Source organism: Spinacia oleracea, chromosome 1, assembly GCF_020520425.1.
Source record: "Spinacia oleracea cultivar Varoflay chromosome 1, BTI_SOV_V1, whole genome shotgun sequence".
In the NCBI taxonomy this organism is placed as follows: Eukaryota; Viridiplantae; Streptophyta; class Magnoliopsida; order Caryophyllales; family Amaranthaceae; genus Spinacia; species Spinacia oleracea.
In genome coordinates, this window is record NC_079487.1 from 75,256,820 (window position 1) to 75,328,908 (window position 72,089).

A 72,089-nucleotide genomic window follows, 5' to 3' on the forward strand; every position below is an offset into this window, starting at 1 on the left:
AAATCATTAATCAACAATAATATTATTGCAGCAAATAAATTTTGTTACACGGACTTATTGCAGGTTACAATGACATGTACGCTGCAACAGTATCTAGCTATTGCAGGGGGCTTTTAATATGTACGCTGCAAAAAACTCTTTTGCAGGGGGCAATTAATTTGTACGCTGCAATAACCCTTTTGGTTTGACCCGCGTTGACCTACTGCTTGTTGAAGCGTATTAATACATGTACGCTGCAACAAGGGTGTTAGGTTATGATACATATGATATTACATAAATCATGCGGAAACAACCATTAACCCAGGAATACATATTATTTACACATAATCATATAGCATAATTTAGATGCATACTCTTTGTTGCGTGCCCTCCCTAGCTGCGCCCGAACCGAGCAAGAACAAGTCTTTAGGACTCCAAGTGTCGTCCCTCCGTAGATAGTCCACAGCACGTCCGGATCCGCCTTAAGATTGACCAACTAGAATCGCCCTTAAGGTACTAGAATTTTCGGCACTTTTGAGCAAGATGTGTGACTGAATTTTTCTCTCAAAAACTCACTTTGAATACTTGAAAACTCGTTATAAATTGTGAACCCAGGCCACATATTTATAGGGGTATGGAAAGAGAATTGGAATCCTATTAGGATACGAATTAATTAAACTTAGAATCCTACAAGAACTCTAATTAATTAATTTATCAAATAGAATTAGGAATTTAATCATTAACCGAACTCTGCACGTTTTAGGAATCGTGCATGAACACAAACTCACACACACACACACGGCAGCCACGATGGGCCGCCCATGCGCGTGCGTGCGAGCAGCAGCCCACGCAGCGAGGCCCACGCAGCCGCGGCCTTGGCGCGCGCTGGGCCTGCCTTGCGGTAGGCCTGGGCGCTGCCTTGGCTGGGCTTGTGGCGCGCGTTTGGCTTGCTGGGCGATGGCCTGGCTTCGAGCTGGGCCCTCGTCCGGCAGGCCTCGTCCGATGCTTATTCGTACGATACGCTTCCGATTAAATTTCCGATTCCGGAATTCATTTCCGATACGAACAATATTTAACATTTCCGATTCCGGAATTAATTTCCGTTTCGAACAAATATTTAATATTTCCGTTTCCGGAATTATTTTCCGATTCCGATAATATTTCCGATTCTGACAATATTTCCGTTTCCGGCAATATTTCCGATTCTGGCAATATTTCCATTTCCGATAATATTTTCCGATACGTACCATGTTTCCGTTTCCGGCAACATCTACGACTTGGATAATATTTATATTTCCGATACGATCCATATTTCCGTTTCCGGCAATATCATCGTTTCCGGAGTATTCATTTCTTGCCTGTGACGATCTCAGCTCCCACTGAAACCAAGATCCGTCGATTCCGAATATCCATAGATGGAGTATCTAATGCCATTAAATACTTGATCCGTTTACGTACTATTTGTGTGACCCTACGGGTTCAGTCAAGAGTAAGTTGTGGATTAATATCATTAATTCCACTTGAACTGAAGCGGCCTCTAGCTAGGCATTCAGCTCACTTGATCTCACTGAATTATTAACTTGTTAATTAATACTGAACCGCATTTATTAGACTTAACATAGAATGCATACTTGGACCAAGGGCATTATTTCCTTCAGTCTCCCACTTGTCCTTAGGGACAAGTGTGCATTTCCTAATTCCTTTGTCGCTCGATGCTTGCTCTTGAACATAAGGTAAGAGTTGTCATCCTTATTATGTCCAGAGGTGTTCCTCGGTTTCAGAGTTCAACTGATCAAATAAACAGATAATCATAGCCTATGATTCATCCGAGCACGGCCATGCATTTCACAGTTTCTAGCTCTCCGAGTGGCCTTGTACAACTTTTAAGCATCTCATCCCCATTTATGGGAGGACAATCCCAATCTTGCGATCTTGAGATTAGACTTCGTTTGATAGGTGATTACCTGAGCGTTGCTTTTATAGCCTCCTTTTACGGTGCGGCGGTTGGTCAACGTCAAAGCAACCAGTTCTCAAACAAGTAATCTCAAATCACTCAGGTATTGAGGATTTAGTGTCTAATAATTTTAATGAAATTTACTTATGACAGATTTTCATCTCTTACAGTAAAGTTTCATAGGTCTTGTCCGATACTAGTTTTCCCAAAGTAAGTATCTATGCAAATGATTATGACATTGCCATGTCCACATAGTTCAAGAAACAGAACTACTAGTCATCTTGCATTCTTAATCGTCTAACGTTTTCTATGCGTCCAATTTTATAGAAAACTCCGACTAGGGACCATTTTCAACCTTTGACATTCAAGTTCACTTGATAGACATTTCTTAGTCACAGGACTGGTCCTGACAGTCTATCTTGAATATTTCGTCAAATTTGAAGGGACTCATCATTTAATACTAAACCAAGATTAAATGGAATATGAAAATACATTTCATATATGATAAATGTTCAACCCCAATGTTTTACAACCATGGGCCTCAAACCCATCTTTAAAACAGTTCATGGAATTCAAAGCTATGCTTGATTTCCAGTGCCACAATGTGAGTGTTGTTTCTCACTTGTTGCATAGGTTTAGTTATCATGCTTTGCCAATCTTAATATCCTTTCATCGAATGTTCTTCGAGATATGATGATAAGATCTTTTGAGTGTGTTTATTTTGTGATCTATTCCTTCTAGTAGTTCTACGCATCTTGCAATGAAGAACCATCAAGTCAGAAGACATATGATCTACCCAAGTTCAGTGAAGAAACTCTTTAACATAAACAAACAACCTTGTTTTATTGCTTCTTAGGCAATAAGTACTTTTACTTCAACTGTTTAGGTTGCTAGTGATGCTTTGTTTGGATTTACTTATCCAAGCAGTTCACAGATATGTGGAAGACTTTCCAGTTGTATCTTAGAACATAGAAATTAATATTTAATTTCCCACGCAACAACTCATGGTCTCCAATCCATGTTGCCATTTCAAAACACGATGCTCTATAGCTCGTCCTTATCAATGGTTAACTCCAAAGGGTCTTGCTTGATCCTTTGCCAGTGTTTATGCGTGTGGCATCAATATTTAGCATATCTTTATTTCCTTGAATCAAGAACTATTCCTATGTACCATTTCAAGTACCATAAGTATTCTTGATCTCAATCTAGTTGATCTTCACTTAGATCAATAGAGATTGGTATATGTTCGTCATGCCTAAAGTCATACGATACGTTTTTGGCGATCCTCATATTATATCATACATGATAAATTCTTTTGCAGAATATTTCCCAATTGAATTCTATTCATGTAACTTTAGCTTATCTAGTTTCATTAGATACTAAATTCAGCTAAATTCTTTGACATATAATATAGGTTAAGAATCTCATTTAGACTCTTTGATGTTTAACTTAGTAAATGCTTATACATAGTTCAAACATCCTTTACTTAGATTTATTCACATGGGTTGAATATCTCCAATGGAGACTTTCGTGTTTGATTTAGTAAATGCCATTACTTAATCTAAAACAATATTATAAGATCTTTGTAAATAGATCTTAATACCCAATATGTACTAAGTTTCGCCATGGTCCATTATTGATGAATAATTTCAAATCTAAGTCATTAGCATTTGAATGTTATTTCACAATTGAGAGATATGTGTGTGATACACATAGGACCAAATAAGTTTTTATGTACTCCCACTAAACTTCTTATACATCTATAAGAATCATGTATATTTTATGAAACTAAAATGCTTATTAGCTTCACTTAAAATACATTTTGTTAGGTTATGATACATATGACATTACATAGATCATGCGGAAACAACCATTAACCCAGGACAACATATTATTTACACATAATCATATAGCATAATTTAGATGCATACTCTTTGTTGCGTGCCCTCCCTAGCTGCGCCCGAACCGAACAAGAACAGGTCTTTAGGACTCCAAGTGTCGTCCCTCCGTAGATAGTCCACAGCACGTCCGGATCCGCCTTAAGATTGACCAACTAGAATCGCCCTTAAGGTACTAGAAAATTTCGGCACTTTTATGAGCAAGATGTGTGTTTTAATTTTCTCTCAAAAAAAAACTCGTTTTTGAATACTTTGAAACTCCTTATAAATTGTGAGCCCTAGCCTAATATTTATAGGGGTATGGAAAGGGAATCGAAATCCTATTCAGATACAAATTAATTAAACCTAGAATCCTACAAGAACTCTAATTTAATTAATTTATCAAAAAGAATTAGGAATTTAATCATTAACCGAACTCTGCATGTTTTAGGAAACGTGCACGAACACAAACACTTGCACACACACGCACGGCAGCCACGATGGGCCCCATGCGTGTGCGCGAGCAGCAGCCCACGCAGCGCCCGCGCGCGCTGCGCGTGCTGTGCGCGCTGTGCGCGCTGCGCAGCCTGCTGGGCCTGGCCTTGCGCTGGGCCTGGCGTGGCTGTTTGTGTGGCGCGCTTGGCTTGCTGGGCGATGGCCTGGCTTCGTGCTGGGCCTCGTCCGGCACGCCTCGTCCGATGCTTATTCGTACGATGCGCTTCCGATTAAATTTTCCGATTCCGGAATTCATTTCCGATACGAACAATATTTAATATTTCCGATTCCGGAATTAATTTCCGTTTTGAACAAATATTTAATATTTCCGTTTCCGGAATTATTTTCCGATTCCGGTAATATTTTCCGATTCCGGTAATATTTCCGATTCTGACAATATTTCCGTTTCCGGCAATATTTCCGATTCTGGCAATATTTCCATTTCCGATAATATTTTCCGATACGTACCATGTTTCCGTTTCCGGCAACATCTACGACTTGGATAATATTTATATTTCCGATACGATCCATATTTCCGTTTCCGGCAATATCATCGTTTCCGGAGTATTCATTTCTTGCCTGTGACGATCTTAGCTCCCACTGAAACCAAGATCCGTCGGTTCCGAATATTCATAGATAGAGTATTTAATGCCATTAAATATTTGATCCGTTTACGTACTATTTGTGTGACCCTACGGGTTCAGTCAAGAGTAAGCTGTGGATTAATATCATTAATTCCACTTGAACTGAAGCGGCCTCTAGCTAGGCATTCAGCTCACTTGATCTCACTGAATTATTAACTTGTTAATTAATACTGAACCGCATTTATTAGACTTAACATAGAATGCATACTTGGACCAAGGGCATTATTTCCTTCAGTCTCCCACTTGTCCTTAGGGACAAGTGTGCATTTCCTAATTCCTTTGTCGCTCGATGCTTGCTCTTGAACATAAGGTAAGAGTTGTCATCCTTATTATGTCCAGAGGTGTTCCTCGGTTTCAGAGTTCAACTGATCAAATAAACAGATAATCATAGCCTATGATTCATCCGAGCACGGCCATGCATTTCACAGTTTCTAGCTCTCCGAGTGGCCTTGTACAACTTTTAAGCATCTCATCCCGATTTATGGGAGGACAATCCCAATCTTGCGATCTTGAGATTAGACTTCGTTTGATAGGTGATTACCTGAGCGTTGCCTTTATAGCCTCCTTTTACGGTGCGACGGTTGGTCAACGTCAAAGCAACCAGTTCTCAAACAAGTAATCTCAAATCACTCAGGTATTGAGGATTTAGTGTCTAATAATTTAATGAAATTTACTCATGACAGATTTTCATCTCTTACAGTAAAGTTTCATAGGTCTTGTCCGATACTAGTCTTCCCAAAGTAAGTATCTATGCAAATGATTATGACATTGCCATGTCCACATAGTTCAAGAAACAGAACTACTAGTCATCTTGCATTCTAATCGTTTAACGTTTTCTATGCGTCCAATTTTATAGAAAACTTCGATTAGGGACCATTTTCAACCTTTGACATTCAAGTTCACTTGATAAACATTTCTTAGTCACAGGACTGGTCCTGACAGTCTATCTTGAATATATCGTCAAATTGAAGGGACTCATCATTTAATAAACCACAAATTAAATGGAAAAATGAATTCTTTTCATTTATTGTGAATGATTGACCAATAATGTTTTACAAAGATTTAAACTCTAAAACTTTAAAACATTAAACAGAGACATCAAAGCCATTCTCCAATATGCTTGATTCCCATAGCTGCAGTGTGCGAGTTGTGCTTCGCCTGCGGCAGAGGTTTAGTTAATGGATCTGATATGTTGTCATCAGTTCCAATTTTGCTTATCTCGACTTCTTTTCTTTCAACGAACTCTCGTAGAAGGTGAAATCTACGAAGTACATGCTTGACTCTCTGGTGGTGTCTAGGCTCTTTTGCCTGTGCAATAGCTCCGTTATTGTCACAATACAGGGCTATTGGTCCTTTAATGGAGGGGACTACACCAAGTTCACCTATGAACTTCCTTAGCCATATAGCTTCCTTTGCTGCTTCATGTGCAGCAATGTACTCCGCTTCAGTTGTAGAATCCGCAATGGTGCTTTGCTTAGCACTTTTCCAGCTTACTGCTCCTCCGTTGAGGCAGAAGACAAACCCAGACTGTGATCTAAAATCATCTTTGTCGGTTTGGAAACTTGCGTCCGTATAGCCTTTAACAATTAATTCATCATCTCCACCATAGACCAGGAAGTCATCTTTGTGCCTTTTCAGGTACTTCAGAATATTCTTGGCAGCAGTCCAATGCGCCTCTCCTGGGTCTGATTGGTATCTGCTCGTAGCACTGAGTGCGTACGCAACATCCGGGCGTGTACATATCATAGCATACATTATTGAACCAATCAATGATGCATATGGAATCCCATTCATTCGTCTACGCTCATCAAGTGTTTTTGGGCACTGAGTCTTGCTTAGAGTCATTCCATGAGACATGGGTAGGTAGCCTCGCTTGGAGTCCGCCATCTTGAACCTATCAAGCACCTTATTGATATAAGTGCTTTGACTAAGTCCAATCATCTTTTTAGATCTATCTCTGTAAATCTTGATGCCCAATATGTACTGTGCTTCTCCTAGATCCTTCATCGAAAAACATTTCCCAAGCCAAATCTTGACAGAGTTCAACATAGGAATGTCATTTCCGATAAGCAATATGTCGTCGACATATAATACTAGGAAAGCAATTTTGCTCCCACTGACCTTCTTGTATACATAAGATTCGTCCGCGTTCTTGATGAAACCAAAGTCACTGACTGCTTCATCAAAACGTATATTCCAGCTCCTGGATGCCTGCTTCAATCCGTAGATTGACTTCTTTAGCTTGCATACCTTTTTAGCATTCTTTGGATCCTCAAAACCTTCAGGCTGTGTCATAAACACAGTTTCTGTTAAAACGCCGTTTAAGAAAGCAGTTTTGACATCCATCTGCCATATTTCGTAATCGTAATATGCAGCGATTGCTAACATTATCCGAATAGACTTTAGCATTGCAACTGGTGAAAAGGTTTCATCGTAATCCACACCGTGGACTTGCCTGTAACCTTTTGCAACCAATCTAGCTTTGAAAACTTCAAGTTTCCCATCCTTGTCCTTTTTCAGTTTGAAAACCCATTTGCTTCCAATGGCTTGGTAGCCATCTGGCAAATCGACCAAATCCCATACTTGGTTTTCAGACATGGAGTCTAATTCAGATTGCATGGCTTCTTGCCACTGCTTGGAGCTAGGGCTCGTCATAGCTTGCTTGTAAGTCGCAGGTTCATCACTTTCAAGTAATAGAACGTCATAGCTCTCGTTCGTCAAAATACCTAAGTACCTTTCCGGTTGAGATCTATATCTTTGCGATCTACGCGGGGTAACATTTCTAGATTGACCATGATTCTCACCAGATTCTTCTAAAGATCTCTGAGTTTCATCCTGAATGTCATCTTGAGCATTCTCTAGAGTTTGTTGTTCGACTCGAATTTCTTCGAGGTCTACTTTTCTCCCACTTGTCATTTTGGAAATGTGATCCTTCTCCAAAAAGACACCATCTCGAGCAACAAACACTTTGTTCTCAGATGTATTGTAGAAGTAATACCCCTTTGTTTCCTTTGGATAGCCCACAAGGATACATTTGTCAGATTTTGGATGAAGTTTGTCTGAAATTAATCGTTTGACGTATACTTCACATCCCCAAATCTTAAGAAAAGACACATTTGGAGGCTTTCCAAACCATAATTCGTATGGAGTCTTTTCGACAGCTTTAGACGGAGCTCTATTTATAGTGAGTGCAGCTGTATTTAGTGCATGTCCCCAAAATTCTAATGGAAGTTCGGCCTGACCCATCATTGACCTGACCATGTCTAGCAAGGTTCTGTTCCTCCGTTCGGACACACCGTTCCATTGTGGTGTTCCAGGAGGAGTCAATTCTGATAGAATTCCACATTCTTTCAGATGGTCATCAAATTCATAGCTCAGATATTCACCGCCTCTATCAGACCGCAGTGCCTTAATCTTCTTGCCTAATTGATTCTCTACTTCACTCTGAAATTCCTTGAATTTGTCAAAGGATTCAGACTTATGCTTCATTAGGTAGACATAACCATACCTACTGAAGTCATCAGTGAAAGTGATAAAGTAGCTGAAACCACCTCTAGCATTTGTACTCATTGGTCCACATACATCTGTATGGATTAAACCCAATAGTTCATTTGCTCTTTCTCCAACTTTAGAGAAAGGTTGCTTTGTCATTTTGCCAAGTAAACATGATTCGCTTTTACCATAATCCTCTAAGTCAAATGGTTCTAGAATTCCTTCCTTTTGAAGTCTTTCTAAGCGTTTCAAGTTTATATGGCCTAATCGACAATGCCACAGATAGGTGAGATCTGAATCATCCTTTTTGGCCTTTTTGGTATTTATGTTATATACTTGTTTGTCGTGATCTAATAAATAAAGTCCATTGACTAATCTAGCAGATCCATAAAACATCTCTTTAAAATAAAACGAACAACTATTGTCTTTTATTAAAAAGGAAAATCCCTTAGCATCTAAGCAAGAAACTGAAATGATGTTTTTAGTAAGACTTGGAACATGGAAACATTCTTCCAGTTCCAAAACTAGCCCGGAGGGCAACGACAAATAGTAAGTTCCTACGGCTAATGCAGCAATCCGTGCTCCATTTCCCACTCGTAGGTCGACTTCACCCTTGCTTAACTTTCTACTTCTTCTTAGTCCCTGTGGATTGGAACATAAGTGTGAGCCACAACCTGTATCTAATACCCAAGAAGTTGAATTAGCAAGTATACAGTCTATAACGAAAATACCTGAAGATGGAACGACTGTTCCGTTCTTCTGATCTTCCTTTAGCTTCAAGCAATCTCTCTTCCAATGCCCCTTCTTCTTGCAGTAGAAGCATTCGGATTCAGAAGTGGGTTGACTGACCTTCCTCTTTGCAGATTTGGCGCCAGTTTGCTTAGTTGGGCTGGCCTTGTTGCCACCTTTCTTAGCATTCCTCTTCTTTCCAGATTTCTTGAACTTGCCCCCACGCACCATAAGCACATCCTGCTTATCACTTTTGAGCGTCTTTTCAGCGGTCTTTAGCATACCGTGAAGCTCAGTGAGCGTTTTGTCCAGACTATTCATACTGTAGTTCAGTTTGAACTGATCATACCCGCTATGAAGAGAATGGAGGATGGTGTCTATAGCCATTTCCTAAGAAAATTGCTGATCCAGCCGACTCATATTCTCAATGAGTCCAATCATTTTGAGAACATGTGGACTTACGGGCTCGCCTTTCTTAAGTTTGGTCTCAAGAATTTGCCTATGAGTCTCGAATCTTTCGACTCGAGCCAGATCTTGGAACATGTTCTTCAACTCACTGATGATTGTGAAAGCATCTGAGTTGATGAACGTTTTCTGCAGATCCGCACTCATGGTGGCGAGCATTAGACATTTCACATCCTTGTTGGCATCAATCCAACGATTGAGGGCTGCCTGAGTGACCCCGTCGCCTGCAGCTTCGGGTATCGCCTCATCCAGGACATACTCCTTTTCTTCCTGCATAAGAACTATTTGCAAGTTCCTTTGCCAGTCAAGGAAGTTTTTCCCGTTCAACTTCTCCTTTTCGAGAATTGATCGAATGTTGAATGAATTGTTGTTTGCCATATTAAAAACTACAATTGAAAAGAATAAACAAATAAATAACCATTCACAGTTCCTCTTAATAAACTTAAATTCTAGCATACATGCATAATTCAATGTTTATTAAGCATTTTATTCAAGTTATGTGTTCCGGCAGGTGTGAATAAAATGATTCCAAGATCCTAAAATCATTGAAGAACTAAGCACAGTTTGTCGACTTAATCCTAGAACATCTTAGGTAAGCAAAAGCCTTTTGCTAATAGTCTAGAAACTATTCTTGGTTGATAGGTACGTCTAAGAACTTATTAGGTAAACCTATCGAATTTGCCACGACATAAAAGGACTCCTTACTTATATCGTTGAGTTTCACCAAAACTAACATGTACTCACAATTATTTGTGTACCTTGCCCCTTTAGGACCAATAAGTAACACCTCGCTGAGCGAAAACTATTACTAGATTGATGTAAAGGATATCCAAGCAAGTGTATATTTTGGCATGGCACCTTTTAACTCAATTTTTAAGTTTGGAACTTAAGGCTCTTACTATGTTGGTTAGATTTTAAGTGAACTAAAATCCTTAATCATGCAACATAATCAAGCTTTTGATCTCATGCATTTTAAGACATATTTAAAACAATAAATAACTTAAAACATGCATAAGATAAATGTGATCTAGTATGGCCCGACTTCATCTTGAAGCTTTGACTTCAAAGTCCGTCTTGAAAATCTCCGTGGGAGGCACCATTTTCTTCAAATAGGATAAGTTATAACTAATTACAACTATTTGATGGTACGCAGACCATATTTGAATTGAAAAATAACTTTGGTACTTTCGACCAATTACATTCAAATTAATGGTACGCAGACCATATTTTCTATCCTATTTGGGCCATACTAGTCACTTCATAACCTGCAAAACAGTACATATACAATATATACCATTCACCCATTCATTATCATGAATGGCCCACATAGCTGGTTAGTAAAACACATTATGCATCACGTAAACATTTGCAGCAATTAATCAAGGGCACCAATAATCTACCAATTATTCAGTCCTTATTAATTCTAATCAAGTTGTTTTAACCTTAAGGATTTGTAGACCTAATCAAGAGTTTATGACTAAAAGCGCTCCCACTTAAACCAATAAATTTATATGCTTTACTAATTTTAAACATAAAAATGTATTTCTAGTCCAACCGGAAACATACAAATTTAATTAAAATTTAAAGCTCATATCAATTTATAATTGAATCCAAAAAGTTTAATTTAATTTCAATCGTATTTAAATTAATTCATGATTTTAATTTTAGTAAAATAATTAGAATAAATAACATTTATTATAATTACAATATTCAAAATTAAAATCCAAGAAAATAATTTAAATTATTAATTTTAAAATTAATTAAAATTACGTGAACTGAAATTTTCAAATTAAACATTCAAAACGATCTTTAATCGTAACGCAAACACCCTACGCGTTGCACGCCCATGGGCCGCACGCACACAGCCATTGCTGGCCATGTGCGCGTAGCCCATGCGCTCGTCGCATAGCTGTTGCATCCCTATCGCAAGCCTCCGCACGCATTGGTGCTCGCTGCGCGCGCCAGCGCTCATCGCACGCGAGCTATCGCTCGCAGTGCGCGCGCGACATCGCTCGCTGGGCGCGCGACATCGCTCGCTGGGCGCGCGAGCCATCGCTCGCTGGGCGCGCGACATCGCTCGCTGGGCGGGCGACATCGCTCGCTGTGCGCGCGAGCAATGCTGGCTGTGCGCGCGAGCAATGCTGGCTGTGCGCGCGAGTCCTCGCTCGTTGTGCGCGCGAGCAATGCTGGGCGCAGCGCTCGTGGCACGCGAGCTTGCGCTCGCTGCGCGCGTTGTGGCGCAGCTCGCTTGCTGCCCACACGCGACTGCCTTGGCTCGCCCTTCGCCCATGCCCATTCGTCCATTGCTCGTGGCACACGACACAAGGCAGGGCTGCTGCCTTGTGCTCGTGCACTACGCCCTTGCTCATTGCATTCGTGCCGCACGGGCGACGAGCTCCCTTGCTCGTCGTCGCATGCCCGCATTATACAACACCCCTTAAGGGTAACACGAAGCGTCCATTGCTTCGTGCGTGCAAGTTTTATGAACGAATCGCATAAAAAATTTAAAATTTATATTTAAAATTAATGACAAATTAATAAATAATATTAATTTCATAATTTTAGGGCGAAAAATCGAAAATTTATTATCCAATTGATTTCCGATTGTTATGGATTCAAGTCTAGGTCATAAAAATTTAAAATTTATCATAAATTTACAATTTTTATGGTGGTTTTTAATCATAGGTTTCTAATTAAATTACAATTAATTATGAAAATCAAATTAATTCTAAATTATTCTAATTTTCAACAAATTAATCATAATTACAAATTAGATTGCATAATTAACAAGACTAGGCATTCAAACTTGTTAAACATATGCAGTAGGTCAATCAAAAATTCAAGATTTATCAACAAGAATCGCAAATATTTAATTTAACATCTTAAATTTACGAAATTTTGCATTCGAAAAACTAAAACCTTCGAAAAGTCATAGTTAGGCTTCGAATTTGAGAATTCTGGGTTCGGCAGAAAAAAACTATTTTTGTCAAAATTTTAGAATGCCTTTTACATGCGGAATTGACACAAAAATCACTCAATTCGGATGAGTAACGAAGAAACTGCCGAAAAACTGCGTACGTATAATTAAATAAACGCAATTTGCAATTAATTAACAATTACGAAAATTAATCACCCCTTTTAATTCTTGCAAATTTGTAATATTTAACCATGTTCATGCAATTTAGATTATGAAAATAATAAGGGGCTCGTGATACCACTGTTAGGTTATGATACATATGACATTACATAGATCATGCGGAAACAACCATTAACCCAGGACAACATATTATTTACACATAATCATATAGCATAATTTAGATGCATACTCTTTGTTGCGTGCCCTCCCTAGCTGCGCCCGAACCGAACAAGAACAGGTCTTTAGGACTCCAAGTGTCGTCCCTCCGTAGATAGTCCACAGCACGTCCGGATCCGCCTTAAGATTGACCAACTAGAATCGCCCTTAAGGTACTAGAAAATTTCGGCACTTTTATGAGCAAGATGTGTGTTTTAATTTTCTCTCAAAAAAAAACTCGTTTTTGAATACTTTGAAACTCCTTATAAATTGTGAGCCCTAGCCTCATATTTATAGGGGTATGGAAAGGGAATCGAAATCCTATTCAGATACAAATTAATTAAACCTAGATTCCTACAAGAACTCTAATTTAATTAATTTATCAAAAAGAATTAGGAATTTAATCATTAACCGAACTCTGCATGTTTTAGGAAACGTGCACGAACACAAACACTTGCACACACACGCACGGCAGCCACGATGGGCCCCATGCGTGTGCGCAAGCAGCAGCCCACGCATCGCCCGCGCGCGCTGCGCGCTGCGCGTGCTGTGCGCGCTGTGCGCGCTGCGCAGCCTGCTGGGCCTGGCCTTGCGCTGGGCCTGGCGTGGCTGTTTGTGTGGCGCGCTTGGCTTGCTGGGCGATGGCCTGGCTTCGTGCTGGGCCTCGTCCGGCACGCCTCGTCCGATGCTTATTCGTACGATGCGCTTCCGATTAAATTTTCCGATTCCGGAATTCATTTCCGATACGAACAATATTTAATATTTCCGATTCCGGAATTAATTTCCGTTTTGAACAAATATTTAATATTTCCGTTTCCGGAATTATTTTCCGATTCCGGTAATATTTCCGATTCTGACAATATTTCCGTTTCCGGCAATATTTCCGATTCTGGCAATATTTCCATTTCCGATAATATTTTCCGATACGTACCATGTTTCCGTTTCCGGCAACATCTACGACTTGGATAATATTTATATTTCCGATACGATCCATATTTCCGTTTCCGGCAATATCATCGTTTCCGGAGTATTCATTTCTTGCCTGTGACGATCTTAGCTCCCACTGAAACCAAGATCCGTCGGTTCCGAATATTCATAGATAGAGTATTTAATGCCATTAAATATTTGATCCGTTTACGTACTATTTGTGTGACCCTACGGGTTCAGTCAAGAGTAAGCTGTGGATTAATATCATTAATTCCACTTGAACTGAAGCGGCCTCTAGCTAGGCATTCAGCTCACTTGATCTCACTGAATTATTAACTTGTTAATTAATACTGAACCGCATTTATTAGACTTAACATAGAATGCATACTTGGACCAAGGGCATTATTTCCTTCACAGTTCCCATTCCCAATTGCTTGCTTAAATCTGTACTTAGATTTTATAAGCTAGCTTTCCTTTTCAAGCATTTATTTGGATCCACAAATTCTATGACATACCATGTACATATTATATTCCATCATTTGATTGAGGAATACGTTTTGTCATCCAACTGCCATATGTACCAATATGCAATCATTGCTTGAATTATAGACTTAAGCATTACGATTTTGCATGAGGTTTCAACACAATCCATGCCATGAATTTGCTTGTAACCTTTAGCAACTAATCTAGCTTTGTGTGTGAACACAATTCCATGTTTGATGGTTTTTATCCTTAAAACAAACTTGCAACCAATAGGTGTGAAACTATTCTTGCAAATCAACAAAATTTCAATTTTGTCATCAAAACATTGAGTATGTTTTATGGCCTCTAACCATTTAAAACATTTGAGTCTATATATGGCCTCTAACCATTTTAGGGAATCTGGGTTTCGTCATAGCTTTCTTACAAGTCACAAACTCATTAATCTACATGATAATAGTTTGACTGCAAGTTGTAGGTTTCTTCACTATTTAATAGAAGAATCTCATAGTTTCATTGACCTGATCTCTATGTTTCTTCACTATCTAATAGAAGAATCTCATAGTTTCAGTGACTTGAATTCTATGCCTACTTGGGTATAGAACATCAAACAATAGAATATCAATAGCCACTTGAAAGTCCTTTGAATATTTTGTTCTCCTTGAAGCACTTGTAAAGTCTTCTAAGAGATGTCTATTCTTTAAAGCCACTTGTAAAGTCCTTACAGAATAAGTTCGGATTTTCTGAAGCACTTCGAAAAGCCTCCGGAATGTCCGTTTATGTTTGTTGTTTGCCTCGAAGACTTTCGAGGTCTATTTTCTCCCACTTGTCATTTTGGAAACGAATCTCCAAAAGGACATCATTTCGAGCAAACAAACATTATGTTCTCAAAATTCGTGGTAGAAACAATACCCTTGTGTCTCATTTGAATAAATCATAATGAAACATATATCTAGACTTGGGCCTTAGTTTGTTGAATAACAAACACTAAGCTCCCACTGAGTTTAGCAACTCTTTAGATATATTTAATTGAAAAGATATCCTAAAATTACTTTTCAATAGCTTTGACGAATTTGGTTTAGTTTGGTGGTAGTTGAGCATTTTGTTTTAGAAATTATAGGAAAAGTCTTTATGATTCATCATTGATCGAATCAAGTACTAATTGACTTCGATCATTCCAACGTAGATATGCCATATCTTATGGAGCTAGATTGTGAAATTACAACACACAATCATTGATGATCATATTTGGTCTCAAGTAATCATCAACATGATCTAACCTAGATCTTTATGATTTCTTGCCAAGTGGATTTTATACTTCTGAATCTTTGAACTAGCCAAACAGATTTAACTTATATCACATTTGAGTAAATAAACCTATATTCACTCAAATCCATGTGAAATAATAAAGTCATAAAACCTTTCTTTAGCTTTGAACTCTATCGTCTAGGCGTTCTAACAATAGTTCATATTCTTTGTTACTTTCAACAAGTAAGACTAGCTTGTCTTAAGTTGATCTAGAAATCAACCAACTTTCAAAAAGTCCATCAAAATAGAGCTTATGAATGTTAACTTGTTGATATGGTCTAAGCAACAATGCCAAAGATTAATGGAACTCAAATCAAGGGTTTGATTTGAACCTAGTAAAGTTCTTTAAAGAGTTGTTTGTTTTAATCAAGCATATTGACTCAACCTGTAATTGACCATTTCATTCAAATAAACAAACAAACAAGCATTGTTTTTGTTCTTCTGAATGTGAGTCTTTCTGTGTTTTGAAGCAGAAATTTAGGTATGCTGATTATGGAACAAAATAGCCATTTAGTTCCAGCCTTTGAAAGGACTTAAAAACAAACTAGATGACCCTACAACTAATGTAGCATTGCCATGCTTCATTTCCCACTTGTAGGTCATTAGTGTATCCTAGCTTCCATTGTTTGAGTTATTACCGAAGTAAGAACCTCAAGCGGTATATGATACCAAGGAAGTTTGATTGCTAGGTCACTTCTCTTTAAACATAAACTTATAGGTAGAAACAAAATCGTAAATTCCTTTCATTTGTTCCTCGTTTTCCTATTTCTTGTACCTTTTCTTATAGTCTTAAGAACTGAATTCTTTAGTGTTGACTTTTATACTTTGTTAGACATGTCCAATGTCACCAACAAGGTTCTTTACCATTTTAATTTATGTTGAATATTTTGTTTCAACTAGATGATCTTACCACAAGCTTCTAAAGTTCTCTAAGCATCGATCTATTCGAATGTCTAGGGACTAGACTCATTCGAGAATTAAATGGACAAAGATATTAGGTTGTTAACCATTGGTAAAGCTGAGCGTATTAAACTCAATGCTTTATGATCTCAAAACTACATTGTATTTTGAATTCACAAGCACCAATTGGTTTGCCATTCGATTTTGATATTCGAAAACAACCATAAAAGTCGCTAAAAGAAACGTACATTTTAAATTGCTCACTTTCACTCATTTCCGTGAATCGTTCTTGGATTCACTACCAATCGAGGAAATTTACTGTTACCTTTCTAAAAGGATTTGCTGCAGTGCAAGATATTTAATTATAAACAATAATTAAAACATACATTGAAGCATGCAAAGTCTAAACATTTATCATGAATAATAACTTGAAAATGAAAGCAATCATGCAATTTAAACAAGTCATTAGCATTTTATTCGAATTATGTGTTCCGGCAGGTGTGAATAAAATGATTCCAAGACCCTAAAACCATTGAAGAATTAAGCACAGTTTGTCGACTCAATTCTAAAACATTTTAGGTAAGCAAAAGCCTTTTGCTAATAGTCTAGAAACTATTCTTGGTTGATAGGTACGTCTAAGAACTTATTAGGTAAACCTATCGATTTTGCCACGACATAAAAGGACTCCTTACTTATATCGTTGAGTTTCACCAAAACTAACATGTACTCACAATTATTTGTGTACCTTGCCCCTTTAGGACCAATAAGTAACACCTCGCTGAGCGAAAACTATTACTAGATTGATGTAAAGGATATCCAAGCAAGTGTATATTTTGGCATGGCACCTTTTAACTCAATTTTTAAGTTTGGAACTTAAGGCTCTTACTATGTTGGTTAGATTTTAAGTGAACTAAAATCCTTAATCATGCAACATAATCAAGCTTTTAATCTCATGCATTTTAAGACATATTTAAAGCAATAAATAACTTAAAGCATGCATAAGATAAATGTGATCTAGTATGGCCCGACTTCATCTTGAAGCTTTGACTTCAAAGTCCGTCTTGAAAATCTCCGTGGGAGGCACCATTTTCTTCAAATAGGATAAGCTATAACTAATTACAACTATTTGATGGTTCGCAGACCATATTTGAATTGAAAAATAACTTTGGTACTTTAGACCAATTACATTCAAATTAATGGTACGCAGACCATATTTTCTATCCTATTTGGGCCATACTAGTCACTTCATAACCTGCAAAACAGTACATATACAATATATACCATTCACCCATTCATTATCATGAATGGCCCACATAGCTGGTTAGTAAAACACATTATGCATCACGTAAACATTTGCAGCAATTAATCAAGGGCACCAATAATCTACCTATTATTCAGTCCTTATTAATTCTAATCAAGTTGTTTTAACCTTAAGGATTTGTAGACCTAATCAAGAGTTTATGACTAAAAAGCGCTCCCACTTAAACCAATAAATTCATATGCTTTACTAATTTTAAACATAAAAATGTATTTCTAGTCTAACCGGAAACATACAAATTTAATTAAAATTTAAAGCTCATATAAATTTATAATTGAATCCAAAAAGTTTAATTTAATTTCAGTCGTTATTTAAATTAATTCATGATTTTAATTTTAGTAAAATAATTAGAATAAATAAAATTTATTATAATTACAATATTCAAAATTAAAATCCAAGAAAATAATTTAAATTATTAATTTTAAAATTAATTAAAATTACGTAAACTGAAAATTTCAAATTAAAATTTCAAAACGATCTAATCGCAACGCAAACACCTCACGCATCACACGCCCATGGGCCACACGCACACAGCCATCGCTGGCCATACGCGCATAGCCCATGCGCTGCGTCGCATAGCTGCTGCATCTCCCATCGCAAGCCATCGCACGCTGTGGTGCTCGCTGCGCGCGCGCCAGCGCTCGTCGCACGCGAGCCATCGCTCGCAGTGCGCGCTCCACAGCTCGCTGTGCGCGCGAGTGCGCGCGAGCCATCGCTTGCCTTTCGCCCATGCCCATTTGTTCATAGCTCGTGGCCCACGACACAAGGCAGGGCTGCTGCCTTGTGCTCGTGCACCATGCCTTGCTCATTGCATTGGTGCCGCACGGGCGACGAGCTCCCTTGCTCGTCGTCGCATGCCCGCACTATACAACACCCCTTAAGGGTAACACGAAGCGTCCATTGCTTTGTGCGCGCAAGTTATATGAACGAATCGCATAAAAAATTTAAAATTTATATTTAAAATTAATGACAAATTAATAAATAATATTAATTTCATAATTTTAGGGCGAAAAATTGAAAATTTATTATTCAATTGATTTCCGATTGTTATGGATTCAAGTCTAGGTCATAAAAATTTAAAATTTATCATAAATTTACAATTTTTATGGTGGTTTTTAATCATAGGTTTCTAATTAAATTATAATTAATTATGAAAATCAAATTAATTCTAAATTATTCTAATTTTCAACAAATTAATCATAATTACAAATTAGATTGCATAATTAACAAGGCTAGGCATTCAAACTTGTTAAACATATACAGTAGGTCAATCAAAAATTCAAGATTTATCAACAAGAATCGCAAATATTTAATTTAACATCTTAAATTTACGAAATTTTGCATTCGAAAAACTAAAACCTTCGAAAAGTCATAGTTAGGCTTCGAATTTGAGAATTCTGGGTTCGGCAGAAAAAAACTTTTTTTGTCAAAATTTTAGAATGCCTTTTACATGCGGAATTGACACAAAAATCACTCAATTCGGATGAGTAACGAAGAAACTGCCGAAAAACTGCGTACGTATAATTAAATAAACGCAATTTGCAATTAATTAACAATTACGAAAATTAATCACCCCTTTTAATTCTTGAAAATTTGTAATGTTTAACCATGTTCATGCAAATTAGATTATGAAAATAATAAGGGGCTCGTGATACCACTGTTAGGTTATGATACATATGATATTACATAAATCATGCGGAAACAACCATTAACCCAGGAATACATATTATTTACACATAATCATATAGCATAATTTAGATGCATACTCTTTGTTGCGTGCCCTCCCTAGCTGCGCCCGAACCGAGCAAGAACAAGTCTTTAGGACTCCAAGTGTCGTCCCTCCGTAGATAGTCCACAGCACGTCCGGATCCGCCTTAAGATTGACCAACTAGAATCGCCCTTAAGGTACTAGAATTTTCGGCACTTTTGAGCAAGATGTGTGACTGAATTTTTCTCTCAAAAACTCACTTTGAATACTTGAAAACTCGTTATAAATTGTGAACCCAGGCCACATATTTATAGGGGTATGGAAAGAGAATTGGAATCCTATTAGGATACGAATTAATTAAACTTAGAATCCTACAAGAACTCTAATTAATTCATTTATCAAATAGAATTAGGAATTTAATCATTAACCGAACTCTGCACGTTTTAGGAATCGTGCATGAACACAAACTCACACACACACACACGGCAGCCACGATGGGCCGCCCATGCGCGTGCGTGCGAGCAGCAGCCCACGCAGCGAGGCCCACGCAGCCGCGGCCTTGGCGCGCGCTGGGCCTGCCTTGCGGTAGGCCTGGGCGCTGCCTTGGCTGGGCTTGTGGCGCGCGTTTGGCTTGCTGGGCGATGGCCTGGCTTCGAGCTGGGCCCTCGTCCGGCAGGCCTCGTCCGATGCTTATTCGTACGATACGCTTCCGATTAAATTTCCGATTCCGGAATTCATTTCCGATACGAACAATATTTAACATTTCCGATTCCGGAATTAATTTCCGTTTCGAACAAATATTTAATATTTTCGTTTCCGGAATTATTTTCCGATTCCGATAATATTTCCGATTCTGACAATATTTCCGTTTCCGGCAATATTTCCGATTCTGGCAATATTTCCATTTCCGATAATATTTTCCGATACGTACCATGTTTCCGTTTCCGGCAACATCTACGACTTGGATAATATTTATATTTCCGATACGATCCATATTTCCGTTTCCGGCAATATCATCGTTTCCGGAGTATTCATTTCTTGCCTGTGACGATCTCAGCTCCCACTGCAACCAAGATCCGTCGATTCCAAATATCCATAGATGGAGTATCTAATGCCATTAAATACTTGATCCGTTTACGTACTATTTGTGTGACCCTACGGGTTCAGTCAAGAGTAAGCTGTGGATTAATATCATTAATTCCACTTGAACTGAAGCGGCCTCTAGCTAGGCATTCAGCTCACTTGATCTCACTGAATTATTAACTTGTTAATTAATACTGAACCGCATTTATTAGACTTAACATAGAATGCATACTTGGACCAAGGGCATTATTTCCTTCAAAGGGGGCTGCAACAGGGGTTTTTTCTACTAGTGTTTGCCCCTAAAAACCTAGTCTCTGAAATAATATCCAAGGCTATTGTGGGCCACCTCGAGTCCTAGAAAGTATTTCAGAGCTCCCAGATCCTTCATTTTAAAGCATTCACTCAAATATGCCTTAAAACTACCCAACACAAACGTACTATTCCCTACAACAATCATATCATCTACATAAATAAGCACACTTATTTGCAACGAACCTTTTGAAAGGGTGAACAAAGACTAGTCAAAATATGATTGCTGAAACCCATAAGCTTTCAGAGCCGTAGACAACTTCTCAAACCAACAACGGGGAGCCTGTTTCAAACCATACAACGATTTTCTCATTCAGCAAACCTTATCAGAATTATATATTCTCTTCATATAAATCTCTTCCTCAAAGTCACCATGTAAGAATGCATTGTGAACATCCATCTGGTGTACTTCCTAGTTCTTAACATCTGCAACTTCCAGAAAATTTACTATTGCCATCTTTGCCACATAATTAAATGTTTCATTGTAATACAGTCCTTCCTCCTTATGGTTTCCCAAACAGACTAACCTTGCCTTCTATGAGGGGGTCGAAAAACACGATGGGGCGCCTCTTAGAAAGAGTATACGTCCCGCACGACTTTTCCCCTCTGGATGTGGCAAGCATATTAAGTAAATAGGAACTAACTGTGGGCGTTAGCCTCTTTTTACTAGTCTATAGAAGTCGTCATTCAGTTTTAAAAAACTGACAAAACCAGGTTATCGTGATATGCCTGGAGTGCAAACATATTTGACTCACAACGGCCATCGGTTCCCTTGTGATCCCTGATGTGGAGATCGCTCAACATACATCCAGCGGAGTAGAGATTGAGAGTTCGGGGGACGTTTACTAATACGGGGAGTGCCCAGCATTAGCCCACGTGGTGCGGTCCTTACTAGTTCAATTGTGACGATGATGGGACATGTGTTATACTACATTACTACTCTTGATTGATTTTAACGCATAGATATTACTAAACATATGTCAAAATGCTGATTTAGATTGATTTAAGGTGCTTAACAATAAAAAAATTTGTCCAAGTATTATCTGATTTAGGCGTGAGCAATATAACAGATTAAAGTTAGCAGATTTATATGGCGAGGAAAGCGATAAAAATATAGATTCAAGTTACAGCAAAGCGTAGGCTTTACTGCGGTTCTCAGGAACACTTACCACTCGCCTTGGCAAAGCCTCCTTTTAGCTTTTAGAACAACCTTTATACTAACTTTTAGATTTTTATCCTTCCTTTAATTCCGACAGAGTTTCCTCTTAGATTCCTTGGTTTTGGCTTATGAATTGGCTATAACCTCGGTAGTAATTGGGATGGTTTGAATACTTGTATGGACAGAGTTCTGCTTAACAAGAGTTAATACGGGAGAACTGTTACGAATACGGAGCGGGACGTCAACAGAATTTTAGTATACCAGAGAAGGAAGAGAGAATTCAGAATATCAGAGGAGTGAGACTGAATTGATGAATGAAAATGGTTGCATAAGGGATGTATTTATAGTGTAAGTAGTCGAAATAAGATAGATATTTGAAAAGCTCGAGCACCTGAAAAAATTAGCGCTCAATTTGTAAGCGCTGGAAATTTCCAGTGCTCAAAACTGTAGCGCTAGGATATTATAGCGCTTCATAAGAAAGGATTTGAAGAGTTTGAGTTTTTGTCAGAATCAATTTGCTGGAAAAAAGTGGCGCTTGAATTGTGAGCGCTAGAACTTTCCAGCGCTCGCTAAGTCAGCGTTAGAAAATTCCAGCGCAGGCAGATCTGCGGATTCCCAGAAAACTCGAACTTTAACAGCTCATAACTTCTTCATACCAACTTGGATTCTTACAAATAATATTTTGTTGGAAAGCTACGAAATCCATATTTCCAATGCCACTGGTCTTGCATCAATGGGCTTTATAAATCTCGAATTATGGCCCAAACAGTGAAGGTCTTTCCATTTCAGCGAAGCCCAAGTAAAATCCTTATAACTTATTCGTTTTAAATCGAATTTGGGCTTATGATAAGTCTATGGAAAGCTTATTCCAAGGCCTATACAATCATGTGATTTGCATGATCCAAATCATAATTTATAATACAGAATTTGACTTCGTAAGGATGTATCATTTGCTAAACGGGTTAACGAGCGTATTCTAGGCACTCGTAAGAAATTTAAGTAACTTGGGTTAACATTTACATGTATTGTGCCCAGTAAGTATGAGTTTGAGAAGTGTTATTGTTCGAGCTAGGTTATTCTAGAGCCAGAAGGCAAGTACTAGAACATTGTGGCGCATATAGGTGTGTTGTAATGCGGACAATCATATTCTATCTTTCTCTCAATGCAACCACATATTAAGCATTATCGGAATGCGAATGCGACTAAATACGTGTCCAGTCTATTTCAGGAAGCTTTCCATTTATGAAAGTTATTATATTTAATAGGTTCCGTTCCGGATGGTTTTTCCAGTCAGTTGAGGGTCGTTATTCAGCTAATCAGAGTGCATCGCTGACAAGTGGGTTATAGTTTCATCATCGAACACACCGCTTCGAGCCTGGGGACAAATGTAGGCTACACCTTCAGACGCAACAAATTCCAAGCGGATCATCATGGGCCCGACACGAAAATTAGCGGGTTTTGGGCAGCCTATTCCCCCCCGGTTTTCGGGCCTGGCCCGACCCGAAATTTTTTAAAAAAATTGTGGGCTTTGGGCAACGCAAAACAACATTTTTAATTATAAATTTGACCCGGCCTGGGAATGGCCCGAAAAGCCCGCTAATTTGGCCCAAAATAGCGGGTTTTGGGCACACAAAATTAGCCCGGACACGGCCCGACTGCCGTAAAGATATTAACATTATATACTACCACTGCCGTATACTCTGTATGTAATTATCGTAACACATTCCCAATAGGATGGATATCCATCTGGCCAAAGACATTAGAAATACGATGTCTGTCCCCTCCTATTTTTACCATCATTTCTTGGGAAATTTCTGTTTTTTTCGCCAATTTATCAATTCATTAAAAATGTCTCTGAAATTCCTACGATTACCTTAAAAAAAAATTGGATTTGGGTTTTGTTGAGGACAGATCTTTGATGAACAAACCAAAGGTATTATGCAATTATTATTATTTTCACTAATTGTATGAAAATTTATCATAATTAAGCTTCAATATTTACCATTCTTTTGAATTATGATGAATCACATGTGAAATGAATTTGATGACATTTTTCTGCACGCCATTTTATCAGATTGCGTTTGCCTGGTAATTGAAGATGTTAAGTTCTTGTTATAATAGGTACAATGAAGTGAAAATAAAGAAAATGTGGGTATGATGAAATGGTTTATTATGTTTCAAATTGTAGATTATTTTGGATGGAAACAATGTTCATGTTTATGTATGTTGATCACAATCAGTGTTACTTAATCCGTGAAGCGCTTTAATAGGCATAACACAATGCGCTACCTTATTATGTTAAATTACAATTACCCACCAATAAGTATTCCACCAAACTAGCACGAGCGTTCCAATACGCAATTCGCAGGGACAAAACTTGAGTATAAGGTGATACTGATGACGATGCTAAGGAGCTCTCAAGGGTTAGCTCAATAACTTTAATGTACAACCGATTGTACGTCATAAGGTACAACCAAAGCTATATTGCGGTAATGTGCTTACAAGATCCAATCACGTGGACCAAAAAAATAGCCTTGATTGTACCATGTTCGTACAACTGGTTGTACATAGAATTTTGTATGTTATCTCATAGGCATCCTGTCATAGTCGTGGGGAAATGCGTGTATGTGAGAGAGCAGGGGTGTGCTAACTTGAATGTTGAGCATTAGACCTAGCTAAGTCATGGAGGTGCTGAGTATTTTTGTAACATCAAACTGCCTATGGCAAGAGAAAGTGAAACCATGCTTACACGAAAAAAGAAAAAGAAACGGTTGTTGTTAACATTGGGCTACTTCTGCTAAATTAGCATCTCCATTTAGTTAAAATTAGGAACCATGTGGACTGTTCTGCCGATTGATAGACGGAGTCAGAAAGCGAAAGTTTCAGTTTCCTCTGTGATTGTTCTTTGTCTTGATTTAATGTCCTAAATAATGGAGTTCTGCTATTAATAAATTTGCAAGATTAGAATTTAGCTCGTCTCTGACTCTGTGAGCTAAGTTTGTTGATACTGCATCTGATGACTATTGATTTGTCAACAGAATATTTGGTGATTGGTCTTACGCGCGCCACCTCAGGGAACCCCTCCCTCACTGAGGATTTCTGTAATTGAAAGAAAGCTGGCTTCCTACGCTTAATGGGACAGTGTTGGTCTTGCTGGAGTAGGGTAACTTTCTTCTCTTGAATTTCTCAATTAGGTTTCCAGTTTAGTCTTCACTATCATGTACCAGTACAAATTTTGTTTACTAAACAACAGTTTCTTTTTCATTAATTTCTCTTACTGGGATTTTGTCTACGATTTTGTTGTTATCTTAGTATTAATACTGATTACTAATTCCATTTTGCCTTCAGTGCTTTTTTGATAGCTCTTGTGTAAATGTGTAATCTTATCTTCTTATATAATGGGATTCAAGTACAATGTATGAAGTAATTCCTTGTTATTGTTGTGTGCATTAATGGATGTTTTTCATGTAGCGACTGTCTTTTTTTAAATCATTAGATTAGGTTCCGTTGAGTACGTACCAAAATTAAAGGACTGAAAGTTGGATCTGTAACTGAATGCATATTCAAGAATTCTTATCTTTAGCATAATAATCTATTTTTCCATGCTGTTTTATGCAAGACAATTGGAAGTTCATAAGTCAAGTTTTGCATAACTTGAATGTCCTTGATGCATTAAGAACAACTTGTTTCTGAAATTAGAAAATTATTTGGAGGTTTTCTTTCTTTTTGATAATGCATCAACTATGGATTTTAATATAAAGTTTTCGTGGAAAATACTTAAATTTGATAGTTATGCAATTGCAAAGGACATAATAAACGGAGCCAGGCTGGTGGAAAGGCTCAACATATTACCAAAGAAGAGAGTTGGGAAGAAAAATTATCGGAGGCTAGGCGAAATGATAAAATTGTGAGTTGATTCTTTATTCTCCTTTTAGTTATGATAACAATCTTGTAAAGTAGAATAGTTTCAAAAGACAATCTTTCTTGTATTTATTCGGTAATGTGTAGTTGATGTGAGTTGGAACCTTAAAACCAATGACTGCACTATCTTGTATTCTGCCCATGAAGGACAACTTATTTCCAACCCACACACTGAAATTCCTACTGTCTCTTCCTTCCTTTTCATGTGTTCTTTATATTTCTCTTAGTCACAGTACTCTAGTTTTATACTTTCTCCAGGTATATGCTCTATGTGTCATCCGCTAAACCCACTTCTATGAGAGCCCATGTATGGACCAATGCTACTACCATAATACGGTTAATCATGGCTTGGATTAACAAATTCCACCAGCATAGCTTTCAGCTTTACAGTCTTGTACTTGTTGGTTGTATAGCAGGATGGCAGTAGAAGGGGAACGAGAGGTTGACATCACCCAAGTTTAATGTAGGTTCATCCTAAAATAGATCCACAGCAGAGATAGTCTACAAGACTTGTATACTAGTCACTTCCCCTTTTCATAATTAAGACAAAACTTAAACACACATAAATGAGGAAATTTTACAACGGTTGTTTATAATACTATGAAGATTTCATTGCTACTTTAACCTAAGTGACAAGAATTAGCAGGATGCATGAGCACATTAAGACTTAAGAGCATGGCCCTGTGTCCAAAGCTCATCATGTTATTCCTACATCATATGATTATTTGCATTAAATAAACTACCTTTAACACTAGTTACTAAGTTAAGTGGGAACTCTACTGGACTATAAATTAAGTTTCGAGTTCCTAAGAAGTATTTAATCATAACCTCAAGTTGGCTAGTGTAAGATGTATGCAACTCTTGCATTAAACTATATCAGTTCAAATTTGTGGCAAAGTTGGGAGTAAAGATTTCATGTAAAGATTTCAAGTTGGCTACCTTAATTTCCCCCTTTTTGCAGGTTGTGGTTAAATTCTCTGCAACATGGTGCAAGAACTGTAAAGAGATAGCAGGAACCTACCGCGAGCTATCTGATAAATATCCTTCTTTAATTTTTCTCACTGTAGATGTTGATGAGATGCCAGTAAGTATGCTTTCTATCTCATTACCTAAAAGTTATATATAGTCTTAAATTTCAATGATAAAGATCCATCTTCTGGTCATCTTTTTTCTACAAGAAAAACCTCTGTCTTATCATTATAGAGTTACGCATTTTGTTGCAGCAAACTTGGTGTATTAAAGACTGCTATTGTTTTCTTTTTCCACACAGGAGTTCAGTACTTCATTTGATATAAAAGCCACCCCAACGTTTTATTTTCTTAGAGCTGGTCAACCGATGGACAAACTAGTAGGAGCCAACAAATCTGAACTCCGCAGGAAGCTTGGTACCATTGCTGAGTTGTCGGCCAGGATGTGATGTTCACATTCCTGACAAAACAATTACTTACATAGTATATCGTACTACATTTGGATTAATTGTTGCTTGCTTTCTTGTTTCTGTAGAAGTCATTCCCATGTTATAAAAGGCAAAAGCTCTTGTACATGCTTATTCTGCAAATCAGGAGATAAATGAAGTTTAAAGGACAAAAGAAGGTGGACATTCTCGATATGTCTACCGTCTGAGTTAGTCAATTATAGAACAAATGTAATAGCTCTTCATCTTTAGAGCATTCCAAATGATGAATGATAGATCATTTACACAAATGTACTACTTTGGTAAAATATATGAATGCCAAATAGTTGATGAAAGAATATTTTGTAAACTTGGAACTTTAACAAAATGCCCTTATTGCACGTTTAATACACTCCAAAAATGTCGTTAAGATTTTCTCTATCAAGTTTTTTTTTTTTTTTTTTGTCGAAAGAGAGAGACAAGACCCACTAGATACTACTCCCTCCGTCCAATAATATAGTGCCCGTTTGACTAAAATCACGGTTATTAGGGTAAAGGATAACATAAATCATTATTTGTACTTTCAAGATGAAGGACATATTTTATTTGGATTATAGTGTTGATGTTGTAAGCCAATAACAAATGAGTAATTATCATGCCAAGTCACTAATCCATACAAAAACTAACTGACCAATAAAATGTTTTTATTTCTCAGCAACTTCCAATAGAATTACAGATTAGAAAAACACACAGATTACTCAAATTCACATTTCTAAACTTGTGACTCACACCCACAATATAAATACAGACTTCATTAATTTGTTAATTGTTCAGAAAAATTTCAACAAAACTAAGAGAGAAAAAATCACTAAAAAGGGGGGGGGGGGGGAAGCAGCCAACTTTTTGAGGAGAGCATAATTGCCTGGGTTTTATGGCTTCAGACTTGGATCTAAATCAGATATGGTTTCCGGATGAAGAACTTGAAGAGGATCAAAACCACGATTTCTCAAGTGGTGATGAAATAGATGTTGATGAGCTTGGCATACTCTTTAATGGAACCAGCAGAAACTTGAATACGGAACAACATACAGCATACCCGTTTGATTTAAATATGGAACCACCAGAAACAGAGCAACAAGGGACGGAGCAACAAGGGACATAAATAGAGCAACAACATACACAGGCAGCAAGCAGTTTTGCAGAAACATGGTTGTATTTACAACATTCTCAGGCAGCCACTCATCTGGAAACAAGGCAGGGAGGAAGGCGTCCTCATAAGCGCGCCAGGATCAGCAGTGCTGATAGGCTGCATATCCTCGTTTGGATACTTAACAAGGGGCTGGGAAAAGACGGGAAAGTCAAGAAAGGCTCGATAAAGGCTGCAGTACAAGAATTCAGACTGTCAAGAAGATGTTTAAGCAACTTATGGAACACATCAAGAAGCGGAAAGAAGCCAACCAGAAATACAATGTAAGTACAAAATTTCACAATTCTGGTAGGAAAAGAATTGAAGTTCTTGTTGAAAGCATCGCAAGTATTAACATGGGCCGGGGGACAGAACATGTTTAAGAGATTTAGAAAAAATGCTCGGAATAGGAAAGAGTACAGTCCTTAGAATGGTTAAAAAGGGAATCATTAAGGCTCATACAAATTCATTACATCCCGGTTTGAATGATGAAAACATGATGGGTAGGTTGCAATGGATTTTGGGCTTGCTAATGGGAAATACACCAGAAATAAAACAAAAATATTTCACAATGTACGACTTTGTGCACTTGGATGAAAAGTGGTTTTACTTAAGCAAGAAATCACAAAGATCCTACCTAGAAAAGGGGGGGGGGGGGAGGCAAGTATAGATCAGCAAGTTCAAGCAAATTTATTCCAAAAGTCATGTTCACGGGGGTTGTTGCAAGCCCAAGATTTAATGAACAAGGTGAGTGCACATTTGATTAGAAAATTGGAATCTTCCCATTCACTTACCAAGCAACCGCAAAAAGAAAATCGAAAAACAAATTAAAGGGGACAATGGAGACAAAAATAGTTGAATCAGTCAACCAAAAGGTCACAAGGCACATGCTAATCAATGAAATCGTACCAGCAATCAAGGCAAAATGACCAAATGATGGAAGGCACAAAACAATTTTCATTCAACAAGATAATGCAAAAGCACACATAAGCCAAGAGGATCCGGAATGGCAGAAAGTTTATCAACAAGAAGGTTTTCCTTTCATTTTAATCAACCAACCACCAAACAATCCCGATTTAAACATACTAGACCTCATATTTTTTTAGAAGCATACAGTCACTCATGCACAAAAAGATGCCCAAAGATGTTGACAAGATGATGGAAGTTGTGAATGAAGCATTCTGTGAACTTGAGCCTATAACACTAAGCCATGTGTAGACTACTCTACAATATGTTACGAATGAGATCTTGAAGGCTAAAGGTTCAAACAACTACGATCTACCACATATAAACAAGAAAAAGCTAGCTGCGAAGGGAAGATTGGAAGAACAAGTGAGTGCTCTAATGTGGGCAGTGATAGAGGCATGTCAGGCATTGTACGGGGAAGAGGAAGATAACACAAACATTGCATCCACGTCTAATGCACACACAAACGTTGCATCAACATCAAATGCACATGATTAGGTCAAGTTGTAATAGACTAAAGTCGTAATGTTGTTGATTTAATTAGCTTAAGTTGTAATGAATGGAGTGAATTGAAGTAATATTACGAAGTATTTTGGTTCAAGTTAAAAAGTTTCTGAAATCATGAATGAAATTATATTTTGTTTTAGTGTTCTCAGTTTTCCCCAAGCATCATCGAACAAATGCCCTAACCACGAACCGTTAGCACACAAAAGCCACAATTCAGCCAACGATGGCTGGTTGCTTATGGCGCACTTCGGTTTGTGGTATTAAAGGCATGTATGCTCAGTAAATAAAGAATCATCATTGGAAAAATTAGAGAACAGTTTACCAATAACAGGATCATCACATAAAAACCTCAAATTAGTCAATGACAGCCGATTACGTATGGCACAATAAAGACATATCATTGATCAAAACAGAGAATAATTTAGGCATGCCAAGGCTTGTGTGATCTCAGATGTCCCCAAGCATAATTGAACAAATAACCTAACCATAAACCATTAGCACACAAAAGCCTCAATTCAGCCAACAAGGACCGGTTGCTTATGGAACACTTCGGTTTATGGTTATAAGGTAATATGTTCTCATCAAATAAAGAACCATCATTGATCATTATAGGACATTAAAGAGGACATTATTTTGTAAAACGGAAATTATTAAAGACTCGTCATGGATTAGAGGGCATCATCATCATCAAATATTAACAGGGCATCATCATCATCAAATATTAACAGGGCATCATCATCATCAAATATAAATATTAACAGGGCATCATCATCATCAAATATAAATATTAACAGGGGCAACATCATCATCAGATATTAACAGGGGCATCATCATCATCAAATACTCATCATCATAAATCAACAACTAAATCCTCCAACTACTCATCATCACAAATCAATAATTAAACAATCACATAAATCAATAATACCCCTGGCCAGCAACAGATCACAGTTGCTGGTATACATCACAACAAGTAATCCTCCAACTACTCCAACATTACTTAAATTAAAAAGACAAGAAAAAGAAAGAGAGGGTACTTAGCTCTAGTTACAACACGAACCAGCACCACCAGAAACATCATCAACATTGTCACCCTTATTAACAATATCATGATCAACAAGCTTACCACCACCATTAGGAACCTCTTGATCAGCAACCATAACCGGATCAACAGGGGCAACAGGGGCAACAGGGGCAGAGGGGACTTGATTAACTTCTTGATCTTCAATTAGTGGTTAAGTAGGGGACGACGGTGGTGGCTTACCCTTGATAGAATTTTCTGAAGATTCTGATGACTGATTCCAGCCCCACTTTTTCCAAAGATACTCATGGCTATAGCTGTGTTCACCTTCACAAAGATCACCAAGATCACAATGACCAAAATCTGAGCAATGATAAGGCCCAGAGTAAGGAATATCATCCCCACTATCAGTGAAACCATGAAAATTCATTTTCAACCACGAAAATGTGAACAAAATGTGAAGAACACAATTAAAGACGAGCAAGCAACCCAGAAAACACGAACAAGCAACCCAGATCACGCGAACCAACCCAAAAAAGATAAAGAAACCAAGAAAACTCGAACAACCAACCCAGAAAAGATGAACCAACCCAGAAAAGATGACGAAACCCAGAAAATACGAACACCCAACCCAAAAAATACGAATTACCCAACCCAGAAAATACGAATTACCCAACCCAGAAAACTCGAAAGAACTGTTAGGTTATGATACATATGAATAAACATAAATCATGCGGAAAAACCATAATGCTAGGAAACATATTATTTACACATAATCATATAGCATAATTTAGATGCATACACTTTGTAGCGTGCCCTCCCTAGCTGCGCCCGAACCGAACAAGAACAAGTCTTTAGGACTCCAAGTGTCGTCCCTCCGTAGATAGTCCACAGCACGTCCGGATCCGCCTTAAGATTGACCAACTAGAATCGCCCTTAAGGTACTATAATTTTCGGGTATTATAGGGCAATAATATGACTGAATTTTGCTCTCAAAAATGTCACTTTGAATACTTGAAAAACTCGTTTTAAATTGTGAACCCAGGCCACATATTTATAGGGGTATGGAAAGAGAATTGGAATGCTACTAGGATACGAATTAATTAAATTAGAATCCTAGTAGAACTCTTATTTAATTAATTTATCTTTTAGGATTAGGAATTTAATCATTAAACGAATCCTATACGCTTTAGGTTTCGTATGTGAACACAAACACACACGCACGCACAGCAGCCCACGAGGGGCGCCATGCGCGCGCGCGCACAGCCCGAGCAACGCAGCCCAATTGCCACGGAGCCCACGACTGCCGCAGCCTAGGGCGCGCGCTGGGCCTGCCTTGCGGTGGGCCTGGCGCAGCCTTGGGCTGGCGTGTTGTGGCACGCGTTTCCTTTTCTGGACAAGGGCCTGGCTTCGTGCTGGGCCTTCGTCTAGCAAGCTCGTCCGATGCTAATTCGTACGACGCGCTTCCGATTAATTTCCCGATTCCGGAATTCATTTCCGATACGAACAATATCTAACATTTCCGATTCCGGAATTAATTTCCGTTTCGAACAAATATTTAATATTTCCGTTTCCGGAATTATTTTCCGATTCCGATAATATTTCCGATTCAGACAATATTTCCGTTTCCGGCAATATTTCCGATTCCGGCAATATTTCCATTTCCATTAATATTTTCCGATACGTACCATGTTTCCGTTTCCGGCAACATCTACGACTTGGATAATATTTATATTTCCGATACGATCCATATTTCCGTTTCCGGCAATATCATCGTTTCTGGAGTATTCATTTGCTTGCCTTTGACGATCTCAGCTCCCACTGGAACCAAGATCCGTCGATTCCGAATATCCATAGATGGAGTATTTAATGCCATTAAATACTTGATCCGTTTACGTACTATTTGTGTGACCCTACGGGTTCAGTCAAGAGTAAGCTGTGGATTAATATCATTAATTCCACTTGAACTGAAGCGGCCTCTAGCTAGGCATTCAGCTCACTTGATCTCACTGAATTTTTAACTTGTTAATTAATACTGAACCGCATTTATTAGACTTAACATTATATGCATACTTGGACCAAGGGCATTATTTCCTTCAGTCTCCCACTTGTCCTTAGAGACAAGTGTGCATTTCCTAATTCCTTTGTCGCTCGATGTTTGCTCTTGAACGTAAGGTAAGAGTTGTCACCCTTATTATGTCCAGAGGTGTTTCTCGGTTTCAGAGTTCAACTGATCAAATAAACAGATAATCATAGCCTATGATTCATCCGAGCACGGCCATGCATTTTACAGTTTCTAGCTCTCCGAGTGGCCTTGTACAACTTTTAAGCATCTCATCCCGATTTATGGGAGGACAATCCCAATCTTGCGATCTTGAGATTAGACTTCGTTTGATAGGTGATTACCTGAGCGTTGCCTTTATAGCCTCCTTTTACGGTGCGACGGTTGGTCGACGTCAAAGTAACCAGTTCTCAAACAAGTAATCTCAAATCACTCAGGTATTGAGGATTTAGTGTCTAATAACTTTAATGAAATTTACTTATGACAGATTTTCATCTCTTACAGTAAAGTTTCATGGGTCTGTCCGATACTAGTCTTCCCAAAGTAAGTATCTATGCAAATGATTACGACATTGCCATGTCCACATAGTTCAAGAAACAGAACTACTAGTCGTCTAACGTTTTCTATGCGTCCAATTTTATAGAAAACTCCGACCAGGGACCATTTTCAACTTTTGACATTCAAGTTCACTTGATAGACATTTCTTAGTCACAGGACTGGTCCTGACAGTCTATCTTGAATATATCGTCAAATTGAAGGTACTCATCATTTAATACTAAACCAAGATTAAATGGAATATGAAAATACATTTCATATATGATAAATGTTCAACCCTAATGTTTTACAACCATGGGCCTCAAACCCATCTTTAAAACAGTTCATGGAATTCAAAGCTATGCTTGATTTCCAGTGCTACAACGTGAGTGTTGCTTCTCACTTGTTGCATAGGTTTAGTTATCATGCTTTGCCAATCTTAATATCCTTTTCATCGAATGTTCTTCGAGATATGATGATATGATCTTTTGAGTATGTTTATTTTGTGATCTAGTCTTTCTTGCTACATTAGTGGTTCTACGCATTTTGCAATGAAGAACCATTAAGTCAACAGACATGTGATCTTCCCAAGTTCAATGAAGAACTCATTAATATAAACAACTCTGTTTTATTGCTTCTTAGGCAATAAGTACTTTTACTTCAACTATTTAGGTTGCTAGTGATGCTTTGTTTGGATTTACTTATCCAAGCAGTTCACAGATATGTGGAAGACTTTCCAGCTGTATCTTTGGAACATAGAAATTAATATTTTAATTTCCCACGCAACAACTCATGGTCTCCAACCCATTTGCAATTTTCAAAACACGATGCTCTATAGCTCGTCCTTGCCAATGGTTAACTCCAAAGGGATCTTTCTTGATCCTTTGCCAGTGTTTATGCGTGTAGCACCAATGTTTAGCATATCTTTATTTCCTTGAATTAAGAGCTACTCTTATGTACCTTTTCAAGTACCATAAGTTTTTCTTGATCTCAATCTAGTTGATCTGTACTTAGATCAATAGAGATTGGTATATGTTCGTCATGCCTAAAGTCATACGATACATTTTTGGCGATCCTCATATTATATCATACATGATAAATTCTTTTGCAGAATAATTCTCAATTTGAATTCTATTCATGTAACTTTAGCTCATTCAATTTCAGTAGATACTGAATCCAGCTAAATTCTTTGACATATAATATAGGTGAAGAATCTAATCTAGATCCTTTGATGTTTAACTTAGTAAATGCTTATACATAGTTCAAACATTCTTTACTTAGATTTATTCATATGGGTCGAATATCTCCAATGGAGTCTTTCATGTCTGATTTAGTAAATGCCATTACTTAATCTAAAACAATATCATAAGATCTTTGTAAATAGATCTTAATGCCCAGTATGTACTAAGTTTCGCCATGGTCCATCATTGATGAATAATCTCAAATCTAAGTCATTAGCATTTGAATGTTATTTCACAATAGAGAGATATGTGTGTGATACACATAGGACCAATTAAGTTTTACGTACTCCCACTAAACTTCTTATATATCTATAAGAATCATGTACATTTTATGAAACTAAAATACTTATTAGCTTCACTAAAATACAATTCCAATTCCCAATTGCTTGCTTAAATCTGTACTTAGATTTTATAACTGTAGACACCTACTTTTATCCCCATTCCCGAAAGGGAAGGTTCGATGATGAGAACATAAATCTCCAATTGGCAACGCATCTCCTATAAAATAACAAATCTCAATCACCTTTTCATTTCACCCGAACCTGCTATTTATAGAAACCTGCTATTTATGGAAACCTGCTAAAAATAGTAACTGCCGTAATGGGTAGTTGTTAAAAGTGGCAAGTCATAAAAGATAGAAACCCGTCAGAATTAGGTGTTGCACTCCAACATAAATCCTAAATGAGATAGAAATTGCGAGAGGAATCCTATTCCTAATATGATTCGAAAACAAGAGTTACGTATTAATTAAAATCCTAACGAGCCTAGAGTTCGTAATGGGCCCAGACACATTCCGTCATAAAGTTAATACGCACTAAAAGACTCGACTAAGTCTCAAACACTCCGGATTCTAAGAGTCCGAATCTGACAAAGAAAACGGCCCAGACCCTATTTTCAACGCCTGGCCTTAGGCGCCGAAATCTTCGGCGCCCAGCCCTGGGCGCTGAAATTACCTGGGACGTGTTCTTTCCTAATTCTTCGTGAATTAGAGCTCTAAAATTCTATCTTTCCACGAACTCTTTTCTATAAATATAGCCCCAAATTCGACGTGAAACACACAATTCATATTCTGAGTATTGACTCCAACCCCTAAGCCTGAGCCTCACGCTGCGAAATTGATCACGCGTTCTGTCGCAATCGATCCAAAAATCGAACTGAACGTATCCTGTCCCATAGTTTGAGATTCGTTAAATAAAAGGAGAAATAGCAAAGTCAAAGTGGTTAGTTTTCTGAGAACCGTGACGCACCTCTCAAGGGTGCGTCGTAATGTGCCCCTTCGCGTGAATTAATTGCTTTCCTCGCCCTTTTATGAACTGTTAAACTAATCAAATCTGATTGTTCTATCACGCCTAATAAAGATAATATGTTGGGAAATTGGATTATCATGCTAGGTCCCTTAAAACAATCTAAATCAGATAATCGCGATCGATCTAGTATTATATGTTGCATATTGTTAAAATCAACTCTGATTAGTTTAATAGTTAACGCATGTCCCTTCAATTATTTATGCTGAGCTAGTAAGGATATCCTACCTCTGGAGTTATCGAAGAGCGAGTACTCCTCTCGGTAGTTACAGTCCCCCGAACCCTCAATCTCTACCTTGCGGGTGTATGTTGAGAGATCCCCACACCAGGGATCACAAGGGAACCTACGGCCGTCGTGGTCAAACATAATTACACTCCCTTTATGCCACGATAACCGGTTTTTGTCAGTTTTTCTCATTGTCGTTAAAAACTGAATGGCGACTCCTATATTACTAGTCAATTGGGTGTAAACTCACAGGAAATCCAATTACACTTGATTTGACAAAAAGAAACGTCACACCCACGAGGGATGAGGTCACGCATTAGCCTCGTGCTTTTTCGACCCCCTCACAGTGGAGACTCCACTGAGGATAGTGAAGGAAATACTCGTGCTTGTAGGTAATCAAAATAGCCGAAGGTTGAAACGATCCTACCCCGCGTTTATTTTCCCATCAAGTTGGGACGACCTGAAAATCATCATATTAATGTGAACGGACAGAACCGCATAAAGAATCTTGGCTCCCTTGGATGTTTCATTTCGGGAGTTGGGACTAAGGATACCCATCGTCAACCGGGGGGTGCATACGCTTCGAATGTTGTCCACTCGGCACTTTCGCTAGTAGTACACCCGTCCCAAATCCAATCGCTTGCCCACTAGGTCCCTCTCATTGGTGCATGCCCCCTTGGCTTACATCGTGATTGGCCTCTTGGGCGAAATTCGTCTGTTGAAGGCACTACCTCGACCGGGGCATGTGTTGGATCTGCGATAGAAGCGGTACCAAGCCGGCGCAAATACTACCCATAGAAGCCTATCATAAACTACGTGACATATTATTATTTTGCCTCATGATGTAATGTTAGTTATGTGTAGCGAATTATGTGATTATGTGTGACAAATAATGCTAGAAAACCAACGACCTTAAAAATTGCCCAATCATTCATAAACCAATGGGCCAAAGAGTTATACCAAGATACGTGTTCCGCAAACCCGAACGATCGCCACAAAAATAAGCGATGCTCGGGATGGCCCGTAACGAATCCCACAAACGCTGCACAACGCGTAAAGGACGTTATTAGGCAAGCACGCAAAATCAAAGTCGCATAAACAAAAAATATACGTAAACAGAAAACGAAAACCAGCCAGGGACGCATTTTCAACGCCCCTGGCTGGGCGCCAATATTTCTAACGCCCTACGCTGGGCGCTGAAGTTGTTGCCTGGCCTTTTGGTCTGCGCATAAAAAATATACGTAGCAAAAAAAACTATTCGTAAAGATTGCTGCAAGGGCGTATGAAAGGCACTCGATTCTAAAAGCGACTTGTAAAAAATAAAATAACTCTTTGTGTCGTTGTTAGGCCTCCTATGACGACAATGTTCGGCTCCAAAACCAAGCACGCTAATTGAAATAACCTTGAATGTCACATGGGCAAAGTATTCAAAAAATAATGTTCAAATGAAGTTTTCAAGGAAAAATAATGTTCGAATAAAAAAAAAATCCGAGTCTAGACTAGGCTATGCCAAAGTACAATCTAAATCCTAAGTCTTAGTTGTCTTATCCATAGAATCGGTTCTAATGCTTTGTGTCGTTCTGCAAGTTAAAAGGTTAAACCATAGTGAGTCTCCCTTCCTAACATTTCAATCAATAAGCACCCATATGTAATTGTCATCCCTTGCTAAGAATCTACGGCCTCAATACTCTCTCTCACCAATAAAAAGAATATATTATAGTATTTGCAAAATGGAAACAGTCACATTCTGAAAATCATTCCCCCATAGTCGCACAACCCCCAAAGTGAACCTAAGGTGTCAATACCGTTAGCAAAAAAAATTAATGGCCTCAAGGCTTATGATCACATTGGGTCACGACTATCATAGTCCTCTCGAGCCACTCGCTCCTTGAAATACTCATAAGTACGGACTAAAAGATTTTCCATGAATGCAACATGACGAACCATGAAAATACCCAAATCGGCATGCCATAAGGCTACCATCGGGGTAAAGCAATACACACTAAGAGGGAGCCGCACTAATGATTCTAGCCTTGCAAAAATGAAAATTTGATCTCCCCGACTAACTACCTTGCCAACATTAAGCAAAATGGCGCATGACAAATGAACACCCAAGGGTTAAAATCTAAAGTGTCAACCAACGAAAGTTATGGTCCAATTAGCCTAAGTCTGAGAGTCGCTTGGTCAAGTATTATAGGCTTACGCCACGTCATTATTTTGAATCTAGGCCACCTCCTTGTATTCATACACGGGTTATAATCAGAAAAATTAATGAAAGTTCGAGTCTAAATCACAACTTCCAATTTAATCCCGGAAACTGGAATCTGAAAAGAAGCAAAAAGATTATTTTCGATGTAATTCTTTCGTTAAATTTCAATAAGGTAAAAATAACATTTTGAATCTACGCTATTTGCACATTTTAAGAAACGACTAAATACGCTTGCAAAGTAAGACAATTAAAAGGTCCACCCTAGGCCTATTAAAGCTAAAGGTACACCCTAGGCCTACTAAAGTTAAAGGTCCACTATAGGCCTACCAAACGAGGCTCACTCAGTCTCGCCTCGTGACTTAAAGACCACAACCATCTACCTTTTAGCCCAAATAAAAAATTGAAGGATTTATGTTGGGGAGAAATCCCAAGCAAAAAGAAAGAGAAAATAGAAAGAGAAAAGGGAGAGCGAAAAGAGCGAGCCATGAAATGCTTAGCCCGTACCTCCCAAAGTGCGAAATTTACCCAAGTAAACGAAGGAAAAGAATTGAGTCCACCAATCCAAATCATAAAGTTCTACGATGTCTACCCTTTCCAATCCTTATGTTCTTAGACGCCTTCTCTCTGGGGCCCCTGCTCAGCTCATTTAACTCATCCATATTCTCATTGCCATAACCCAAGAAACCATTACCTCGACTCTTGGTCCTAAACTTGTCGTCAACTACAAACCACGTACGGCCATTGACACGTGCGTCATACCCATTATTTCCAAAGCCCAAACCTGCTCTTGCATCACCATTAGCATAATGACCATATAACTTGTGTGGATACATCTTGTTGATATACCCTTGAGCCATCCCCATGCTACTCATTGGCCTTGGTTAATGTAAACTCATGACACTAGCTTGAGGCTGCAAATTGTGAGTCCTAGCAGATATAATCCTCATGCTCGACCAATACCTATACAAATTATCCTATCTCATTCAACCCATCTTTCAAGCCGTCTTGAGTCACAAATAAAAAAGGAAGACAAATGAAAAGTACAAAAAATAATAAATAATAAAAAAGAAACTTTGCAAAAGCGCCTCTAAAGTTAGTCTAAAAAGAAAAAGAAGCATTTAGCGCACCAAAAAAAGGATCCGCCCAGAAATCATTTTCAGCGCCCAGAGCTGGGCGCCGAAATCTTTAAACGCCCCCGCCTGGGCGCTGAATCTCTCTGCTTGCCAAATTTTGTCCAGAAGTGCTCGTCATTTTATCCGCACATGCACGAAAAAATAACGAACACTTGGAGGGGTACAGCACGTATTCAGATATACGTACCAAAAAACACATGAAAAGATTTTTGTGCAAATACATGTACTTAAAAAATAAAACAAATTTTGGCTTACGGCAAAGTGGCAGATTAAAATAATAATAATAAACTTCACTTATTCTACCGTTTCAAATAATATGTTTCCACCTCAGAACGTACTTGTTTAAAATCGGCATTCTAAGAAACCATTTTCTAGGCTAAGAACTACGCAAGACCTGATTCCAAATTAAATCTATTTAAGGCGGATACGTAGGCAATCCATGATTCGGTCCAACCAATTTGCAACAATGTTAAAGCCTACAGAATAACAAGAATAAAAAATACAGTCCTTTATTGAAATTTAATTACTTGCAATCCAAGTCGAAAGAAAAATTTAAGTCAAAGGAAAAATCCAAGTCATCAAGATGCCAAAATTAATGAGCACACATCGAAAAATAATAAGGGCACGTACCCTTGCCAGAAGGAGCACTCACACTCCTAGGCACTTAGCTAAGACTCAAAAGATCGTTTTGCCTCAATTGAATGGGGGCTAGCGCAAGCGTCCATGACCTCTAAAGTACTCGACTTGACCCTCCCTAAAGCGAACTAACTCACTTAAAGACCTTCTTTCACCACTAGACACAGTCATAATCGCCAACAAGTAGTAAAGGCAGTAAAGCTTGCAATAAAGAGGATTGTTCTACTACATCGCCCCATCTTTCCTTCGAACTCAGGGTATCCGTTCGTGGTAATTCAAATGCTTGCGAATCTCCTTTGAAAAAAAAAATCAGACATTGTCAATAGGACTTGGCACTTAACCAAGGCTCACCCTACTCAGACATATGACACGGGCATCTAAAATCGAAATCTAAAAGCATCATTAATGGTAAGACATAATAGCAATTGGGGGGTAAAAAATGAAATGAAAGAGCTAGGGAAAGAACTAAGTATACCTTGACCTTTTGTGCAGACATACACCAAGTAAATCTAAGTCAATTTGAAAACGGTTTATATTCCCGCAATTCTGGAAAAGATGGCCCTAAAAGCCTAAAGCATATGCCAAACGGGCACAAGTATATCTTGACGCCTTCACCCTGGCTTCCAGCAAATCCTTAGACAGCATTCCAAAAATCGTAACAGTATTTTGATTCACTCATGTAATCCTGTACGAACCCTTCTATAAGTCAACCTACTTAGGACACCTTGAATTGCACACAGTAGGACTCGGACTTCAAATAATTTCCAAAGACTTCTTCGAACATAATAAAGTGTCATTGGTTTAAGCTTAGTATGCGTTTATCTCGATGTTGCAAGTGAGTCAAAAGATTTCTAAATATGGTTATGGGTAAAGAAAGGCACCTAGCTTTTGGTCAAGGCACACTTCAACATGTGACTACCTTGACCCTGGCAATGTCGCACAATACGACATTTACAAGAGAAGTAGCAAATCACTACTCGAACGTACCTCGCACTAAACGAGTCTGGTTCAAACTATTCATGATCCATGTCACCATGAATGCATAAAAGCGTATGCCAAGCATTATAGCACCAAGACAATCCCATAGCTACAATTGGGGGCTTGAGAAAAACACTCTAAAAATGCTCGAAATGACGATTTCATCGCAAATTCTCGACGCTAATGCTATACATATGTCATAGGGGCACAATCCTAAGCTTTAATCGTGTAAAACAAACCTTAGAATGGCTACAACCCCTCCCAAATTCTAAGCACTTCTTAGAGTATATACAGTCACCCTACTAACAAGGGTAACTGAAAAATCGCGAGTCACCAAAACTCCGATCAAACTACTGCACATAACGCTCGCCCTACAAGCACCCGTTACACAGTCTAAGTCGTTCCAAAGCAAAAGCGAAAGAAAAATCAAGGATATATAAGAAAATAAAAAGAAAGAAACATCTATGAATCCTTGCATCGAACGAAGTAATAAACCGTGCACGCCCACGCAGAAGGTCTACACTTGTTCGAGCACCTGAACGAGGCGTGATGAAGTACTCCAATGCAAAAAATAATAATGGTATCCCAACACCTGGAGGAATGTTCTAAGACACGTCGTTAGGCCACACAAGCCTACGTCGCACCATAAGTTCAACCGTCCCACGGTACAAGTCTAAAAAAAAAAGAGTAAAGCATATTGCACTAATGCGGACACGACCAAGAACATGTGTAAAAGAGGCAAAGACTACTTATCGCCCGAATTCAAAATGCAAGCCACACGACTTCTACATTAAGGATTAAAGGTAGCGAAATATTACCTGCCACGGAAGAGATAGCTCGCACCTACACGAGCGGAACCCAAAGGCATCTTTTTTTCGAAAGAACCTACAAAAATCGTACGCCAAAAGGAAGCATCCCAACATGCATACTTGGGGGCTCCAAGCTACGAAACGACCATAGCAAAATAAAAAAAAATCTCGAAGCAAACGTTTGAACGATCGAAAGGGCACGATGCTTAAGCCCCACTTCATGAATGGGCCTGATCCCTACCAAACTTCTAAGCAAACTATTCAAAATCAGTCATAGCTCAAAAAAAAAAAAAAGATGATTCAAGCAAACTGATTAAAGGACCGCACGCAACGGCCATTCTATGAACGCTCGTTCGCACATACATATCATCATTCTAAGTATCGAACATTCACGAACGCGTTCAAAAGGAAAAATATACAACAACAAGAGTGGTCAAAGTCTTACGCCTCAAGGTATGTTCCTCGGGCCATATAGACTCGCCCAACTATTGCAATAACTGTATGCCTTAAGAGCAACAGTTCCTTTAAATAATTGCCCCAAAACGACAAACACCGTAGTCCACCAATCGGCTACGGCTTCTCGAGAAATCATCACGATCACTCAACTCATTGTGGTCTCCAATAAAATTCTACGTTCCAAAAAATAAAGAAAAAACAAAAGAGAAGAGAATACATAGAACTTCCAAGTGAAATAAACGAACGAACAAGAGGCCAACTGTGTCACCAAGAAACCTCGCCAGAAATCATTTTCAGCGCCCAGCGCTGGGCGCCGAAATCTTTAACGCCCAGGCTTGGGCGCCGAAAATGATCCCAGACCCAAAAAGGCCCCTGACTTCTATAGGGCCCTGCCGTATCCATTCGACTCAAAAATTGCCCATTTTTTTTACTGAAAGTCGCACCTCACGTCTTTGTTAAGAGTAGCACACCACTACAAAGATCGCTCGCACTTACGAGCACGATCCCAAACACGATCAAGGACATTACAAAATGCGTATCCCCAAGGAACCTCTTTGACAAGAAATGACCGTCAAGCACGAATGCTTGGGGGCTCGAAAGAAAATATATATTTCAAAAGAGAGTATGCAAAGTTAAAACAATATTCCAAGACTACGCTGTATGAAGTCCCGTGTTTGGATAACCTCAAAAGATAAAACCGGATTACGACCTCAAGACAAAGGTCGTCGTTGATACTTATACATAGTCCCCTAATCAAGGACCCAAGTAGTGGCAAAATTGAGCCGTAAAGACTAGCTCAAAACCATGAAAGATGATGACCACAAGACAATGGTCCGTCTAAGCCCGTTGTCAACCCACATTCAGGTTGCAACTAAGTCCGAGCATCCCTCGAAAGAATTCGCTCCTGCGAGAATGAATAAAAAAGGAAATTCTCAAAAGAAATCACGATGAACAAAAGAAATAGGAACTTGCCCACCTCAATCGGGCAAGATCGCGCAACGAACCACGCGAGTTCCAAATCGAAAAAACGAATTCAGGGACGTCCACCCTCAGCGCACAGAGCTCCCCCACCTTCAGCGGGCGGGGTCTGCGTCACAAACCGCGTAGGTCCTTATTTTCAAAAATAAAAAACAAACAAACTTCAAAATAGATTCTTCCACTTCTATCAGACGGGGCGTCCACCCTTAGCGGACAGGCTCGCCATCTTTAGCCGGCGGGGTCTGCGCCACTAACCGCACAGGTCCTTAGTCGCTGCAGCGATTACTTTTTCTGGTTTTCCCTTTTTCCAAAAATTAAAGGATTGGTTTTCCGTTTTTCCAAAAAAGAACGATGTGAGTAGTTTTCCTTTTTTCCAAAATTAAAGGATTGGTTTTCCGTTTTTCCAAAAAAGAACGATGTGAGTATTTTCCTTTTTTCCAAAAATTAAAGGATTGGTTTTCCGTTTTTCCAAAAAAGAACGATGTGAGTAGTTTTCCTTTTTTCCAAAAATTAAAGGATTGGTTATCCGTTTTTCCAAAAAAGAACGATGTGAGTAGTTTTCCCTTTTTCAAAAATTAAAGGATTGGTTTTCCGTTTTTTCCAAAAAAAAGCGATGTGAGTAGTTTTCCTTTTTTTTTCAAAAATTAAAGGATTGGTTTTCCGTTTTCCAAAAAAGAACGATGTGCTGGATTTTTCTTCGTTTTACGTCCCATAAAAACAAGGGGGTTTTCTCGTTTAGGTAACCCTGAAAATGAGAATCTTTAAAAACATTTTTACCGCGTGATTGGGCTTGGCCAGGCCCAATTACACTTTATAGCTTTGATTTCGAAAACATCTGTAGCTACTCCCAATGACAAAGTGAGGGAGTTTCTACGCATCTTTAGATACTTCCAATGACAAAGTGAGGGAGTTTCTATACTATCCGTTGATAAATCCCAATGACACGTGAGGGATATGTCGACACTTCAAGTGATGACCCTTAAGTCAAATGTTATCACTCGGGGGCTCGTGAGACCCTCGCAAAACAGGTCACCATGGCTTGTGTGACGCACTCCGTCTAATACTTTGACCATCGTCTTACTCCAAGACTCAGTCAAAGTGGGGGCTAACTGTAGACACCTACTTTTGTCCCCATTCCCGAAAGGGAATGTTCGATGATGAGAACATAAATCTCCACTTGGCAACACATCTCCTATAAAATAACGAATCTCAATCACCTTTTCATTTCACCCGAACCTGCTATTTATAGAAACCTGCTATTTATGGAAACCTGCTAAAAATAGTAATTGCCGTAATGGGTAGTTATTAAAAGTGGCAAGTCATAAAAGATAGAAACCCGTCAGAATTAGGTGTTACACTCCAACATAAATCCTAAATGAGATAGAAATTGCGAGAGAAATCCTATTCCTAATATGATTCGAAAACAAGAGTTACGTATTAATTAAAATCCTAACGAGCCTGGAGTTCGTAATGGGCCCAGACGCATTCCGTCATAAAGTTAATACGCACTAAAAGACTCGAATAAGTCTTAAATACTCCGGATCCTAAGAGTCCGAATCTGACAAAGAAAACGGCCCAGGCCCTATTTTCAACGCCTGGCTCTAGGCGCCCAAATCTTCGGCGCCCAGCCCTGGGCGCTGAAATTACCTGGGACGTGTTCTTTTCTAATTCTTCGTGGATTAGAGCTCTAAAATTCTATCTTTCCACGAACTCTTTTCTATAAATATAGCCCCAAATTCGACGTGAAACACACAATTCATATTCTGAGTATTGACTCCAACCCTTAAGCCTAAGCCTCACGCTGCGAAATTGATCACGCGTTCTGTCGCAATCGATCCAAAAATCGAACAGAACGTATCCTGTCCCATAGTTTGAGATTCGTTAAATAAAAGGAGAAATAGCAAAGTCAAAGTAGTTAGTTTTCTGAGAACCGTGACGCACCTCTCAAGGGTGCGTCGTAATGTGCCCCTTCGCGTGATTTAATTGCTTTCCTTGCCCTTTTATGAACTGTTAAACTAATCAAATCTGATTGTTCTATCACGCCTAATAAAGATAATATGTTGGGAAATTGGATTATCATGCTAGGTCCCTTAAAACAATCTAAATCAGATAATCGCGATCGATCTAGTATTATATGTTGCATATTGTTAAAATCAACTCTGATTAGTTTAATAGTTAACGCATGTCCCTTAAATTATTTATGCTGAGCTAGTAAGGATATCCTGCCTCTGGAGTTATCGAAGAGCGAGTACTCCTCTCGGTAGTTACAGTCCCCCGAACCCTCAATCTCTACCTTGCGGGTGTATGTTGAGAGATCCCCACACCAGGGATCACAAGGGAACCTACGGCCGTCGTGGTCAAACATAATTGCACTCCCTTTATGTCACGATAACCGGGTTTTGTCAGTTTTTCTCATTGTCGTTAAAAACTGAATGGCGACTCCTATATTACTAGTCAATTGGGTGTAAACTCACAGGAAATCCAATTACACTTGATTTGACAAAAAGAAACGTCACACCCACGAGGGACGAGGTCACGCATTAGCCTCGTGCTTTTTCGACCCCCTCACAATAAGCTAGCTTTCTTTTTCAAGCATTTATTTGGATCCACAAATCCTATGACATACCATGTACATAGTTTATTCCAACATTTTATTGAGGAATACGTTTTGTCATCCAATTGATATATGTACCAATATGCAATCATTGCTTGAATTATAGACTTGAGCATTACGATTATGCATGAGGTTTCAACACAATCCACACTGTGAATTTACTTGTAACCTTTAGCAACTAATCTAGCTTTGTGTGTGAACACAATTCCATGTTTGATGGTTTTTATTCCTTAAAAAAAACTTGCAACCAATAGGTGTGAAACCATTCTTGCAAATCAACAAAATTTCAATTTTGTCATCAAAACATTGAGTATGTTTTATGGCCTCTAACCATTTAAAATATTTGAGTCTATATATGGCCTCTAACCATTTCAGGGAATCTAGGTTTCGTCATAGCTTTCTTACAAGTCACAAACTTATTAATCTACATGATAATAGTTTGACTGCAAGTTGTAGGTTTCTTCACTATCTAATAGAATAATCGCATAGCTTCGGTGACCTGAACTCCATGATTCTTCACTATCTAATAGAAGAATCTCATAGTTTCAATGACTTGAACTCTATGCCTACTTGGGTGTAGAACATCGATCAAACAATAGAATATTAACAGCCACTTGAAAGTCCTTTGAATATTCTGTTCTCCTTGAAGCACTTTGTAAAGTCTTCTAAGAGATGTCTATTCTTTAAAGCTACTTCTAAAGTCCTTAAAGAATAAGTTCGGATTTTCTGAAGCACTTCGAAAAGCCTCCGGAATGTCCGTTTATGCTTGTTGTTCGCCTCGAAGACTTTCGAGATCTATTTTCTCCCACTTGTCATTTTGGAAACGAAACTCCAAAAGGACATTATTTCGAGCAAACAAACATTATGTTCTCAAAAATTCGTGGTAGAAACAATACCCTTGTGTCTCATTTGAATAAATCACAATGAAACATATATCTATACTTGGGCCTTAGTTTGTTGAATAACAAACACTAAGCTCCCACTGAGTTTAGGAACTCTTTAGATATATTATGAAAAGATATTCTGAAATTACTTTTCAATAGCTTTGACGAATTTGGTTTAGTTTGGTGGTAGTTGAGCATTTTGTTTTAGAAATTATAGGAAAAGTCTTTATGATTCATCATTGATCGAATCAAGTACTAATTGACTTCGATCATTCCACTTAGATATGCCATATCTCATGGAGCTAGATTGTGAAATTACCACACACAATCATTGATGATCATTTTTGGTCTCAAGCAATCATTAACATGATCTATCCTAGATCTTTATGATTTCTTACCAAGTGGGATTTATACTTCTGAATCTTTGAACTAGCCAAACAGATTCAAACTTATATCACATGCATTGAGTAAATAAACCTATATTCACTCAAATCTGTGTGAAATAATGAAGTTATAAAACCTTTGTTTAGCTTTGAACTCTATTGTCTAGGCGTTCTAACAATAGTTCATATCTTTTGTTACTTTCAACAAGTAAGACTAGCTTGCCTTGAATTGATCTAGAAGTCAATCAACTTTCAAAAGTCCATCGAAATAGAGCTTATGAATGTTAACTTGTTGATATGGTCTAAGAAACAATGCCAAAGATTAGTGGAACTCAAATCAAGGGGTTGATTTGAACTTAGTAAAGTTTTTATTGTTAAAGAGTTGTTTGTTTTTAATCAAGCATATTGACTCAACCCGTAATTGACCATTTTATTCAAATAAACAAACAAACATTGTTTTTGTTTTTCTTGAATGTGAGTCTTTCTGTGTTTGAAAACAGAAATTTAGGTATGCTGATTATGGAACAAAATAGCTATTAAGTTCCAGCCTTTGAAAGGACTTAAAACAAACTAGATGACCCTACAACTAATGTAGCATTACCATGCTTCATTTCCCACTTGTAGGTCATTAGTGTATCCTAGCTTCCATTGTTTGAGTTATTACCGAAGTAAGAACCTCAAGCGGTATATGATACCAAGGAAGTTTGATTGCTAGGTCACTTCTCTTTTCTTTCATTTGTTCCTCGTTTTCCTATTTCTTGTACCTTTTCTTATAGTCTTAAGAATTGTATTCTTTAGTGTTGACTTTTATATTTTGTTTAGACATGTCCAATGTCACTTCAACAAGGTTCTTACCCTTTTAATTTATGTTGAATATTTTGTTTCAACTAGATGATCTTACCAGAAGCTTCTAAAGTTCTCTAAGCATCGATCTATTCAAATGTCTAGGGACTAGACTCGTTCGAGAATTAAATGGACAAAGATGTTAGGTTGTTAACCATTGGTAAAGCTGAGCGTTTAAGCTCAATGCTTTATGATCTCAAAACTACAGTGTATTTTGAATTCACAAGCACCAATTGGTTTGCCATTCGATTTTGATACTCGAAAACAACCATAAAAGTCGCTATAAGAAACGTACATTTTAAATTGCTCATTTTCTCTCATTTCCGTGAATCGTTCTTGGATTCACTACCAATCGAGGAAATTTACTGTTACCTTTCTAAAAGGATTTATTGCAGTGCAAGATATTTAATTATAAACAATAATTAAAACATACATTGAAGCATGCAAAGTCTAAACATTTATCATGAATAATAACTTGAAATTAAAGCAATCATGCAATTCAAACAAGTTATTAGCATTTTATTCGATTTTATTGTTCCGGCAGGTGTGAATAAAATGATTCCAAGACCCTAAAACCATTGAAGAATTAAGCACATTATGTATTTAGACTCAATTCTAAAATCTTTTAGGTAAGCAAAAGCCTTTTGCTAATAGTCTAGAAACTACTCTTGGTTGATAGGTACGTCTAAGAACTTATTAGGTAAACCTATCGATTTTTCCACGACATAAAAGGACTTCTTACTTATATCGTTGAGTTTCACAAAAACTAACATGTACTCACAATTATTTGTGTACCTTACCCCTTTAGTATCGATAAGTAACACCTCGCTATGGCGGAAACCTATTACTAAGATCGATGAAAAAAGGATATCCAAGTAAGTGTTATTTTGGCATGGCACCTTTTAACTCAATTTTAAGTTTGAAACTTAAGGCTCTTACTATGTTGGTTAGATTTTAAGTGAACTAAAATCCTTAATCATGCAACATAATCAAGCCACAATCTCATGCATATTTAAGACATATTTAAAAGCAATAAATAACTTAAAGCATGCATAAGATAAATGTGATCTAGTATGGCCCGACTTCATCTTGAAGCTTCAACTTCAAAGTCCGTCTTGAAAATGGAACTATTTCCTTCACAAATTAGTTTCTGTTCTATATCCGGCTTATTTCAATGCCAAGATGGGAAAAACATTGCCAGGAGTATCTATTTCATTAGTACTTTGTGGGTACTTTGGTTGTCTGAGAACAACCGAGTTTTCAGATATGAGGTAACCACAATGGGTTCCGTGTTTGATTTGATCAAGGATGGTTTGGACAAACACAAGGTTTTATTAGCAACCGTGGTACTTCACTACAGTTTCTTCATCCATCAGAAAATGGGCCACACGTTCCACCAGGTTTCTTCAGAGCTGTTTTTGGCCCTACTGGCATCGAGGGTTCAACAGAGAAGATTCAGGTGAATGGTTCTTGGCATAAGAACAACCACGATGCAGGTATGGGTTGAGTATGGGAGAATAGCCTAAGGACTGGTGGTTTAGTAATGGGTAGGGCTTCCTCAGGAACCACGTACACTCCTTTACAAGCTGAAGCTTTGGCCTGCCTCTATGGTATGACATGGGCTCGTCAGGCAAGTACGGAGAATGTTACAATTCTTATTGATTCGATTTCCAACAGTTGGTGCAAATGCTTGTGGAGTAGGATTCCCGAGACATGCAGATTCGTTGGACTCTCAAAGAAATCAAGACACCTGGTAAGGGTTTCTCTTGGTGCAGCGTTCTCGAGGTGGAGAGGGAGCGGGTGGATCGAGCTCACGATCTTGCAACTGGAGCATCACGAGACTTAATTTTCTTTTCTAATTTCCCGTAATTTTGTTTGGTTAGCCTTTGTGAAAAAAATAGAATTATATGAATAGGGTACTCATAATGTTTACCAAGTTTGTTTGGGTCTTTGATTCACACGAATCCTAACATATTAATTGAACTCGCTTGGTGAACAAATTATGAACGAAATAAATTAAGTTATATGGAGAATGATTTGAGGGAAATGGATCGCTAAAATGAAATTTATGGGTGTGAATACCTAGGAAACGATTACTTGTTTGAGAGAGAATGAGAGAGAAGAGTTTTCGTCAATACAAAAATGAGATTTGATGGTTTTTTATTGTTGATGATGAATACCGGAAATGAGCCCGGTATTTATATGAAAATAGGGGAGCTACGCACTGAGCTTGGTAAAAAAAAGTCGGTCTGTCGCTAAGCTAAGTCAAAAAGTTATCGTTAAACGCCAAGGGCTAGTGTTTGGTGCCAAGGGTTGGGGTGTGGCAGCTGATTGATTAGGTCATAACTTCTTCGTCCAAAATCCTTTTTGGGCATATGATACCTGGTTGAAAAGCTACAATTTTTCTTTTTCCAACCAATTGGAATCATTGGATTATCTTTTCACAAGATTGGAATTATGTATGGAAGCTGCCAGATTCACAATGGCTTTGTTTCTTTATATGGCTGGTCCTCAATGATTGAGTGATGACCAACGCCAACTGCATCATCCGCAAGCTAACTGACGATCCTAAGTGCTTAATTGTGGAGAGGTTGAAGAAAATATAGATCATGTGCTTAGAAAATGCCTAGTTGCTGCTTTTCTATGGATATAATTTCCTAGAATAAATGATTATGAATTATAACAAATCGTGTACTGAATGCATGGATTGCTAGTAATACACGAAGGGACCCTACTAGAGATGAAGAATGGGCAATGGTGTTTGTCACGACCTTGTGGTGGTTATGGAGGTGGAGGACAAGCTTTCGAAGAGAATATAGAATTGCAGTTGATCAAATTGGATTTCTTATGGCTTGAGTACACGTCCCAAAGCAAGATATGGATCGAGATGGAATTGAGGGGAATAGGCAACCTCAACACCAAGTCCCAGTGCATTGGAGATACCCTTGTAATGTGTGGGTTTAATTGAATTTCCACGGGGCATCAAAGGAAACTCGGGACAAGCAAGGGCTGGGGTTTGATACGAGGGGTTCAAGGTGAGATATTGGGATTGTTTGTTGCGGATTGCGGTATAACATCTAGCACTAAAGATGAAGTACTAGCAATATTGAAAGGTTTGACTTTGGCATGGAACAAGGGTATGAAAATAGTTATACTAGAGGTGGACTCCATGGTAGTTACTGGACTATTGTTAGGAGAGTTGGACCATAACTCACCTAATAATTATCACATTATTCATTGATGTGATGAGATGGTGCGAAAACAAGGGTGGAAAGTGGAGGTTTAACATCTATTATCTGGCTATCAGATTGGTTGGCTACTTGGTTAACTATGGGGTTGAACTCACTTCCAAACTTAATTATAAAATATGTGCATAAATTAAAAAAATTCATACAAAACTTTATATTTAGTCAAATTCAATCATAAAATGGCGTATAATTCAAATCAAAATCATATCACACCCAACAGTAGTAACAACATCATGTTCAATGTGCTTATATTTTTTTGTAATCTCATTTATCACAATAAATACAACTATTTTTAATCAGTCGGGTCAAAACGGGTTCGGTCGGGTTTTGACCCATTACTTTTTGGGTTTTTTAGGTTCTGATAATGTCGGATCATGGGTCACATAATCTTGTTCAATACCCAATTTTTCATATCGGATTCGGATCGCTTTCGCGTCGGGTTGATTTTTGACATGTCTACCCTCAATCCTTTTTTTTTTTTGGTTTAATTTTAGCCATTAACAATGTGTAGTCATAATTGGTCTAACTGTGTAAGTCTATAATGACCTAAAGCCCATTAGTGTGGCCAAACTGATCTACTGGAAATTGTTTAAATCCCCAATTAAAACCCTATCTTTCACCACCAGCAGCTTTCAAACTATTTCTCCTATTACATCAACACCTCTACAGAGTAAAAACAAGGGAGATTTGAATTAATCTATTTTTGCGAAGGTTTGTGTTCTTTCATCTCTCTTTTTATTTCAAGTTCCTTCTTAATTTGTTGGTTTTGATATTCAGTGTCGCATCAATTTCGAAATTATTTGGACATTGGAATTTATTGTTGTGCTATTTCAATTGTTTTAATTAATTTGCGTTTGTTTTTCTTGTTTTGCAGTGAAATGGCGTCAGAAGATAGTAACAACGATATTCCCGAGGTCTGTGTTCTTCTACTTAACCCCAGAAGTTGATGTTTTTTTTAAAGTATTATTTGGTGTAGGATTATTGGAGTATTTTAGCTTAATTTACACTGGAAATTTTGATTTTTGGGAAAAGTTCCAATTTTTCTCCAAATAACCGGAAAGTGGGAGTTTTTATTGTTTGTTGAAGAATTTAAGTTAACACATTTTCAATCTGCATATTAATTTTGAAATATGAGCTGCATTTGTGTAAAAAGTTTCGATTCACATAACAGTATTGATTTTTATTTTGATGTTAAGTGACTCAGAGGGGTTGAGTGCTTAAGACTCGTTGTATTTTGACTAATGTCCATCTAAAGACTTGTTTTGTTATCTACAATATGAGTTAATTAAAAAAAGTACATCTAATTTGAGGCCTTAATTTGCTTTCTTTCTGCTTTCTTTCTGCTTATAGTCTTATACCTTTTTCAGCAGAACAAAACCTAGAAAAGAGGAACTTTTATGCAGATAATTGTAGTTTTCTATGTTAAGATATACTGGGAATAATGCAGCAGAATGTTTTATCAAATACTAGTTGCATCCCCCAAAAAATCGTTCACGCATTTGAGTCTCAAATCTTAAGGTGGCCAAACTTTTTGGGATAATAGAGTATTTTAGTTGAAAGGCCGGTGATGATCTTTTCGATAATTTGCCTACATTGTATGATTTTACAGTGATAAAAAAATATCCAAATCTGAGGCCTTTGCTACAGTGTGTATGTTGAATTTACCATGTCTATGCCAAACTTAGAGTTCATTGCGATACGAAGATGATCTTGTCTAAACCTACCTATGTTCAAATTTAAAATAAAGTTAACATGAGAAGTGTTAAATGATGCCTCTTGAACAATATCTCCTGTTTTCTTCTCTTTCCATTCCCACCTGCCCTAAAGAATGAATTACATAACCGTAAAAAACAAAATCACATAAGAATTGGCTAAGGATTTTGCATGCAATGAATTTGTCATTGCAAGGGTCACTATACTGTTAGAATTGTTGTAGCAGTTAGAGGTCAAAATAGTTTGATGTTTTGTCCAAGAGAAGAGGCCTGTGACGATCTTTCAAAATTTTGCCTACATTGTTTGATAATACAATGATAAAGCTATATTTGTGTCTGAGGCCCTATGATCTGTCACTTGTCTTGGTTTCCCTCCTTTCTCTTCGCTAATCCCTCAAACCTTCATTAGCTAAACAAGACCTGAAAAAAGGAGGATTTCGTAAGATGTAATTGTGTTATATAGGTTATGACTGTGCTATCCCTTTTAAATGTTCATAAAAAACAACTTGCATCCCAGAAAACATGTTCCCTTATGTTTGTGAGTCTCAGATAGTCAGATGTCAAGGTGGACAAGCTTGGAATATTTTTCTTGTGTGGCCTGTGATGACCATAATTTGTCTACATTGTATGATTTTACAGTGATGAAGGAATATATAAGTCTGAGGCCTTGCTGTACGCTATATGATTATCTTTTTTCTCAATCCTCCACCCCCCAAATGATCTTTCCTAATAAGTATGAGAATAATGATGGATAGAACACGTAGAAGTTGCGCATATGGTGAAATGTTTCGGTTCTTGTTAAATTTTACTTTTTTACTGTCCAAAATTATACGCCGACTCCCATTTTTTTTATGGCAATCAGGCTACTTCTAAGTTAGTATTATACAATGCTGTATCCAGTTGCTGAGGAGGCCTGTGATGACCTTTCCTAATATTATGTCTACATTGTTTGACTTCACTGTGATAAGGAATATAGAGTCTGAGGCCTTCTTATTAGAATAGCTAATGTAGTTGCAATTTTCTTGAAGTGCAAGTGTCAACATATTATAAGCCTGTATCAGTTGAAAAAATAAACAAGCCTGTATCAGTGGATATAAGATGCGGACAAAGATAATTGATCATTACTGGATTTGTTTGGTTAATTCTTGGTACAAATTATCTTCCTGCAAAATGCCTTTAATTTGTGGGTAATAAATTTGCGCTGAGTATAAATAAACAGGCTTACAAGATTAAGTCAAAAGCTAATGATCAGTAACATGTTTTTCTTTCGACGCAGTGTGGCTCTGCGTGGTTATCCTGTGTATATTAAGAGTTGTTGCAGGTCTACTAGGTTTTACCACCTGCCATTTTTGGCAACAACAGAATGATAAATTGATGATTTATTACCTAGATAGCGGATAAATTAAGGGGTCGTTTGGTTAGGTCATTTGAAATGGAGTTAGAATCCATTCCATCCATTTTATTTTTATTGTTTGGTTGGGCATTTTTGGAATGGAGTGTCATGTTAAGGGGGTTCTATCTCCTTGCCATATCCCTGGAATCCCATACCCACCTATTTCCTAAAGATTCAAAATCCATTTTACCCAAGTTTCTTACCCTAAATTACAAAAAAGAGAGAAGAGATAAGAGGGTGAAGCCACCTGCCATTACCGGCAACTACGATTAGTCAACCGTCACTCCGACGACCATCACCGATGACATACTCTCCGGTGGATTGATTCTCGTTGTGCGCCAATTTTTATTTTATTTTTAATTTTTTTCTTTAATTCTTTTCATCTGCAATACTTCGTATATTTCTTTGCAGTAATACCTTGTTGAATGCTTTTGGATTTTGGATTTTGTATTGGTCATGAGTTGTTGTTTAATTGATAGTAGTAATCATTAGAAGAGTTGTCTCCGTGGTGAGTATGACAACATGTACTTGTATCAGTTTCAAATAGCTGGATTGAACATACTGTAGCTTTCTTTTCAATTTGTTTAAAATTACTCCTATGCAATACTTGTATCCATATAAGTTAAAAGGTTAATCATATTTTTTGGCATAGTCAAACTTTTTTTTGGATAATGATTGGTGTGGCATTGTAGTATTAAAAAAAGTTTTAAACATTATATTAAATATATATTTTTAAAAAAAGTTGAATACATAATCCATTCCTATAATGAACCAAACAACATTAATGAGAGATAAAATCTATTTCAAGATCCCTCAAAAAAAAAAAAAAAAATCTATTTCAAGATCAAACCAAACAGTTTCATATTAATATGGGAAATAGATCACAATCGCACGAGTCCTCACCAAAGATTACCAGCAAATGCAAATCTAATTAATGATTTGTTTTAATCCATTTATGCTTCCAAAGTGGAAAGGGTATGGTGATTAGTTTCACTAAATGTTTAAATCTAGTATATATATTACTATATACTAAACAGATACCAGGAGATATATGTCACTTCCTGGTGTAAAATTTTCCCGCCTAAAATATTTTACTAAAATATATATTTTATTTTATTTTGTTCTCTACTCTTTTTATAAACTATCTATGTATGGAAAAAATATTAATTTATAATTTATGACAATAATAGATACCACGTAATAATAATTTTTCTAAATATTTTTTTTAATAATATTTTAGTCAAATTGGTACATTAATAATGGAAATTATAATCACTCGATATGTCGGTCTAAGTAGCATACATGTTTATGAAATAGTTTGGGGATATTTAGTTAACATATTTTGTAAAAGAAATTATCATAATCCGTGCGTGCACGATATCTAATCTAGTTATCCGAATAAATTGTACATTTAAATTGTACTCTAGAAATTATCATTATCATAAAATTATCTATTATTTATGAAATAATAGATACCACGTAATAATAATTTTTCTAAATATTTTTTTTAATAATATTTTAGTCAAATTGGTACATTAATAATGGAAATTATAATCACTCGATATGTCGGTCTAAGTAGCATACATGTTTATGAAATAGTTTGGGGATATTTAGTTAACATATTTTGTAAAAGAAATTATCATAATCCGTGCGTGCACGATATCTAATCTAGTTATCCGAATAAATTGTACATTTGTAATCAAGTTGGGGAGTACTCTGAAAGACATACATACAGTACATTTGTAATCAAGATTGATATTCTTAAACATTTTATTAATTTATGAAGAGAAAAGGATACAACATGACAATTCTCCTTAACTCTGTCGAGTGACAATTCTCAAACAAAATTGCCAAATTCCTCGAAGATGTTTTCTTTCTCTTCACTGGACCTTGGACTAGTCGCCGGAGAATCGACCAGAGACATTTTGGTCCATTCATCTGCAATATTAAGAACACATTCATTTCCTCCAACAAATGGTCTAAAGTTGGGTTGAATTTCTTTGTTTTCCAACTTCTTCCAGTTGATGCACTTGAACCATCTATGACTCTTTATCTCATCTTCTCCACGAGGTCCACTTCCTAGCCGTTTGCTCGGGTTTTTCATAAGCAGCTACATGACTCAATTCAAAAGGAAGAAAAACACAAGTTTAAATGAGAACAATTGAAATATTTACTAGGATTGAATTTTGTACTTAAAAAAGTTGTTTACAAAACTTACCCCTTTTACTAGAGATTGTGCCTCACTTGTTAAAAAGGTAGGTAATTTGATTTTGTCTTTGACTATTTTCTGCTGCAATTTGTACCTGTTTCCACCACTAAAGGGTAGCTGATACAGCAAAAACACAAAAGACGCAATCAGTAAAAGGCTTGGATGAACTTAAAAGGGTTAACAAAATCAATTTAAGTAAAAAAAAAAGGTGGGAAAATGGATGGTAAAACCTTTCCAATAAGCATCTCATATAAGAGAATCCCAAGACTCCACCAATCAGCAGCCTTGTTATGCCCTTTGCCAAGAATAATTTCAGGTGCCATATACTCAGTTGTTCCACACAAAGAGTTGGATCTTGTTGTGTCGTCAAATTGTTTTGCTAGTCCGAAGTCAGTCAACATTATCTGATCGTGGATGGAAATGAAAGAAGTTACTTCATATTATTTTACTTGCTTGAAAGGAGATGTAAAGGGGGGATAAAAAGGAGGCCTTACGTGGCCATCGGCACCTAATAGAATGTTCTCTGGCTTAAGATCCCGATGCATGATGCCATTTTTGTGCAAGTAAGAAACTGCAGAGACTATCTCAGCTGTATAAACTCGAGCCAAATCCTCCCTGAAAACACAAATGTATAAACACATCAAGCATTAGATACTCTGTACAAGAATGAACCCCTACTTTTAATATTTTCTGGAGAAGTTACATATACCAGTAGACTATCCGTAAAACTTGTCATCCGCATGATAAGCATGAGTTAACTACTATTGTAAAGGGTTTTCTTGTAAGATACTTGTATGACATACCCATGACTTCATGAGAGGTTGTGACAATGTGACAATGTGACAACTAATTCCGTACAGAGGGAGTATTTTATATGAAAGAGTCCTTATATATATCCCTATAACCATAGCACTAAAGAAAGTGACAAACTGCATTGTTACATTATTGAAGAAGTTTTGCACTCTGGGTCGCATAAAATTACCTAAATAAGCCATGTTGAAGGAGTTGAAAGAACAGCTGACCTCCATTGACAAAATCTAACACAAAATAGAGCCTATATTTTGTCTGCATAATATGATGGGTAAATGTATTTTGTTAAGTCCATGCTATATTCATAGTAATTAATCAAAGAGTCCAAATCTCATACCTGAAATGTATAATTAAGCTTAACAATGAAGGGATGATCAACTATCATTAGTATCTCCCTCTCGGATTTGATGTATTCGACATGATTCTTTTCGATCACCTTGTCCTTCGAAATCACCTTCATCGCGTAAACTTCATTGGATGATCCCTTCCTTCGAACTTGAAAAACTTTCCCAAATGAGCCCCTTCCCACAACTTTAAGCACTTCAAAATCCTCAACCCCAACACATGATTTTTTGTCAAGATCCAACGACAGAACTTCAAGACTACCATTCCCTTTTTTAGGGTAATTCGAGTCCTTGGAACCTCGAAAATAAGGATCAATTGAGGGTCGGACTGGTATTGGACCAAAAACATCAGCAAAATTATGAATCCCAACACAATCTGATGTCAACACAACCATCTTTCTGTGTTAAAAATTGTGGATTAAGGGCTTTAATGGGTTAATTAGTTTTAATCCGAGTTAATCGAAGCAAAGTGCCCAGGAAACTTGGAAGTGAGCAAACCAAAACCCAGAAAGAACAATAGTTCTTGCTTCCCTGCTTGTGGGAAACAATTGATCCTGAACCACTTTTTGAATTCATCAACTTTAATATGAATATATGATCAAAACTGCAAACATTAAAACAACCCAAACATTTATGTATTTAGAAACTGCAAATCAGTAATCACGTACTCAATTTTTATAAACTGAAATTAATAACAATTATTTCATCACTAAAAAAGAATCCAACTCTCTAATTAAAAGGAAGATAATATACCTTGATTTGCGTAATACCTAGCAACAATAACGGATTAAAATGGTAATATAGCCGCCCAAATATCAATAATAAGGTAGTTATTGACTTATTATCAAAAAAAAAAAAAAAAAAGTTATTGACTTCTTTTTTTAATCTACATACTTGGTATATTTTCATGCAAAAATCTTGAAAATATTAAATCACAGCAGACTAAGAGGAATTGTTGAATTTTGCATTATTCAGAAGACAAAGTCATAATTGAGTAAAGCAGAGGAGTGCAAATTATCGGGCAACTTTTAAAAGAAATTAAAAACAAATTGAAGATGATCACATGGAAAATTGGAAACAAACGAAGTAACCCAATTTAAACGAAAATGGTAATTCAGGCTGTTAGCCTGGTTTTCTTTCCTAGACGACAAAGTGACAAACGTCGCTAGTCGGCTAATTGATGAATTTGATATGGCAATGTAATCAGAAAAACGAATGAAAGGAAGAAGAAATAAACAAGAGAGAAGAAGTTGATACCTTTGGCAAGCGTAGATGATGAAGGGCGGGGGTAGGGAGAAGTTTGGAAGTAGAGAATAAAAACAGAGAGGACGCGTATGTGTTACGCCGCTTAAGAAATAGGGCACGTAACTGATATAACGGAATTGGATGCCCACGTGTTTGACTATGATTTGTTGTTTTGATGGTGGGTTGAATAGTTTTAACAAACTGCTCCTCCCTAAATTTTCTTTACTCATTCCATTTTGCGTTTTCCTAAAAGGTTATTTACATTGTATTTTATATTATCATATAATTTTTTTTAATATTCTATAAAAAATTTATATCAATAATTATATTAAATAATTAAGTTCATTGGTGTATTTAATCTCTCACATTTTTTCATGGGGCATTTCCATTTTTCCAATGTCATATTTTTTATAAAAGTGAAAACATTATAAATAAACGTAATTTGCTTTGTTTAAATAAAAAAATAGAGGGATCTCAATGAACATTAATTAGTTGTTAAATGAGCAAATACCAGTTAGGCGGCAAAAGCATTAATTAGCAGTGAATGAATTCATGGCTCAATAAGTTGTTTTTATTTTTTTTGATTCGTATTAGGAAGTTGGCTAAAATAAATCAATTAGGAAATTAGGAAAAAAGTGATAAAATTGGTTAGAGTACAAATTAAGGTATGTTTTATTATTTCACAAATCAAATATTCAACATACCTTTTTAAACTTGTATATATCCTTTAATATCAAATATTTATTATGAATCTGTTTTGTTAATATGTGCCCGTGGGCACACGTTAGAAAAACCGATCCAATTTTTTTAGAAATGGAGCATGTATAAGACTTAAACCTGTGACCTCGTGTTTAAACAATAAAGTTTTTACCATTGAAGTATAACACATTACATGCTATCATTGTAAGAAAATATACTAATAAATGTAATAAAAAAAAATTAATTAATAACATTTTCAAATAAGAATAATAATATAAATATTACTAATGCAGTAATCCAGGACGTTGTCCAGACCTCAAAACTAGTTAGTATAGATTAATTAGAGTCTTCAAATTTAGGCATTTATCTTTAGCGCTTTCTTTATACTATCAATAAAAATATGAAAATAAAAGAAAGCAGGTTTTTGTGTGTGAGCGCCTGCGTGTGAGAGTTTTTGAAATTAATGCAATCAGTAAATTTATTATATGTGTGACTATTTTTAAGTTCATAACTAGTGAGTGGTCCGGCCGATGCCCCGAACGCTATATTGAATAGTTAAAATTTTAGATTTTTTTGAGCTCAATATTTGTCGAAATGCATGTATACCTTAAAGTGAAAAACATCAATTAAGTTTGTCAACTACACAAATACACTACGTCATTTATCATGCCAAATAATTTTTCAATTAGATCATCTTACAATTGTATAATTTATTTTCTAGTGGAACTAAGTGCTTCAAATTAATAACATCAAATTAGATATAAGCAGCTATGCAAGGTATTTCTATAGTTGATGCTTATGAGATTCATGACATCATGTGTCTTCATAGTTGTACTAATTATATATTTTTATTTTTTTTCAAAATATTCCATAGAAAATAAAAAATCAAATAAAAATTTAGTTGGTTTAGACTTCATGTTAACATTTATTTATAAATTAATGTGAAGAAATAAATCACAATTGGTGGTTGGTTAAGATGGTAATGAGAATTATCATTCATACATGAGCTCTAGAGTTCGAACCTCATTGTATTGATTTTTGGTTATCCATGACATGACATACCACTTGGTGAATGAATGATGTGGCTCAAAGGGAAGAGTACTACGTGACACATAGACGTTTTCCAAAACGCCTTTTAATATATTAGTATAGATTCAATCTTTAAGTATAACTTCCAAAATCATAAAAATAAAGTTGATCAAAAAATAATGGTGATATCAAACACAACCTTATATTTTTTTATAAAAAATAAAATACAAATTACTGTAAAAATTTATACTACCTCCATTACCGAAAGTTTTTTACGCTTTGTAATATGTGTCTAAATTAAGTATGACAAATTTAACTATCTCAAATTCTTATATGAGACTGTCCTCACCATCAACTGATGGTGAGACCAGTTCACACTTGCGAATTTAGGTATGTTACTTCTATAGTTTAGACATGTTACTTTTTTTTTATAATTTTAGAGGAGGTACTTTTTTTAGTTTAGGTATGTTTTTACGCATAGCACACCCGGTTCACCGGAGCTTAGCTCCGACTACATCCGGATCCGACCCGTGTCGCACACCTTGCTTATGGTGGGTGAGTCTCCCAACAAGAGTTTCTGCATACGGCGAGGCTCGAACCCGAGACCTCCCTTAAGCGACATCAAGCTGCTTACCACTTGAGCCAACTCTATGTTGGTAGTTTAGGTATGTTACTTCTATAGTTTATACATGTTACTTTTTTTATACAGAGTAGTTTTAGGGGATATACCTTCTTAGTTTAGGTATGTTACTTCTATAGTTTAAACATGTTACTTTTTTTATAATTTTAGAGGAAGTACTTTTTTTAGTTTAGGTATGTTACTTCTATAGTTTATACATGTTACTTTTTTTATACGGAGTAGTTTTAGGGGAGATACCTTCTTAGTTTAGGTATGTTACTTCTATAGTTTAGACATGTTACTTTTTTGTTTAATAATTGTAGAGAAGGTATTTTTTTTAGTTTAGGTATGTTACTTCTATAGTTTAGACATGTTACCTTTTTTTTTTATATAATTTTAGATGAGGTACTTTTTTAGTTTAGGTATGTTACTTCTATAGTTTAGACATGTTACTTTTTTTTATACGGAATAGTTTTAGGGGAGGTACATTTTTAGTTTAGGTATGTTACTTCTATAGTTTAGACATGTTACTTTTTTTAAAAAAAATAATTTTAGAGGAGGTACTTTTTTAGTTTAGGCATGTTACTTCTATAGTTTAGATCTGTTACTTTTTTTTTATAGTTTTAGGGGAAGTACGCTATTGGTTTCGCGCTCGTCACACCATCAAGTTGATGGTGTGACTGGTCTCACATGAGACGCGCCGTTTAACTATAGATTCTCACTAGTATATAAATCAAAACAATAGCATGTGAGATCTTGTGAGATTTGTCTTTGTATTTATTTTCAAAATACCAACTTTTATAATTGTTCCTGTTACAAAATTTGATATATTAGCGATCAATTACCACGTTGCAATCCGTACAATAAAATAACGGATTTTTCACGAAATACCCCCGAATTTTGGCGTAATTCACCAAATGCCCCTCGACTTTCAGAAATTCACCAAATACCCTTCACAAATGACTTAATACCCAAAATACTCTTACTAATGACGCGTCGTTAGTCCTTCGTTAACCTAATTTTCAAATTCACCAAATACCCCTATTTTAATACTTATTTCACCAAATACCCTTATTCTGAAACTTAGTTCACCAAATACCAATAACTTAAAAACACCTCAAAACGTCGCAACTCTTCAAGAAAATAGCTACTTCTTTTGTACCTTAGTCTTTATGTGACCAAGTAATTATATTTACCACGCAATCGGAAGGTATTCCTTTTCCAATATGGGAAATATCTTTAACATGTGCAAACAGATTAAAAATAAAGCTCCTATTAGTTTTATTCTAACGCATATGTTCCAGCTACCTCGGCTTCTATCGCTTCCATGCCACCTATTTAACGTTAACTCCCTTTTGTCTCTTGTCTCTACTGCCTCCAAACATCTTTCTTCCATCTCCTAATTTTCTCTCAACTTTACAGTCGAGGCATAAAGGTTTTCCCATTTTTCTTTTGAGCTAGGTCCTATTGAGATAGTCAGATTTATGGACAAATATCTATTTTTGGATTTGAGGGAACAAGAAAAAATGAAACTAAGGTATGTTCCAAATCTCATGAACTAGTGAAAAAACACGAATCTTGGGACAAAGATTTGCCTCCAAACTCAATATTTTCACATCATGAATCCAAGTTGAAATCGAGGTTGTGATAAAAATGTATGCGTTATTGAACTTGATTTCTTAGTATCTTCACCATTCGGACAATAAGAAAATTAAGGTGTTAGATTTAAATTGAATTACTTCAGCTTCACTCACATAAGATTCCTTTGAAAAGGGGTGTTTTTTGGACTTTTGCTCAGCTAAAGTGCATTGTCTTTACTGGATGAGGCCTGAACTTATTGGATCATAATTGAAACTTACTGAGTGTTGTATAGGAGCCTCGAATGGAAATTTCCTCCCACAATATTAGAAATTGTTTGGGACTCTTACATATGTGGATTCATGGGTGTGGATGATGATTTTGAAATAAAACTCATGACAAAAGTGATAAGAAATTAACAAAACAATATAAATAGTCAGAAAAGGGGTTTTTATAAGCAAACAATAAGCAACGACTAATTTTCAAACACAAAAACTAACCGTTGAGCATCAAAATGGGTAATTTTAAGTTATGGGTATTTGGTGAATTAAGTTTCATAATAGGGGTATTAGGTGAAATAAGTAATAAAATAGGGGTATTTGGTGAGTTTAAAAATTAGGCTAACGGAGGACTAACGGCGCGTCATTAGTAAGGGTATTTTGGGTATTAAGTCATTTGTGAGGGGCATTTGGTGAATTTCTAAAAGTCGAGGGGCATTTGGTGAATTACGCCAAAATTCGGGGGTATTTCATGAAAAATCCGATAAAATAATGAGTGTAAATAACTTTTAAGAACGTAGGTAAAATATTAAACACGTGTCATGCAATAACACTTCCTATCCAACTTATATATCAAACTACATGTCATATACTTCATCTCCTATCCAACTTATATATATACTACTCCCTTTGTCATTTTGTATTCTTATTACTTTGACATTCTAGCATTATTTTAAATAGTTAATTTCATGCAGTTTGAATGAGCATATTACATGTATTCGGATGTATTATGCACCTTCACATATTTTGTCCTTACATATGATTGGAAGAAAGTGGGGTAGGAATCATAATGGACGTGACATAAAATTATCCTTGGATGCACTTAATAATTTTCCGCATTTTGATAGTCCATCTATTTTTTACTTACATTACTTTGACTTTAACACTACTCAATCATATACTATGTTTGACTTGATTTTTTTTTATCTATATATATTACAAACAAATATTATTATGTAAAATATTATTTGTTAAAAGATCAAAGCATTACAAGTATTGTGGAATGGAAGGAAGGAGTAGCAACTAGCTGGAAAGAAATAAAATATGTAATGTAGAATCTTTTGTTGGTTTTGTTAGGAGATATGACGAGGAGATGATAAGATCAATCAAAGGTTTAGCTGTCTTCCTTTCTAGACATGAAAGTAGCAAGTGTTTTCCTTTGTGCTGCCTAATCATCTTCGTTTCCTTTTGTTTTTCTTCCTACCTCCCTAAAGGTCAACTAGTAGTTTGGTTTTGTTGATCAACTGCTTAATGGGTCGTTAATTGATTATTATATTACTAGTCTTATATGCACGCGATGCATGCGGGAGTATATATATTAAAAATATTAATATTGTGTTATTACAATTAATCACCCTAATCAATAGGCAAATAAAAGTATTCATAAAGATCATCTAAAGAAAAAATTAAATATCATCAAATTCAACATGAACCAAACTGCAAATAATGAAACAATGTAATACTCGGTCCTTACATGACTAAAAATCTTAATTGTAGTACCAATGTAAAAAAGAAAGTAACATATAAAATATTGTGTTTCGTTTTTTTTTAAAAAAAATTTCTCGTAAAATATTGCATAACCACATGCACTTCTTCATCCAATCGATTTGCAGCACATAACTAACATTATACGAATGTTCTGGATTAAAATATTCAATTAGTTTAAGTAGCACCCACGAAAAGCTTAGTTCCATGAGCCGATTACGTCTATTAGGCTACATAAACATAAACAATTTCCCTTTAAATTTTAAACTCGACATGAGCTAATTAAAATCAGAACAAGTATTTAGTCACTTTGTAAATAATTAGGTTTGTAATTCAATTAAATTGTAAAATGGTAGAGGGTAGTTTACTATTCCAAGGGGGACACGAAAAGTGGAGTTACTATATTTTTTTTTTGGTGTGAAGTGGAGTTACTATATTGACTTTATCTCTTCACTTATATAATAGAGATATATTAAGTGACAAATAGTAATCTCCATCTCATAAATTTGGATATTTGACAACTTCTGAATAAGTTTAAACAAGTGACTAGGAAACTAGTTATCTAGTACTTCATCCGTTTCTTTTAACTTGTAACATTTCGATTTTCACGCTTGTTACCACTATAAGAAATTGTACCATTAACGACGGGAAATTCCGTCGTTAAAGACTAATAATCGTTGATTAACGACGGGATTTTCTGTCGCGAACCCGTCATAAAAGGGGACCGTCGTTAATGAAAAATCATGTCGTTAATCCGTCGTAAAATACATTTGCGACGGTTGTTCCCGTCTTTGTTTGGTTGTTTACCCCGTCGCAAAAGCCTTTTGCGACGAGATTTTTAACCCGTCGTTTTTAGGTTGTCATTAAATATACAAATTCTTGTAGTGTACCTAGTCATCCGTTCTATAATGTTCTTTGCTTTTTCATTATGCGCTATATCCAATGCACTACTTTTAATAATTTTAAGTTGGCAATAGTAAAATTACAAAAAATTAAAAATATAAAATTTACATGGAAAGGAATTCAATTAGATCAATCCCACAAGTTAATATTTTTTCTATTATTTATACAACTAGTTTAGGCCAAGTTTTTTAAAATTTGATTAAATAAATAGTAAATATGAAAAATATTATGGAACGACGAAAGTATTAGAAAATAAAAACACGTAAATGATTAACATAAATATATGTATACAACTAGAATAAAAACAAATATTGAGTACCACATATTTCCCGATTTCCCCCCCTCCTTGCAATATAAGTTTCATTGTACCTTAAAAATAAAAAAATAAAAAATAAAAAAATATATTTTCTACCAGATTAGTCTCGTGCGCACACGGATATTAAAAAATTAATCCATTTTTTAATTAAATATTTAACTGAAATATTTATCCCTTAAAGCTAATGTGAAATTAATAAATCTTAAACTTAATCATTTAATCATCTAATAAATAATTTTTATCCTACTAAGTATTATATATTTTGTATGTTTAATATGATTATTTGACCAAAATATTTGATATGATTAATATTAATTAACCAAAAGATTGAGTTAATATATTTTATATTATTGATATGACGATTTGACTAAAATATTTCCAAAAGCGTCTAATATTGTCATATTCTATATCCTTTTTTTTTTTTTTTTCCATACATAAACAATTTATACTAAAAGAGAGAAAATAAAAAATAAATGAAATAGATATGTTTTTAAGGAAAGGGTTTTTGGCGGGAAAATTTTGCACTAGGAAATGACATGTGTTATTCCTGGCGTCTATTTTAGTATAACATACTCCTTTCTTCCCTAAAAGCATTGCAGTTTTTTGGGTCAAACATAGGAAACTTTCACCATAATCTTCATTAGTCTATAAGAAATAATATAGTCATGTGAGATCTTGTTAGATCGGTTTCAATAAATATTTTCGCAATATTATTTTTTTATAATTTTTGCGCGTATAGAATAGAGATATTTACCTTTTAAGTTGCGTCTTAAATGGCGTGAAAAGTCAAACGGGGCAAGTTTTTAGGGACAGAGGGAGTAATAGATTCCTTGAGAATCAAGGATTGACCTAGTGGTTGCAGACCCTCCTTAACTTGATGTTTGATGCCTGGTGCAGAAAATCGTAGCAGCAAAGTACGTACAATCAGTAAGGAGGACCGCGCGGAGATTCCTGCATGCGCCAACATCGTCGGATATGCCTGGCGCCGACCCTGCACTTGGCGCAAATGTGGCCTATATATGCACCTTTGGGAGCTTGGCCAAATTGCTTATTTGCTTCACCAAAATTCATTTGCTCTCAAAATTTTGGTTTCTTCGGCTCTTGCTCTGTTCTTGCTCTTTACCTCTACACGAATCCATGTAAGTAATTCTAAGATTTTGCTTTTGAGATTATCTTAGGAGCATGTGTAGGATAGTTTCTTGTACTTTTGAATTGCTTTTGCATTTATGAGGCCTATAAATGTTGCTCCTTTGGGTAAATATGATGAAGGGCTCTTGATTTTGTATGTAGATTCGAAAAATGTTGGATTTTTTTACCACTTTTGAGGGGAGGTCATTCATACCTACATGATTGGTATTGTTTGAAAATGTTTATGGTATAATTGTATGTTGGAATGTTGAAAATGTTGATAGTAGTAGGTGTTAGGCCTTTTTAACTTTGTATTGGAAATTGTTTGTTAGCTATCTTCAACAAGAACTGTTGGAACTTAGAGCTGGAATCTTCTATCTTGTAGTTCAACTTTGCACTTGAAATTATAGATGCCCTGCTTGGCATAACTTTGCTCGGTTAGAGAGTGTAGAAAATTCGTATTTTGCATGCAGGGCCCTATGTGGCTGCTTCTTGGATATAGACCTTGAGGGGTCTTGCTAAGGGAATGGCAGGCTTAGGATAGCCTAGACATTGATGTGGATTTGAGCATTTTCTTAGGCATGAATAGCCTAGGTGTTGGTGTAGACTCTAAATAATCTTCTGGAATAAGAGTCCATTGCTAAGTTTGTACCACCACTGGGGATGTTAGGTTCGAAATAGAGTGAGCCACTATAAGATAGCCCCCAGGATTGATTTTGAATGTTGCATTTTGAACTTTTAGCATGCCTCTTCGTTCCACTCGGAGGAAGATGCTCGAAAGTTCGACCAGTCGGGATGCTGAGGAGGATGCCTCTGATATAGAGGTAGGGGAGCTGGAGGAGATTCCTATCAAGGCTATCGCTCTTCTGAAAAAGATCCCTTTGAATAATCAGGGTAGGAGTGTAATACCTCGTATTTTTCTATAATTATAAATATATTTTATTATAATTATAAAGTATTTCGTCGTATTTATAAAGTATTTTTATAAATTAATTTCATTTAATGAGAATTAAATGCTTTTTTTTTAATTAATTTAAATATTAATTATTACGAAAACCGAATTTATTAAATAGATTCAACGAATTTATTTAATCGGGAATTGTTGGGTCGTATTTCGAAAACGAATTTAATTTAATTAAAGCCCAGTTGATTTTCCATGATCAAACCCAACAAAGCTTGCAAGGAGTTTTATGAATTGAGCCCGGAAATAAGCCCAACTCAAACTACCATAACCTAGCCCACATGGGAGAGAAAAACTATAAATAGACGCTCTCTTTAAACCCTCACAAAATTTTCAGCACTCTCTCTCTCTCTCCTTTCTTTCTCTCTCCTTGCGGCACCCTCTCCTCTCCTCTCGTCCGACCCCTTTGCTTGCAGCCCAAGGCACTCGTGCCCAGCCCCGTGCGCGCAAGCCTCGCTGCCCCTCTCTCCTCGCCTCGTCCCACAGCGCAGCGCCCTCGTTGCAGCTGTGTGTCGCGTGTGCCTCGTCCCTCCCCCACAGCCTCGCAGCGCAGAGCCTCGTGCTCGCTGTTGCTCGTGTGTCGAGTGCCCCGCGCCAGCGCCCTCTCCTCTCTCGCCCTTGTGCGCGCTGTCGCGCTGCTTGCGTGCTGCGGTGCGTGCTGTTGTTTTGTTGCTCGACGCCCCACACACACAACACATCAATTGTTGTGTGTGTGTGTGTGTTGTTGATTGGTGATAATCAATTGTATACTTTTTAAACTTCAATTTCAGTTTTTAAATTGTTTTACTTATTATGATTATTTAATAATTTGGGTTGTTTAAATTAATTAAAACGGTTATGAACACCGTATTGGGTTAGTATTGTGTTTTAATTAAAGAGATTGATTTTGATGATTGAATTTATAATTTTCAGATTTAATAAGTTTATAAAGTGTTGATTTTTGAAGTCAAAACATGTTTTTGGAGTAAACTATTGTTAGGGTTTTGATTTCAAAGTAATTAAGCGATTGATTCACATAATTTAATGACAATTTAAATTATGGGAATCAACTTAAATTTTCAGATTGTTTATAAGCTTTAAAAAGTTGGTTTTTAAGGGTTTTAAAGCTAAAAAGTCAATGTTTTTATGTTAGGACTTGAGTTGACTATTTGAGAATATTAAATTAACGATTAACGATTGATTTCTAATTAAACTAAGAGTTTTAGAATCTTAAATAGTTGCAGGAAATTTAGTAAACATGGATAATAATTTAGTTCTCTTATTTTGTTTATAGGATTTGATTTCTAGTGAGTCATGATTCGCACAGTGGCCCCCGTACTTAGGTATTCCAGGTACGTACAAGACTAGGGTGACCACCCATCCCTTGAGGACTTCGTGAAGTGTATTGAATGCGAATCATGCGAATCATGTGAACTTATATGTTGTTATGAATTCATGTTTGATGATTGGGAATGAATATGTTATTGTGAATTCATGTTTGGTATTGAGAACGAGCATGTTATTATTATTATTGAATCTATGTGAACGAGCATGTTATGAATTGAATTATGCTTTATAGATTCTATTGAACTATCATGTTATGGACTTTTATAATCGTTGAATTATGTCAAGCATGTTGTTCAAGTTGGTTTGCATGTATGAGTAGTGCGCATGCAAGTTGTTATTATTATTATTATGCTATAGTACAGGATGTCTAGCAAAATTATTGAGCCAGTCGAGTATTGCCAGTGAGTAATATATATTCTACCAAAGAGGTAGAATATGTTAGAGAGTCTATGTGAATTGAATTAAGGACAATTCGTGCTAAGGGCACACCCCGCTTGTTAATAGGCAATGTCGGGTTATCTCAAACAGTGTTTTTGAGAAGGAACAATGGGAGTAATTTCACTTGAGTCTATGTTTGATCACAAGTCTTAAAGAAGTAAAATAATGAAGTCTCACTGTTGAATTGTTTGATTGTTCTATTGTTTGTATGTTGTGTCTTGAGTCGCCTTGAACATAATATACTAATTAACGTAAAGTGTAACCAAAAGAGCTTCAAAACTCTTGGAACGTATATACCTTGAGTATGAACAATGGGGGGAGTCTTTCCGGAAAACTTGTACTCCTAGAATGATACAAGACGTTGTTTCATTCTTCTTTTATGCCGTTGTGCATTGGAATTCCGGTCGGTATGGCCCGACTGTCGGTAGTAGCCCGACTTATTTTGGTGTATGGTTGGCTCCCATCACCCTTTTCTTTCCTTTTGAGGATACTTTACTTTACCCGTTCGAAGCTACTTTTTATTAAACTGTGAGTCAAGAGTCGTGTCAAGTGTTGAGTCTTGTCTCCATGTTTGTTTGTTTATTATATGGCTTTTGCATGTGGATTATTTGTTCGTCGAGTGAAGCATGTTAGGATAGAATGTTATTCTAGCTTGTTCGTACTCAGCTTTTGCTGACTTCGTGCTTCATGTCTTCCGGTCATGGCCTTTGCCTTAATGACCCTATGATGATCCATCAATTGCATTTGCGTTGTTGGGGAGTAGATTTTTAATAAAGCAGGTTTGTAGAGATAACTTGCGGGAGAAGTTATCATGGGATTCGAGTTGAGAGTTTTATTCTTCCGTAATTTATAAACTCTATTTTATTTAAAGTCATGAATACTATTTTCAGTTAATGGATTTCAAATGGTTTAATACTTTGGATTTGGGCCTCAACGGTTCCAACTTATCTTAATGACCATTAACTATTTATTTAATATGTTTTGAAAGTTAGTTAATTCCGCTGCGTAATTCTGGTAAATAGCCTTAGCCGTTATCACGGTGGCGGTAATATCTTGGTAATTCCTGTGTTTTAAGTTGGAAAATATTTTATAAAAAGAAAGGAATTATTAGGGAGTTACATGGAGGCCGGAGGACGTGGTTCCTAACCGGACGCACCACTTATCTCACCGACCGCTTATAGGCGTGGTATAATTTTTGTACTTTGTTTGGCCCTTGCTTTTGGACCTTGCTTATTTGTACTGATTTTCTTATTTGATGTAGACTGAGGAAGTAGGAATCCAATTTTTTTGGTCTCGGGAAGAGCTTATGATGGCCTTCAAGCATATCCAGGATGATGATGATACGAGAGCTCTGTGGGAGCACCTTGGCTTTACCCCGTCATGGGAGCCGATTCAGGGCTTCGAGGGTGATACCGGCGTCAAGACGCGACCACGGGTTATTCTAGAGTGGTGGTGGGACACCACTTGTACATTTCACATGCGCTGGGGGGAGATCACGATCACTCCTTTTGACTTTTCTATAATGGGCTCCCTTTTTTCTCATAGGGATGTCCGGCTTGGTAGTGGCTTGAGATGGGGTAGTGCCGATGTCCGGGCTTTGATTGTGCCCATGGCGACACGATTGCGGCCTACCGAGGCTTATTGCCCTTTGATGAAGATATTTCCTGGTGTTGAGCTACCAGGTGATACGACAAAGCAGATGGTTTGGTTGTTCCTACTCAAACTAGTCTCCAAGATGATTATTCCGGGCAGGAGTAGTCGTGTGTTGACACGCTACTTGGAGGGATCTGGGATATGTATCGGGGCTTAGTTGGGGTAGCTTTGCATACAACCACCTTTTGTACGAGATGAAGAATTCCTCGAGGAATGCTTTGGTGGACCCGGCTGGCATGGCCGCCTTGTAGAGGGTGTTGGAGGTATTCACGACTCCTTTTGACTTTGGATATTGTATTTTCATTTTGACTT

The 72,089-nt window shown here is 36.9% G+C and overlaps 2 protein-coding genes, 1 long non-coding RNA gene and 4 other non-coding genes across 8 annotated transcripts; 6 read left to right on the plus strand and 1 right to left on the minus strand.

Moving 5' to 3' along the window:
• Positions 1-23,849: 23,849 nt before the first annotated feature.
• LOC110800703 (thioredoxin H-type) lies at positions 23,850-27,583 on the plus strand. Its single transcript, XM_022006014.2, has 5 exons — positions 23,850-24,052; positions 25,158-25,282; positions 25,910-26,026; positions 27,002-27,124; positions 27,311-27,583. The coding sequence occupies exons 2-5, from the start codon at positions 25,253-25,255 to the stop codon at positions 27,455-27,457; spliced, it is 417 nt and encodes a 138-aa protein (XP_021861706.1). The 5' UTR covers positions 23,850-24,052; positions 25,158-25,252; the 3' UTR covers positions 27,458-27,583.
• A 24,625-nt stretch (positions 27,584-52,208) lies between these two features.
• LOC110800701 (uncharacterized) lies at positions 52,209-55,405 on the plus strand. Its single transcript, XR_002536724.2, has 2 exons — positions 52,209-52,362; positions 52,526-55,405. It is a non-coding gene; the product is annotated as an uncharacterized lncRNA (long non-coding RNA).
• On the plus strand, positions 53,208-53,291 carry LOC130466640 (small nucleolar RNA SNORD34). Its single transcript, XR_008926811.1, has one exon. It is a non-coding gene; the product is annotated as a small nucleolar RNA SNORD34 (small nucleolar RNA).
• On the plus strand, positions 53,628-53,710 carry LOC130466642 (small nucleolar RNA SNORD34). Its single transcript, XR_008926813.1, has one exon. It is a non-coding gene; the product is annotated as a small nucleolar RNA SNORD34 (small nucleolar RNA).
• Positions 53,956-54,033, plus strand: LOC130466644 (small nucleolar RNA SNORD34). Its single transcript, XR_008926815.1, has one exon. It is a non-coding gene; the product is annotated as a small nucleolar RNA SNORD34 (small nucleolar RNA).
• LOC130466643 (small nucleolar RNA SNORD34) lies at positions 54,271-54,353 on the plus strand. The gene has a single exon (XR_008926814.1). It is a non-coding gene; the product is annotated as a small nucleolar RNA SNORD34 (small nucleolar RNA).
• Positions 55,406-56,378: 973 nt separating the features above from the next.
• Positions 56,379-59,476, minus strand: LOC110800700 (serine/threonine-protein kinase AtPK2/AtPK19). Of its 2 annotated transcripts, none has more exons than XM_056834464.1 (7): positions 59,377-59,476; positions 58,113-58,723; positions 57,948-58,030; positions 57,460-57,580; positions 57,196-57,369; positions 56,975-57,082; positions 56,379-56,866 (listed from the first exon to the last, which is right to left on the minus strand). In XM_056834464.1, the coding sequence occupies exons 2-7, from the start codon at positions 58,512-58,514 to the stop codon at positions 56,594-56,596; spliced, it is 1,161 nt and encodes a 386-aa protein (XP_056690442.1). In that variant the 5' UTR covers positions 58,515-58,723; positions 59,377-59,476; the 3' UTR covers positions 56,379-56,593. The 2 variants fall into 2 exon arrangements, with proteins under 2 accessions (XP_056690442.1, XP_021861704.1); XM_022006012.2 differs by lacking the exon at positions 59,377-59,476 and adding an exon at positions 58,873-59,353.
• Positions 59,477-72,089: the final 12,613 nt, after the last annotated feature.

Coding starts and splice junctions, on each gene's coding strand:
- LOC110800703 (XM_022006014.2), top strand. CDS start 25,253: ATGGGACAGTGTTGGTCTTGCTGGAGTAGG. Junction 25,283..25,909: donor GTTGGTCTTGCTGGAGTAGG/GTAACTTTCTTC, acceptor TAAATTTGATAG/TTATGCAATTGCAAAGGACA. Junction 27,125..27,310: donor TAGATGTTGATGAGATGCCA/GTAAGTATGCTT, acceptor TTTTCCACACAG/GAGTTCAGTACTTCATTTGA.
- LOC110800700 (XM_056834464.1), bottom strand. CDS start 58,514: ATGGTTGTGTTGACATCAGATTGTGTTGGGATTCATAATTTTGCTGAT. Junction 58,031..58,112: donor AGCTTAATTATACATTTCAG/GTATGAGATTTG, acceptor CATATTATGCAG/ACAAAATATAGGCTCTATTT. Junction 57,083..57,195: donor ATGAGATGCTTATTGGAAAG/GTTTTACCATCC, acceptor TTGCTGTATCAG/CTACCCTTTAGTGGTGGAAA.